This window comes from Anoplopoma fimbria, chromosome 11, assembly GCF_027596085.1.
Source record: "Anoplopoma fimbria isolate UVic2021 breed Golden Eagle Sablefish chromosome 11, Afim_UVic_2022, whole genome shotgun sequence".
Taxonomy (NCBI): domain Eukaryota; kingdom Metazoa; phylum Chordata; class Actinopteri; order Perciformes; family Anoplopomatidae; genus Anoplopoma; species Anoplopoma fimbria.
In genome coordinates, this window is record NC_072459.1 from 1,001,413 (window position 1) to 1,073,501 (window position 72,089).

General features: G+C 41.7%; 2 protein-coding genes across 2 annotated transcripts; both read left to right on the top strand.

The window, feature by feature from the left end:
- The first annotated feature begins 8,894 nt into the window (after positions 1-8,894).
- Positions 8,895-18,491, top strand: LOC129098898 (voltage-dependent calcium channel gamma-4 subunit-like). The gene is made up of 4 exons (XM_054608026.1): positions 8,895-9,177; positions 16,167-16,250; positions 17,532-17,672; positions 17,960-18,491. The coding sequence occupies exons 1-4, from the start codon at positions 8,955-8,957 to the stop codon at positions 18,478-18,480; spliced, it is 969 nt and encodes a 322-aa protein (XP_054464001.1). The 5' UTR covers positions 8,895-8,954; the 3' UTR covers positions 18,481-18,491.
- A 6,325-nt stretch (positions 18,492-24,816) lies between these two features.
- Positions 24,817-34,916, top strand: cacng1b (calcium channel, voltage-dependent, gamma subunit 1b). Its single transcript, XM_054608245.1, has 4 exons — positions 24,817-25,057; positions 33,036-33,110; positions 34,169-34,306; positions 34,684-34,916. The coding sequence occupies exons 1-4, from the start codon at positions 24,817-24,819 to the stop codon at positions 34,914-34,916; spliced, it is 687 nt and encodes a 228-aa protein (XP_054464220.1).
- Positions 34,917-72,089: the final 37,173 nt, after the last annotated feature.

Below are 72,089 nucleotides of genomic sequence, written 5' to 3' on the forward strand. Positions count from 1 at the left end.
CAAATAGTCTGCATCATGTGGACTCACTCTATGAGCACAACGCCAAGCCCCAAACCTTCATCAGGCAAATCCATTCAGATAAATGGCCCCGTACACCCGGGGAATAACAACACGCCGAATAGGACACCAGAAACACTTCCTGGTATGAATACAGGTTTGGATCAATGGACTCCTCCAATACAAAAACAAACGTGATACTGAGCTCTTACAATGGAAAGCATGCACATTAACTTTGCCAATATTTTAAAGAACTGGTTCACATTATACAATGGGGCTATGTAAGGACATCAGGAAAGACATTTTCAACAAATCAATCTTGCTCAAAGGTCAATCTAAAAATAGTTTTTGGAATAACGTTCTTGTCTGACTGTCCCGGGATATAATGTAAGAGCTCAGTTTTGCATTTTAACTTGAGGAGCTCATTGACCGTAGTTTGTATGCTTACTGGGAGTTGTTGCTGGTGTCGTCTTTATACCTGTGGGGCTGTTTTCGTGGAATGTTTGTATGAGATCTGCCCGATGGAGGTGTGAGGACTGAAGCGTTGGGTTCATAGTTAGTTTAAGTGATGGACAGTGTGCAGGGTTATTTGGTTTCATTAGGTCAGGAGCTTTTGATCCTTTGCACCTCTCACTAACACTTCATGGTGTGCAAGAACTTTTTTTTGACATTAAGAATTTGAGGCTTATGTGTCGTAAAAAAAAAAAAAAAAAAAAAAAAAAAATCATTATTGGAATATTTATACTCAAATTTCAATATTGGTACGACCTCAAAAATCCTGTATTGATCTGGCTATACTTCATAAATAACATATCAGGATTGCAGAAATCGACGGATATTCCGCTTTCATCACTCAACATGTAAGTAGTTTAAAACTATTATAAAAAGCATATTTTACATTTCCCTACATGCTAATGGGGACGGACCAATCCATTTTCTAAATGTTAGATGGAAAAATTATCAAAACTTCTAGAAGATATTAAGTAATTCTCATTTTACCCTAACCCAACCAGATTATTTTATTAGCTGTAAAATATGTTTTGTATCCACAATCTAAAAGTACTTTTTTTATTTAGTCATCCAGTAGATATTATGTCAAATTTCCCTTTTTGTTGTTTCCATTTTACTCTTAACCTGTTGAGCATTGTGCAGATTTCCTCTAAACTCCCAGCTGACTTGTGACCTGGTTGATGTCTGTATCAGACTGTATTTCTGCAGCGGTCCTTTAGCTGGACACATCTACTGTACTGGTCTGCAGCCAGTTGTTCGAGCTGCTGTTTCCCTTATCAGCTGATGTGTTGTTGAATAGAATCCCAACAGTCTCTCCAGCAGAGTAGACTTTGGAGCACTGCAGGGGAGTTTTTCTAAACCTCTGCCTAAATCTGTCTGACAGGCAAAGTCAAAGAAAGACACAACTAGAATATATACAGAACGATGCATACGTGCAATGATGTTGAAAAGCAGAATCCCAGGGCGTTTCACACTCTCTCTGGGTTTGGCCTCTTCAGAAGTGTCACGTTCTGCACCGCTCGGCCCTCCCAGCATGTTGTGTGAGTGTGTTTGAATGCTCTCACAGCCTCCTGCTGGGCTCCAGGCAGCTGTCTGACAAGACCAACGCTTTCCACTGACATCTGGGCGCGTGGCTCTGAGTACACTTGGGACTCTGCAGCACAATTGAGTGCGTTGTGTCGTCCTCACACACAAACACTGCCGTCTTTGAAACAGAAATCAGTATCTGTCGATGCGCTCCTCTAATACAACTACTTTTGTTAATGAAGGGCGAACAAAAGAAGAAGCAAGACGCAGATGGAAAAGTCTCTTTCCTTGTCTCTTTATATATGATATAAAACTTACAGACAGGAGATGCGTTCTCACTGAGCACCTGTAGAAAAAACTCACTTCAGTTTAACCCTGTGGCCACTTCAGATCACAACATAGCACAGATAGAAAGAGGCTTTCATTAGTTTATGCAGTCCTCCAATATCATAGTCCATGATTGTCAATTTAGGTATTTTCATCAAGCCATTCAGGAGTCGGAGATATATGCTATGCATATCAGACAAGATAAACACATGTGGGCTCAACTGTCTGACATAAAATGTTGCTCCGGGCTTTTTTCTGTGATGAGTTTAGCACATCGATACTGCATCGATTAAAAGGTCTTTAAACATGTTCACTCAGTGAGCAAAGTACACAAGAGGCTGTTGTATCTCAAAAGCTGAATGCGTTCAAAGTAGTCGTCGGTCAGGAAGTTTCTCTGCGAGGTCACCAGGTTGCCCTTCTGACTGAAGAGACGCTGGACGGGCGCCGTGGACGGCAGCGTGGTGTTGTATTTGAGGAAAAGCTGCTTCATTCTGGGGAAGTCCTGAAGGCACTCTAGGCTCTTCCCCGTTCCTTCCACGTACTTGCGGATCTCCTCCACCACTCCCCGCTGCTGGATCTGAATGGTGGGCTTCACCGAGCCGTAGCTGAAGAAGTCGTCTTCGGATTCGATGGTTGACACGTTCCGGCTGGTGTTTGCCTCGGTGATGCTGCAGGGGTCTATCTGGGAAGCCTCTGTGGCCAGCAGGGCGCACATCTCCTCCCGGTCGGAGGCCGCCATCCACCACAAGCGAAACTGCGGCGTCGTCGCTGTTGCAATTTTCGCTTCCGTGCTGGCAAACAGCTCCTGGAACCGCACGTCGATAGCCACCACGATGGCGCCGATGACGTCGCCGAAGTAGTTCGCCGAATCCTTCTGCTCGTTGAGCTTGTTCTTCAGACTGAGCACGGTCGGGATGACCAGACCCAGGTAACACTTCTGCTCCGCCTGGAAGAGTTCAAGTGCAAAGGCGAGCGGGTGGAACACGGCCACGTACTCTTTGAGGAAGGCCATCTCCTCCGGCTGCAGGCGCGGGACCTCCAGACGGGCGCACAGCTCCGTCAGCTCCCGCTCGGTGAGGGAGACGATCTTCTGCACGGCACAGTACTCCACGTTCCAGCGTATGACGACGGGCACCACCAACGCCATCTTTCCTATCTCCTCCGCTGCGTCCATGCCCACCTGCAGATGGTGGCATTTGCTCCACAGCGAGTACACCTTGGCCATGGTGCTGTAGTGCAGCTGGCACATGGGCCCCTGTGACACGGCCTGCCAGAAGTCCTCCGTCACGATCAGCTCCAGGGTGTGTGACGCACAGCGCTGCACGGTGGGCAGGAACAGCAGCATGTCCTGCTCCGGCTCGCCCTCCAGGACGGCGCCCACGTTCTCGTAGAACCCGATGTCGTCGTCGCTCTCCGGGCGTCCACGGCGAACTCTTTGAACACGCTGACGAAGGGGCTGCCGTTGTCCGTGACCGTGGTCTGGACTTTGCTTTCTATGTTGTACGCCACGTGGATGTCGTGTATCCGCCCGGCGATGGTGTCGTGCGTGATTCTGCCCTGCAGCCGGGCGAACCCCAGCGCCGCCGATTTCCTCTCCAGAGAATACCTGTCGATCCAGTGGCAGGTCATCCCGAAGAAGCTCCTGTTGTTGGCCGTCCAGATGTCGGCCGTGGTGCACACGTACTGGATGCTGCTGAGCTTCGCCATCAGCTCCTCCCGCATCCTGGAGAAGCCCTGGTCCACCTTTGTAAACAAGGTCACCCTGTCCATGGACTTCAGCCCCTCCGTTAAGCCCGAGATCAGCTTCCTGAAGCCGGGCTGCTCCAGCACGTAGAACGACTGGCAGTCCTCCACGATGAAGTTGAATATCAGCTCGTCGATCTTGGACTGGGTCATGCACTTGGAGATGATCTCCGCTTTGAGCTTCTTGAGTTGGCAGTGCCTACTCTCCTCCCCGTTGTGCTCTTCTTTCTTCCTCCCCCTCTTCACATCAGGCCTGGCTTCACAGCCCAGGTGTGTTCTCTGCAGGACGGAGCACAACAGCTTCATGTTACATTACATTACATTACAGTCATTTAGCAGACGCTTTTCTCCAAAGCGACTTACAGTCAGTAGTATGTTACATATCATTCACCCATTCACACACTGATGACAGGCTACCATCAAGGTGCCACCATCAGACTCTAACTAACATTCATCATCCAGTCCACACCGATGGCCTTCAGGAGCAACTTGGGGTTAAGTGTGTTGCCCAAGGACACATCGACTGCCGAAGCCGGGTATCGAACCACCAGTTGTTGGAGCAGTGCCATGTTTATGTTCTGAGTTTATGTTCTGAGTTTACATGAGTTTAAAAACTTAACACGCAAAGAGAAAAACTCCAAAAGCCACTTTGTGAAATGACACTTCACAAAACACCAGCCTGCAGCGCCACGAGAGGGTGATCAGCCTGCAGCTACAGTGGAACAGTGTGCATGTTACTCCTCACTTTTCATTCATGCACTCTTTCACACACACACTCTTTCACACACACACACACACACACACTCTTTCACACACTCACACTGACAGCATGCATGCATGGGAGGACTCTGTGCCACTCACATCTAGGTGCTTCTTCAGGTTGGAGGTGGAGGTCTTGGAGGTGGAGAGCAGGTTGACCCTGGGCAGACACAGATTACACTGCACGATGATATTCTTCCCCTGATCTGCCTTGTACGTGAAATGGTGGCGATAACGCCAAGTGTGCATGGCCGACTTGGCCTCGCTGCTGCCTTCATGCTGCTCTGCATCCATCTCCGACATGACCTCCGCTCCTATGCGACGGGTTTCAGGTAAATAAAAGTATGGTAATCCGGTGTAGTAATCGAGATTACACGTAAAGTAACGACGGCGGCGGAGAAATGCTCGTGAAAAAGGGGGCAGGCCTTTGTTCGGACTCTGTCGTCACTGCGCATGCGCACTCCGCAGTCTGCAAAACCGATCGAGAGAAGAGCAACAATGTAGCGCAGCCTCTGCGTGACGTCACGGTCCGCTCCTTGAGACTTTTACTCTCGTTCACTGGGAGTACTTTTACCAGCTGCTCCCAGTGCTGCTCCCAGTGCTGCCACCTTCAGGCCTCACTGGACACATCCATGTCAACACCATAAAGAAATAAAATGAACATTTGAGCAACAATAATTATGTGCAATTTATAGCTATAATAGTTTTTCTGTCTGTAAATATAATATAATATATAGCACTACCCTGAGCCTTCCTTGTAGCACTTATTGTATTCGTATTTGTTTACTGCACTTATCCTATTCGTAGTAGTTTGTAACACTTATTGTATTCGTAGTAGTTTGTTGCAATTATTGTTTTCGTAGTAACTTGCCTCTGCACTATACTTTTGCTCTGGTTTATACTTTGAGATGCTTGTTTAAGAAAGGAGATGCACTGATGACTTCTGGTGACTAGTAGTTCTCTTGAATACCTATGTTGAATACACTTCCTGTAAGTCGCTTTGGATAAAAGCGTCTGCTACATGACTGTAATGTAATGTACTAAAGTAACTATTATTATTATTACTATTATTGATATTATTACTATTATTATTATTATTATTATTATTATTATTATTATTATTATTATTATTATTATTATTATTACTATTATTATATTATTATTATTATTATTATTATAACTATTATTATTACTATTATTACTATTATTATTATTATTATTATTACTATTACTATTATTTGTTTTATTGATATTATTATTATTAGTTTTATTGATATTATTATTATAATAATAATAATAATATTATTATAATTATTATTATTAAATACCTATGTTGAATACACTTATTGTAAGTCGCTAAATGACTGTAATGTAATGTAATATTTCAGTTATTTTTTATTGCTTATTTATAATACTTGTTTTTTTATTTCATTTTTATTTGTATCTTGTCTTTCTTCTACTATGTCTCTTGTGTGCACTTTACTCTCTGCTGCTGTAAGCCTGCACATGTCCCCGCTGCGGGACTAATAAAGGATTATCTTATCTTATCTTATCTTATCTTATCTTATAAAAAAAAAACTGACATAGAAGGAAAAATATTAGTAGTCAGAAACAAAGAAATAGGTATTAAATTAATATTGATTTTCATTATTTATCACAGTATATTTCATTTTAAAATACATAAAAATGCTTTAAAAAAACAGTTGGGATGAACATTGTCCTGGCTGGTTTTATTCATTTTATTCTTTTACTAAATGAAAACATTCAGCTGACAGTTCTCAACTGTTATATTATAAATAACTTTATAGCTTTTAAAATCTACCTTCAATTCAATTCAGTTTATTTTGTAAAGCCCAATAAATAAATCACAAATTATAATTTCCTCAGAGGGCTTTACAATCTGTACACCCTCACATCCTCTGTCCTTACACCCTCACCTCCTCTGTCCTTACACCCTCACATCCTCTGTCCTTACACCCTCACCTCCTCTGTCCTTACACCCTCACCCTCACATCCTCTGTCCTTACACCCTCACATCCTCTGTCCTTAGACCCTCACATCCTCTGTCCTTACACCCTCACCTCCTCTGTCCTTAGACCCTCACATCCTCTGTCCTTAGACCCTCACATCCTCTGTCCTTAGACCCTCACATCCTCTGTCCTTAGACCCTCACATCCCTCACATCCTCTGTCCTTACCATCCTCTGACCCTCACATCCTCTGTCCTTAGACCCTCACATCCTCTGTCCTTAGACCCTCACATCCCTCACATCCTCTGTCCTTAGACCCTCACATCCTCTGTCCTTACACCCTCACCTCCTCTGTCCTTAGACCCTCACATCCTCTGTCCTTAGACCCTCACATCCTCAGAAGTCAATAGATGTCATGTGACCAGAATGAACAACATAACAGAGTTACAACACATTAAATGTTTATGACAGAAATATTCATATAATCATCGTAGTAAGCAGAGTAACCAAGGAAAAAAAGCAATAGTATAGGAATAGTATGAGTAATGTGACTAATAATAAATATAAATACCTCTATTCAATGCTGTGCTCCTCTCATTGATAGTTCACTATGATGCTTTAAACTCACTCTGCATATTAATGAATGAGCTGGTCTGTGAGCCAATCATGGTCCAGTATGTAGCACACACATGTGTACAGGAAGCCTGCAGCTCACACACACTGAGGATGGACTTTACAGAGAAGTAGGAGGCATCTTGTGTCTAGTTAGCGTAACATTTTGAAACGTATCATAGTTGCATATACTGTAGATTCTGTGATTTTCAATAAGGGCACACATTTTCCCATTGGAATTAAAGATAAACTGATAAATCGTGACTATAAGTATAAACAGCTTCATACTTAACCTCATACCACTCTGTGTTCCTGCTCAGACTTTACCTGTTTGTGTTACGGCCTCTCAGGTGTCCTGCAGTGGTAGGACAGAGGCACATCCAGTGGAAGCTAAAGGTGTCTCCCCGCTAGTTGAAAACCTTCCATCTGGCTCAGAGATGCATTAGCATGTCTGTAATCCAGTGTTCACATTGGCATGAATGGTGTTTCTTTTTGCATCTTTAATAAACCAATTTCTCAGCCATATTTCAAAGTCACAAGCATTGGAGGGAAGGGCTTGTGTGAGAGATGGAGATTCTTTAAGGTATTCACGTGCTTTCTATGTTCCTTGCTCGTGATTTTACCCCTCAAAATGCTATGCCACATAATTCAATCCATCCATCCCTCTATCTATCCATCTGTCACTATTTCCTTCCAGCATCCTCTCAGGGTGTAATCTTGGGGAATCAGATGAACCTGAGTGGTTTACGGTGTGCTGTGTGCTAACACCAGCTCACCAAACATCCGAGTGCTTTTTAATGCTCTGCTCCGCAGGGAGTCGGGTGTTTGGCGTTAGAGCACCACAGAGAAGGACCGTAGTGTCAAAACTCTCACTGTTTCTCTCCCCAACCCCCATCCTCATCCTCATCCCCATCCTCATCATCATCCCCATCCTCATCCCCATCCTCATCATCATCCCCATCCTCATCCCCATCCTCATCATCATCCCCATCCTCATCATCATCCCCATCCTCATCCCCATCCTCATCCCCATCCCCATCCTCATCCTCATCCCCATCCTCATCATCATCCCCATCCTCATCCTCATCCCCATCCTCATCCCCATCCTCATCCTCATCCCCATCCCCATCCTCATCCTCATCCCCATCCCCATCATCCTCATCCCCATCCTCATCCTCATCCCCATCCCCATCCTCATCCCATCCCCTCATCATCCCCATCATCCCCATCCCCATCCTCATCCCCATCCTCATCCTCATCCCCATCCCCATCCTCATCCTCATCCTCATCCTCATCCCCATCCTCATCCCCATCCCCATCATCATCCTCATCCTCATCCTCATCCCCATCCCCATCCTCATCCCCATCCTCATCATCATCCCCATCCCCATCCTCATCCTCATCCTCATCCCCATCCTCATCCTCATCCTCATCCTCATCCATGTTGGCTGACAGAGAGTTTGGTAATAGCTTCTGAATTCACTTGAGAGTCCAAATGTCTCAGTTGAGAGGATTGTTTGGCTTCTTAACACTTCCTGAAAGATTCCCCATGTTTAGAAATCATTAGTGAGTTGATTTTAAATTGTACTGTCAGAGGGATTTCTGTTCCTTTCTTAATCAGCAGCAGCTCCATTGGTTGGAGGGTTGAGGGTGGGGTCTCCTCTCAGAGCCGCTGACGTAGTGCTCTCAGGTTTTGACAGAGGCGCAGTCTGTGTAGAACAGAGGGAAGAGTTCAGAGACAGACAGAGACAGAGACAAAGGGGGGACAGGAGATGAAGTGTGAGGAGGGCTGAGGTGCTCTGTGTTGGTTCAGGACACACCTGGTGGGCTCACACCGGCACAGCTGCCACCGGTTGCTTCTGAGCACCAGGTGAGCGTTTCACACAACATCCCCGCTTCTTCTTCTCTTTCTTGGAGGCACTTTTTTCTTCAGCCGAGGAGCAGAGAGAATGGACGCACCTTAAAGAAACCTCAAAGTCGGACCGGTGAGGGTGGACGAGCATGAAGCGTCATGGGTTGGTGTGACCGCGGGGTGCAGACGCTGCTGGCCACCGTGGGGGCTTTCGCTGCCTTCAGCCTGATGACCATCGCCATCGGCACAGACTACTGGCTCTACTCCCGGGCGTACATCTGCAACAGCACCAACACCAGCACCGAGGAGAGCCAGCAGCAGCCCAGGACCAAGAAGGGAGACCTCACCCACTCCGGGCTGTGGAGGGTCTGCTGTCTGGAAGGTAAGCTGCTGCAGGTCTCACGGCCACTCTGCTTTCTTTGTAGACATGCTTTCACTTCACTCTTTGTTTTAAAGAGGGAGAGTGTTTTATTCCTCAGTGCGCACAGAAGGACGCGTCCTTTACGCACGTCCTTTACGCACGTCTCCAAACGTCTCCAAATGTCTCCAAACGTCTCCAACAGGAGGAAGGAACAAGAAACAGGACAATAATCAAACATTGAAACAACTCTCACAGGTTACAGGTCAGATGGAGAGCTGGTTATGCTGGTTATAACAGCAGTGGATGAGACAGGAACAAGCTCCACCTCTGGCACAGTGCCTCCCCATGTGGTGCCCATTCACTGTAAAGACATCTTTCATTCATGTCTTTGTATCCGATGCTGTTACTTGGCAACATCCCTGACATTGCTATGGAAACATGATTTAAAAATAGGTGACTCTGAGTTCACGTCACGTCCAAGCAAATAGAAAAGACAATTCTGATAGAAGTGGAGGTAAACGTCCCACATGTCTGACTTTGTTTTGGAGTGTTTGTGAACCTTTTTACGCAGCTGGAGAGGAGCTGGCAGTCAGGTGTTACTGACCAGCCCTCCGGTCAGCCCCTTCACTCCTGTCCTGACACACAGATTTAGCCAATAAATGAAAGCGGAAGAATAAGACTGACATGTCTTCGTAATTGGTTTAAGATGTTTTTAAAAATACAGCAAAGCGGATGAGCCTCCATACCTCCAGATGCCCTCATAAGATACAATACAGCCACAGACCTGGTATATAGATGCATGCCAATAAGTGTCTGTCATGTGAAACTCTATCTTTTATCTTTAGTTATGATTCTGCCATAGCTCCAGACAGACCCTTTAGAGATAGACTGTATATGCATGCAGGGGGGGGTGTCCACACTGAACACATTGTGCTCCAGTGGAGCTGCTATGAAATGTGAAAAACACCTTTCTTTGTCATTTCTGGAGCTTTATTGCAGTCGACACCTTCTCACAACACAAGGAAACAGAAACTGTTTGTCTTTTATGCTCTTCTGTTGACTGCATTGTCCTTTATGTGGATATAGAGTTTTGTTATTGATGCCTAGACATTTAAACATTTTAAAAGGAGCTGAATGTATTTCATTTTGTCCCACATGAAGAAAAAATATCAATTTGCCTGGACACTAGATACTTTAGTAGCCTTTGTTAAAATCTGTTTAAATGTCAGGCCAGGTGCTTTTCAATATTTGCAGTTGATTCTGTGGATTAGCTCGTCTTCATTCCCTTTTTAAGGCTTAATGTCATCACAGCCCACACAGGGAGCAGCCATCAATGATTAAACTGCTCGTCCTGTGGTGAAGATGGACGCTTCAGACACATGTGAAGCACATCCTGGTGTGTTATGACACTTGCAATTTACTGAGAGTCATGCTTAGCTGGGCGCCGGTCTTTGATGTGGACAGAACGCAGTTTAAAATATATATATATACATATATACATACATACATATACATCCTCTGACTGAGACCCCAAGAAATGAAAATACATTTTAAATGCAAGCCAACGGTAATGTCGAGCATGATTTCCCATCAATGCTTGAGTTGAATAATGAAGGTGGATTAATGACAGTAGAGTAGATGTTGATGAGGTTCAGACTTCTTTTTGGATGCTTATTTTGCACAATCACATAATTCTCTCTGCTACTAGTTGCACCTTTGGGCCTCTGCTTAAAACTACAAGCTGCTGGACGGCGGCTTTGTTGTCACGGAGATCCGTAAGTATAGTGGAGGAGACAAGGAAGGAAGACTCAACCCCCTCCCACACACACACACACACACACACACACACACACACACACACACACACACACACACACACACACACACCCCTGTCACAGTGAAAACACACTTGGTCGTTGCATGGCGGCTCTGTGTATCACAGCGAACACAGTGCAGGTCAGCGCTGCCCTCATTCATGCAGTTCTAAACAGTTGGTTTTTTTCTCCGCTGTGTTTGTTTGCCCACATAACTGTTGTGAGTGAGACTAGTTTGCATCAGAATCCATAATGCATCAAAGGCTGTTCCTAGTAAATCAAACTAATTCTCAGGATAAGAAATAATCCATTAGCAGCTTCATATTTACAGTAAACATCCCCGGTGTGTTGGTGTGATGGTGATGCACGGGGCACCTGAGGGGTGTTTGTGTTGTGTGGTGTGTGTGTGTGGGGGGGTGACTTTGTCATTCCCACTATGCTCCACAAGTCTGTAATTAACGCACTAATAATCCAGCAGGCCTGAGCCCTCTCTCCCCTCATCCCTTCATACACTGACCTCATCCTTTATCCTCACTCTTTTATCTGCTTCATTCTTCTTTTTTAGTGAGACGTCTTAATACCCTTTTATATGCAACAGGGAATTACTTCTTGGCAATGTTATAAAACCAGAATGATATAATACAAAAAAGTATTTTTATACACCATATACTGTATTCAGAAGTGGCACTGTGCTCTTTGTTTTGAGACAATATGAAGTTTGAATCATTTGGGAAATATACAGTACAACATAAAATATATTAGAGAACCTAAAGGCTGCAGTGCTGGAGATCTTTTGTCTTCTTCATCTGCTCTCATCTACTATGTTTATCTTCTAGCCATATGATTATTATGTTTTTCATAGTGTTGATCACTGTCTTTGACCTCTAACACTTTTGGAAACCCTTGCTAGTTTTTTCTTTTGTTCACCTCTGTTCCAAACACTTTTCCTGTAAAGACTTTTATTTTAAACTGTCTTTGTGTCAAGTCGTCCTCTTCATGCTTGCACCAAGAGAGTTGTGTTTCCTCCTCACAATTTAATTAACCTTCTTGTCCAACTTGGGCTGATTTCGGAGGCTTTTGTTTCATTATACTGGCATTCCCTGCTCCCAAAGTAATAAATGCATCTTTCACTAAGGGTTTGTGACTCTTGCATGCATTTGATATCAGCCCTAGTAGCAGTGCTCTTATCCGTTTACAGCTTTAATAAAATCCCACCTGCTGTAAACCTCAGAGCGCTTTTCCTCCGTCAGTGTTCACAATCTCCGTCAAGCAACGGGGATAAGAACAAAGCAGAGCGGTGTACATGCTGCTCCTTTCTACCAGGGTCAGTTATGTGTAGCGTCGCTGAACTTGTATCACCCTCTGGAGGCTGCACAACCCTACTGAACAGCAATATTAAAGTCACCTTTGATTGGCTTATTCATCCGTCTATTTGCAGAGCGACTGAAGTGTGAAAGCTGGGAGGTGGGATGGAGCTCGTTGTCATGATGTACTGCTCCGGAGACGCCACAGTGTTGTGGACTCCATGAGACAATGCTATTGGTGTATTCCACTGAGGCTTCTCCCTGATTGGTTAAGCAGCCTTAATTCAAAATAATGAAGATGTACATCATCCTGTCGCCAGTGGCACAGTACAGTGTGTGTGTGTGTGTGTGTGTGTGTGTGTGTGTGTGTGTGTGTGTGTGTGTGTGTGTGTGTGTGTGTGTGTGTGTGTGTGTGTGTGAAGCAGCGGGTCTGTCTCTTATTTTGTGGGTATCAAAATACAATGAAGACGTCAACAAAGCATCCTTGGAGATTGTTTATGTAAATGAGCTTATTAAAGGCTAACGCGTTGCCATGGAGAAGGGGAGGAGATGCTCAGCGTGGGGCGTTTCAACCAGGGACCCTATTATTTCCCATGTAATGTGTTAACTGCTTAAGATTATTTCTCAATTTGTCACAACACCATCACCTTGTAACACCCCCACATGTGTGGATCAGCAGTTTGGTATGAATCTGTTTGTCTCTCTTTGTCTCTTCTTGTCATTTCACAGCTTTTACATTGAACAAATGTCTTCAGCATGTTATTGCACAATATCTTTTTTTACATTTTGCCCTTTATTGCTCTCGCTGGTACCGTGGATTCCCTCTTTAATGTGTCCTCCTATCTTTATTCCATCCCATCATTCCTCTGCTCCCCACGCTGTGGTTGTTTCATTTCCTTCTACTTTCTTCCCTCGTTCAATCTCCGCTTCCTCCCTCCTCCTTCCCTTCCAGCTAGACAGTAATCTTTATTTCATTTCATAAAGCGTCTAGTTTACAGCCTGAACACACACACACACACACACACACACACACACACACACACACACACACACACACACACACACACACACACACACACACACACACACACAGGCGTCAGACGGGCTGGGGTCTCGTGTACAAGTCAAAAATAATAGCTTTGTGTTTTCACAGTGAAAGATGTGTTTTTTGTGCACATATGAAACCAGCTACACGCTCCGGTGCTGATTTAGTGTTTACACATTAATTAACAGAACCGAGAAGGTGTCTGTGTTTTTATTATCTGCACAGATCCTGATCTAACCACAGGAGCCAGATGTGTTGTTTTTTCCCCCACAAGGCAGAAAGTCTCACATCGCTGCTTAAAATACCATCGCTCTTTTTCTCCTTCAGCGACTAGAAACAGAAACCTGTGCTCCATTTCCAGCCACCTGAATCGACGCTGATTAATTTGATGTCCCTTATTAAGCAGCAGACCTAGTTAATGGAAGCAACTTGCCCTTAAAAAATGCTGGGCCACAGACGATGATGGCTGCTGAACCTTGGGGCACCTGGGAAATGGAGTTGACAGGTGTCTGTTTGCCACCAGCTCAGTCCGTTAATGTGACAGTTGACACTTATACGCTCTAATCTATGCTGCCTGTTAGGCCATTACAGATGAAAAGGGGACTTTGTATGATTGATGAGTGATAAGTATAAAGTCTTAACTGCTTACAGAGAAAGGAAAAGCTGAGCTGAGGTTCAGCCTATTGACTGTTCCATAAACTCCTCACTCCGTCTCCAAAACTGTGATTGTCCAATCACAGTATGGATTTCTTCACATGAGGCAATGTGCATTCAGTGAGAGAGACATTCAAAGAGTGTGGAGGGTGGTTTCCTCTTTTTCTATCCCTCCCAAAGCTGAAAGCACAATTTCAAAAATGTAAGAAATTGTTTAAAAAGGGTATTTATCTGCCCAATGCCAGGGGCTTTTTCTCTGGCTGACTATAAGTCATTTCCAAAAAAACGGCTCGTTCATGATTAGAACATCCACTTTGAAAATGTTAAGTTAAATTAGCAAAACAGGGTTATGTCAAGATGAAAGAAATCTTACATGTTTCCTTCTCACACATGACGAATCAGCTCCTCACGGCATTACAAGAGCAATGCTTTTTCTTTAGTTACACGCCCGACACATGCCATAGATTTTTCAGTCTGTTTCCAGTTTTTTTCACTCTACCCTTCATGTCTGGTTTTGATTCCTCGCCTTGTGTGTTTTTCTGCTGTTTTAATTGCTCTGATTGTCCCACCTGTGTGTAATCACCCTGTTCACCTGGGTATATTCTGTTTTATTTGCTTTGCTCCTGGTGTCTAGATGCCCTGCGTCCTTGTGTGATTCTTTTTTTCCTGCTGTTCCCAGCTTGTTTTTGGATTCTCAGCTGTACATTCTACTCTCTGAGCTGCCTCCTCCTCAGTCTTTCTACATTTGGGTCCAAACTGACAGTGGTCAATGTGTCACACTTCACTATCATTGTGTAGTGCATTAAGTGCTGTGCGAGAACCAAATACTTGACAGGCATAGCAACAGTAACTATAGTGAATGGTCACTTGCTATTCCCCACTCCAGGATGCAGGTGAATGCAAAGAGATATTAGCACACAGAAACATGGATATACTTCCATTAAAATATGCAAAGTAGGCCCACATCTGATTCTGTGGGTGCAGTTTGCAGGGTAACTGAAGTGGTGAAGTTATTCACAGCCCAAACGGTGAAAGAGCCAAAGAGCTCCCAGCATTACCGCCACTGAACACATCCATTAACCCCCCTCTAGACAAGGTGTTTATAACCCTGCACCATGAGAGCCACACCCTCCTCTCCCGTTCTAGCTCACCTCGGCATTAAAAGCTTCTTTTGTTGTTCAAATTGGCTTCTTGTTTCTGCTGCCACTCATCCGTTCACCTGAGCTGGATTTGGACACGCGCCACCACCAACGCTGTCTTAATCCCAGCACCGTATGAGCGGAAACACTGATCCCTGAAAACACCAACCCCTCCTCACGTTGGCTTTCCTCCTACAATGTGTGTGTGTGTGCTGAGCTGTGATCTCATGGTGGACAGCGGGAGCTATAAAAACAACAATCCATGTCTGACATCCAGAGTAGTTTTTAAAAATGTAGGTCAAAGTCTGATTTATGGTTGGAGGTGAAAACCATGGAGAGGTTAATCCAAGAGAGTGTGTTTCATTGGCTGCTTCATTTATGGATCCAGTTTGTTCCATTCAACAAAAGCTCTAAGGAAGAGTCTGTACAGTGCTTTTAGAATAAAGTGATGTTAAAAAAACAAAGAGCTAACAATGTCTTTTCTCAGTTTTTTAGTTGTCACAGCAACAGTATAATAGCGTTTACAGAAGACTGAGTTAAGTTGAACTAATCTGAAGGCTGTGTTTCCCTTTTAACCTCCTGCTGCTCCCGTCGTCTCTTCTTTCTCAAGAAGCAGAACTGTTTAGATATGAACAATAACCAGAAGGGACAGAGCGTTTACAACCTTCGCCCTGAGGCTCTATAACCACCAGTCTGTCTGAGTCTGACTTTAGTCTTTTATTTCTGTTTCTGTCTTTGAAGCACTTTGTAATATCTATTGTTATTTTCCGATAATGGATTCTCCAGTCCTTCCTCTTTCATCAGAGACAGAGTTTAACAAATTCAGGTTGTTTGTTGGGGAGCAACTGTCGAACTCCGTCACCCAAACATCCTTTAACCAACCGAAACCAACTGGAGTCAAACCCCCCAAAAAGGAGATCCATTCCTGTATTCTAGATCCTTTTTGTGGTTTGAACGCCCCTCCTAACATCACATACTGTATATCTGTGTCTTATAGCACCTTGGGGACTGTATTCATCATTAACATGGAGACTTTCTCTTCTCTGTCCTGCAGGCATCAATCAAGGCAGCTGTTACAGAATCAACCATTTCCCTGATGACAACGACTACGACACAGACAGCTCTGAATACCTGCTGCGTGAGTGCTCCCCTCTCGTCCTCTTCGTCTGGATTTGATCTTTTCTTTATTTGTAAAGGCGTGCAGGAAGTCCGCTGACCTTCAGCGTCTTTTTGTTGGTTCTGAGAGCAAGTCTCCAAACAGCCGATACTCTTTTATACAGAGATTGATGAAATGCAGAAGAAAGGCCTTCAGTGAGACAGGCTTTAGACATGTTCTAGGTCGCTGTATCAGAACACAACCCATGATATTTATTTATTATTGTCTGTTTGGATATCTGGCTTTTCTTGGAAATGATTTTAAAGCAGTTATAGTTTCAAGTTGACTCTCCTACGTTGATTAAATGTTCCGTACTTGCTAATCAATTAGCTCCAACCCACAAAAGATATGGCGACATGGAGCTGAAACAAAAGGGAGCTCATTAATATTTTCTTACTAAGAACTGAAAACATAAAAAAAGCGTAAAATTACTTTTACATTTGCAGCGCAAGCACCCTGTATTATTTTTCTTATTTGTCTTAATTGCTTTGAGTGATGTTGGTGCAGGATGAGCAGGTTTTTTTGCATTCTGTTACATGGAGCATATTGTGAGGATGCTGTATGTAACCATGAGATAAACTTGTTTACACTGGACTGTGGTGACAGGGACGTAAAATCCTTGTTGAAACCAGAATAAATTGTCTGCTGCTTGTAAAATTTCAAGGTACTTTTCTGTGAAAGCTGATTAAAAATGACAAAGCTCAGCATAGACTGTGATTAGTTTGATATGATGTTGGGATATTCAATCAGCAAGAGACCTGCTTTTAAAGCACAGACAGTCCAGTATCTGCAGACCATGTGGAGAAGAACAAAGACAAGTACCAGAGGCTGGACAAGTCCAAAGTTCAAAGGAGGGCTTAACAAAACGATTTACATATCAGTACTCTCACCCATCCTTGGAAACTTTGAAACTCACACATGATTCATTTGTGTGGAGGTGACAGTCAGTGAGAGCTCCATCTCCATCCTCCAGACGATGAGCAAGCTGTGTCACAAGTCAAAGCCCCGAAGTATTGAAAAGACAATTTTCATTTTAAAAAACTGTAAAGGAATTCTCAACATCCACAATTGATTTATTGTTGCATTTAAATGTGTCTACATTTCCTCACAATCTGATCCATTTATTGATGGATTGATTCATTTATTTGTTTTCATCTTTTATTAACGGGTCTCTTTATTGTCCTATCAGATATTGGTTCATGAATTAAAACCATTTAACCCAGTTGTTAATCATCTGGTTTCCTTCCTCCTCCGTCCCTGCAGGTATAGTCCGTGCCTCCAGCGTGTTCCCCATCATCAGCACCATCCTGTTGATGCTTGGTGGGCTCTGTGTCGGGGTGGGCCGAGTCTACAACAAGACCAACAACGTCCTCCTCAGCGCCGGCATCCTCTTCGTGGCTGCAGGTGAGATGGAGGGTTACACAATGCTAGTGAGGAGCTGCAGGTTTTTATAGTGAACAAAGGCAGCTGAGATCACATGTTGTACTGAATCAAAGGCAACGCAATCACCAAAACGAACGTGATTCCTCGCTGATGAAGGTCAGGCTCTCCATTCATCACACACAAGTGATGAGGTCACACGTAATCAAGGATCTCGGTGGTGATGAGCGTTCCATCATCGTTAGTGGTGAAGTCGGAACATTGTCACTCTTGTCCTCACTATTTCATCCATCTTTGTTTCTGTGTCTCAGGTCTGAGCAACATAATCGGCATCATCGTCTACATCTCCAGCAATGCAGGAGACCCGAGTGACAAACGTGACGACGACAGGAAGTACACGTACTCCTACGGCTGGTCCTTCTACTTTGGCGCCCTCTCCTTCATCGTGGCCGAAACCGTCGCCGTCCTCGCCATCAACATCTACATCGAGAGGAACAAGGAAGTTCGCTGGAGGGCGCGGCGCGAGTTCATCCGCTCGCTCTCCTCCTCCTCCCCGTACTCCAGGATACCGAGCTTCAGGTACCGCCGGCGGACATCGCAGGCCAGCTCTCATTCCACGGAGGGGTCGCGGGAGAACTCGCCGGTGGCCGGTCTGAAGGGGGGGCCGTCGTCCAGCGGGCCCCTGGACGAGCTGTCCATGTACGCCCTGGCGAGGGACAGCATGACGGAGAACACGTACAGCCCCGAACACGAAGCTGAGTTCCTCCAGGTCCACAACTGTTTCCCCAACGATTTAAAGGACGGGGTGAACCGCAGGACCACGCCGGTGTGAGAGGACCACCTACGAGGACCACCTACGAGGACCACCTACGAGGACCACCTGGAAGCGGAGGAACATGAAAGGATGAGCGATCAGTGCTTGTGATAGCCTGCCATCTAAGAGGCACAGGGTTCGGAGACACTGTCCTCTTCTTTTTTTGAAAGGACCTGAAAGGAGAAGAGAGGCAATTCACAAAACCTGAGGACCATTTATCTGCTTTCAGAGAACATCAAAGCAGAGTAGAGTTTTCATTGTCTGTGCTGTAGCCGATTCAAACCCGTTGTTTGTGTAACACTAAACATGGTGGGTGTGACATGTTGAGATGTGCCAATCAGCAGTAATCTACCTGTAAATGATTCAACAAGGTGCTAAATGAAAAATGTATTCTTCAACTTGAAAGTGTTCCATTTGTATGTATGTATATAAAATGTGGACGATTCTCCAAAGTCTGTATTATCCTCATAACCAGTCTGCTCTTGCCTTATACTCTCTCTCTCTCTCTCTCTCTCTCTCTCTCTCTCTCTCTCTCTCTCTCAGCACTGTTCTGTCCTGTATAGTAACGTAAGGCCTTTTAAACAAACTCCATTTATAAAGTGGTTCTGGAATCAGTGTTTTCACAAACGGTGGACTTGCTGAGTTGTTACGTATTGAATGTATTGAATGTTTAGTATTCCAGCGACCGTTGAGTCCTCCAAACAATACGAGATGTTTCGCCTCCCTCGCCGCCTCTTCCTTTATTCTTCTCTGACATTTGTAAGACGAAACAAAATGTGTTTTGTCAGCGGAGTTCAATGGGCCCCTTTTATTTTCACTTCCATATCAGTCGATTGTGACCAAAAGGGGGTTCTCAGAACTGTGAAAACGGCACAGGTCAGGACTTCCTTTTGCTCTGAGAGAAAAGCTCCAGAGTGTCGGATGGATAAGGATCAGAGCCGGGAGGAGAACGTTTGTCCGTCTGTCTGCCTTTCACCCGTCCAACAGACGGACCAGACAGAAGCAGAGGGAGCTGTCTGCGGCCGGGTCCCTGAAGGATTTGGCTCTAATAACTGTGTGTGTGTGTGTGTGTGTGTGTGTGTGTGTGTGTGTGTGTGTGTGTGTGTGTGTGTGTGTGTGTGTGTGGTGTGTGTGTGTGTGTGTGTGTGTGTGTGTGTGTGTGGCTGTGGCTGCTGTCGTCCTGCCAACCATCACTGCTCTTTCTTTTAGTTCTCTCAGGAAATACAGTGTTGTTCTTGCAGGTTCTCTTTTGAGGTCCCCCCCCCCCCCCCCCCTACTGTATGGCAGTGCTGGGAAATGGACCGGTGACAAAGAAGACAGAAACCTGGTGAAAATGATTTAAGAAAAAAATTCAAAAATGCCATTATTGTATTTATTAAATGCTGTGAGTGTTTGCTTGAGCTTTCTTCAAAGAACCAGCTGTGTGTGTGTGTGTGTGTGTGTGTGTGTGTGTGTGTGTGTGTGCGTGCGTGTGTGTGTGTGTGTGTGTGTGTGTGTGTGTGTGTGTTTCAGTCTTAGGGCTATTCAATTGGTTCTGGTTTGGCAGTCATGTTTGATTGTATTTCGTGTTTTTTTCGATATCCCGCTCATATGATCGGCTTCATGTAACAGAACGCCTCCGTTATGATCCATTCTAAGTGTAGATCTAAACACTTTTATAGTACAAATCCAAATGTGTTTGTTTGTAATGTAAAGCTGTAAAGTTGTATAAAAAAGTACAATAAAAATACAAAAAAAAAAACATTGAATGTGAAACAGATTCAAAGCATTTTACTGAACAATGTCTCAATAATTACGCCTTGGTCATTGGACATATTCAGGTAAACACACTGTTTACGGTAAATCTATTGGATGTTCTGTGAGGTGAAGTACAGTCAGTATGTTTAGGAGACAAAGCTATACCTTTTGTGCACTCCTGTACTTTACTTTGTGTGCTTTTTTTGATTTATGGCTTACTATTGTTGTGAAATAAGTACATTCTCAATATTTTCTTTCAAGAAATTAGTGATAAACATATGCTAATAGTCTGACCTGTAAACCAAAAGAATGACAGGAAGAGAAACCTAGGAACTTGTCCTACTGTATCAGAAAAATGATTCCCTTTCCATGCTGTTTCAAGACAAGCATTGGATAGGAGAGTGCCTTTGATTTCCTGTATTTCCTGCTTTTATTGTTACAATCAAAATCATTTTTTTTATTTCATCTGAATTGGATTGTCTCTATCATTTTTTGCTTTTTTTGTCACAACCCATGACATACTGTACATAGACAAATAAACTACATCAGGGTCATTGTGTTGTTCTATAGTGGTGATTTCTTTTACAGGTATGCCAGTGTTTCTATGAGGCTGAACTGTGACATGTTGATGTTTAGCGGGTTTAATGTTTAGCATGTTAAACCATCTTAGATTAGTGTGTTAGCATGCGGCTACTTTGGCTACTAAACACAAAGAAGCCTACAGCTGTGGCTGATGGGAAGGTTCTGCAGTTATTTGGTCACAAATCGCTCAAGATCTAATTGATCTGATGATGGCGCTAGAGTAAAGGTTAATGGATCACAATTCATCCTGAAGGGAACATGAATGTGTGAACCAAATGTCATGGAAATTCACCCAGTAGTTGTTAGGGGAAGAATCAGGGATCACTGTCAGAATGGTGCATCCTCTGGGAACATTGAACATCTGTAGAAAATTGACTTTTAATCCATCCAATAGTTGTTAAGATAGTTCAGTAAGGATGCATAACAAGATACAGATACAGTTGTAGAGGAATTGTATAAGATTTAAGCCAAATAAATACAGCCACAGGCATTCACCTGAAGGAGCCTGATTTCCATTGAAGACCTCTGTTTGCAGCGTTCCATTCAGATTTCTGAGGCTGACCTTCTGAGTCCTGAATGCCTCTTCAGCTCTGCTGCAGACTGAATCACTGTCATCTCAGGATGAGCGATCAGCCTCTTCAGCCTCAGAGTCTCTGAGTTATTTTGGCAAAGAAATAAATCAGTCAGCGTCCTGCTGATGGCAGCACTTTGAGATTAAAGTGATAATAAGCCGTCACTGTCACTCAGAGAGGTGACACCCGACCAAATGAAGACATTTATTTATTGCAAAGCTGATAAAATCAGTTCCCAGATTGGACCTTTGTTTTTTCATTGTGTGTGAATATAGAAATATCGCGATTGACAAAAGAGCAGATGGTAACGGGCTGAGAATAGGACTATTCAGCTCAGGTTGAATCCCTTTAGCCAGGTGTTAGTACCTCTCAGGGCAGAATGACTTCACATTACAGTAAAGCGTTATCAAAGCTCAAGGGAAAGCTGAATATTACCTGCATATGCATATTGTAGTTGCATCGTTCAAAAGCACTGCATCATATAACTGTATACAGAGCACACTCTGTCTAAAGTAAAGGAATGCTGTGGCTCATATAAGAAAAAATTAAAACCACATTACGCTGTCTGATAGGTGTGATAATGCTGGCGTGATTTCAATTATGGCCGCTGTTTATCTAGCTGGGGAAATTATCTTTTGATAGAGAGATCTGATGTTGCAGTTAAACCGCTACATCAGCTCCACCTAATTTCATTTCCCTTCATCTGTGCTCATTAACTCTCTCTCCTCCGCCTCCTGTTGATCGATGGCCGCAGCTTTTTGCTAGAACAGGTGAAATGTACGGTGACTCATCCCGCTGTTTTTAGAGAGGAATTTGAACGTGACCCTCATAGAAATGGCCTCGGGGCAATCTAATTTAGCTTGAGTAATGTTGCCTCTCATTAGCAGATGAATATGCAGTCAGGTCCCTCTGAAGGCTGTGCACTCTGTTCTGTTATGAGTAAAATTAGCAACTAGTTAAGGTTGTTTTTCATCCTGGAATAAAAAAATCTGACAGTGGCAGCCGTAATAGAAGTTAATCACTGCTGATTCTAGATGTCTCAATCCTGATTCCAGCAGAAGGTTGTTCTACGTTCAGCTTTCCTGCTGATATTTCTGGTGATGCTGTCACCTGTTTTTTTCTCGCGCTGACGACACGTCGTCCACGCTGCCGGCTGTTGCTTGGAGACTCTGCAGCTGTGAGGTGTTTGGTCTCTGTGCAGTTACCGTGGGACCGTGAGCTAATGAAGCAGGTCAGAAGGTCACCGGAGAGACAGGCCGAGCCAAAACACACGATTATGACACACTTAGAGACCAGCGCTGGCTCTCACAGCCTCCACCGGAGAAAAAAGCAGTTTTGCTGCAAATGCTTCCAGGTGGAACATGATAATGAACACAACTGTGTCTCATCTCCTCTCCAACAACACTGTGGGGTTTCTGTTTTTTCTTTCAAAGCTACAGATGGAGTGACAGATGATTCATCTTTGATGATCAATTTCCCAGTTCAGTTATCGACTCATGCTGTTTACAGAAAGCTCTTTGGCTCTCTCAGATTACATTCACCTTCTAAAAGGTGTGAGGCGTCAGACACGCTGTCATGTTTCTCCCCAGCCCTCTGGTCTCTAAACACACGGACACATATTTTGTATAATTGGCGTAGACATTAAACAAACAGTCCAGATTCTCTCTTTCTCTGTTTTACAATCTTACATTTCTCTCATTTCTTTTCACCCCCTGCTCTTCCTTTAGACGTCTTCCCGTTCAGTGTGTTGAATCCCAGAGCTGTGTGAGCGTTGTCAGGGCTGGAAATGGGCCAGAATCCAGTCTAAAGTGGGGCACAGTGGTTTATAAAAAGCATGTCCATTTACTCAAGGATTTCATAGGGAAAAGGTTGATCGTGCCTTTGAGATGTTTCAGGTTATTAGTGTTTTTTCCGTCCTCAAACTGTGTCATTTTTTAGTTAAGCTATCAAAAACATTTGTGTGCCTAATTAATAATATATGTAGTTAAAATACAATTAAAAGTCTTTAGAAAAAAGAAAACATGGTACGTAACATTCATGTTCAGCACACGATATGACACAGACACTAAAAAAACATATATTGGCTCCAAATCACCTCGGTCTCCCTCCAAACGCCTCAAATACTGACGGTTGGTCAGTCCCCTCGACGTCTTTCAGTTAACTCAATGTTTACCCACCTGCATCATTATCAAACGATCAGAGCAGCTGACGTAGGACAGAAGGCGAGATAGTCCACACAGGACAGACGAGACGGGAGGTGGACGGGTCAAACAAACACAGGACACCGCTGTTAGTTTCCTCTGGGAAACTTACAGTAAACTTTGACATTTTGACATATCAGTTATTAGTCACGTGACTCATTTGTAGTGACATAAGTCAGCCCTGCTCTTTTCCTGAACCTGACTAAGTGGTTTTGTGGCCTAAACCTAACTTCCTGTGAAGACGGAGGATTATTTCGAAAACTCACGCTAGAGGGAAACGTAAAACGTATATATTCAGGAGCATTCAGAAAGCCAATTCATTAAATAAGAGTATTACAAGTTCTGAAAATAGATAACGCATATTTTGATGTTATAAATTTCAGAGCTCCTTTGTCGGAGTCCTTTTTCTGTCTTTTGTAGATCAGCAATCTAGATCAGCTGCTGGCACCAGGTGGGACCCTTGTCTCCCGCCTTGGCTGCTGATTGGCTGACTAAGTAGATCAGCTCATTCAGATGACAACTAATAAAGGACCCCCCCCCGGAGTCCCCCTGGTACAGCGCCTGAGACAATCGAGCTGCAAACGGACTGAATAAGGATCTAAAAACACGGAGGATGTTTCAGATAAATGATGGATTGATAACATCAGTATTTGGCAGGGCGATTGAATATTGAAAAGCACTGTCAGAACTTGAAGCTGGAAGTTTTCAGGAGATGTTGCAGTAACTTACATGCTCACTATCAATAGACTGTTCCCTGAACTGAAGGAACGTGTCTGACCTTGACCTGACAGCAGACAGGTGGAGGTAAAGGTGTAATAGCTGTAAACAGGCCCCAGTGCATCTTCATCTCGGAGCTGCATGGCCTCAGCTCACCGAAAGGCAACTTGGGAGGAGAGGAGTCGAGGAGAGAGGTAGAAACTAGGGCACTGTTATCTGGCCCCCTTTTTTTTTTTACCAACCACAAGGCGCCAGGCAGAGAAAGAGAAAGAAAGCGCTGTGGACCGGAGAGAGGAGAGAGGAGAGAGGAGAGAGGAGAGAGACCAGGACATCACAGGAGTGAAGCTGCAGACGAGACCAGGAACCTCTGGAGTCAACATCCAACGCTGAGGAACCGAAGACAAACAAGACAACCTTCCCTGTCCTACACAGTCTCTACGACCACACACACTCCATCTATACACACACACACACACACACACGTGCAAACACGGGCACGTGCACGCACAAACGTCGGAAGCTTTGCACACAGAAAGAGTGGCAACATGTTTGAGGAGCAGGCGACCAGGGTGAAGATCACGTCCGTGGTGATTCTGGTGGGCATGTCGGCGATGCTGGCGGCGGTGGTGACCGACCACTGGGCCGTGCTCAGCCCCCGCGTGGAGAAGCTCAACGCCACCTGTGAGGCGGCCCACTTCGGCCTTTGGAGGCTCTGCAAGAAGATCATCTTCATCGTGGAGGAGGACCCTCAGGGCAAAGGCTGCGGCCCCATCAGCTTACCCGGAGGTAAAGAGCCTTTAGGTCTTCCTGTGGGTGAATGATTTCTATCATTGCAAATTTCCCCGCTGTGGGACTAATAAAGGATTACCTTATGTTGTTGTTAAGGTTCACGTCAAGGTGACAAACATTTATGATATATTCTCACACTTATATTTGTGTCAAGGTGAATTTGTTGTGTCTTGCTGACTCACAACTAACCAATCCTGGATGTTCAGTCACTTTGAAATGTTTTCTTTTGCTGTATTTAGAGGCACAAGGAGAGAAAAATATTGTATATTGTTGAAACTTGGATTGGAAATGCCTTTACTTCAGTTCTGCTTTATGTATCTGTGTAAACATGCAGGTAAAACCAGACAAACAACAGAATAATGGACTGAACAGCTGATTGTGGTGGTCTGTCTGCTAGCTTTAACAGTAGACTCACTGATTTATTTTTAATGAAACATCATGCAATCTCAAGAACAGCCTTAATGAATGTAAAGAGGGACCAGTGAGCAGTGAGGGTTGGAGTCAAGTCTCTTTACATGAAAAGCCATTTTGGTCAGCCTTATCCTTGTTCTATGAAACCATTATTATGTTCAGCAGAGAAAGTATCTTAAAGCCCATCAGATAGGTATGGGCATAATGGAAGAGCATCACTTCACACTTAACATGACAAAAACATGAATCTGTTCTGAGAAATAAAATCCATTTTACCTCACAGGAAGTGTTACGTAATCAGTCATCATATCTCCGACTCTCTAAATACTAGAATGTAGATCCTTTTAACTTACTCCATCTTTGTTTCAGTCTGGCTCACCATGCCACAGCAGCTTTGATCAAATCATGACTGTCCACAGAGAATCCACCTAATTCAAGCAGTGTTTTCTGATGCCATGGATAAACCTTGGTTTGGCTGAGTGTGAGAACCTGATTGGTGCAGAATCAGTGACAAAGCGTAAAATGAATGTGTCTTAAAGTGAGTGCTTTGGTTGAGTTATTTCCTTTCTTTGCTTCACATTGCATAAAGTAAGTGATTCCCCAAAAAAGGTCAAAAACATTCTGTCTAGTATTCAAACGTCTGCTTCTGTAAAATAGCCTCGTAGCTTTAATTAGCAGTCCCGTTTCAGCAGCCCGGCCGGCGGGTAAGCAGCACCGCGCTGGCCTCTGGCTGTGTGTGCGTGCCTTGCAGCCTAACACGGAGATCTGACTCTGACTCTGTCATCGACTGAGCCTCCGGCTGCAGCACTTCAGGATCAGTGTAGGCCTTAATGAAGTGTGGCTGCCCGCTCCAGCTCCCGAGTTAAAGTACACCTGGGAGACTCGGGAGGGATGAAGGGGATTTGGGGAAGAAAAACAGAAGTGTGTGTCGGTGGATGGAGGCAGGGAGAGAACCTTCATAGTATCCACAGAAGGAGGGCGAGTGATACTGTAGTAGGGTGTTAAAGGGAGAGAGAGAGGACCAGCAGAACACCTTCTATCTGTTCAGACCAGCAGTCTTTACCCCCATCGGACAAATAGCTGACAGACTCACAACTCAAATATTCAATTCAGTTTATTTTGTAGAGCCCAAAATCACAAATTACATATTTGCCTCAGAGGGCTTTAAATCTGTACACATGAGACATCCTCTGTCCTTACACCCTCACATCCTCTGTCCTTACACCCTCACATCCTCTGTCCTTACACCCTCACATCCTCTGTCCTTACACCCTCACCTCCTCTGTCCTTAGACCCTCACATCCTCTGTCCTTACATCCTCCCTCACATCCTCTGTCCTCACCTCCTCTGTCCTTACACCCTCACATCCTCTGTCCTTACACCCTCACATCCTCTGTCCTTACACCCTCACATCCTCTGTCCTTTCACATCCTCTGTCCTTACACCCTCACATCCTCTGTCCTTACACATCCTCCCTCACATCCTCTGTCCTTACATCCTCTGTCCTCACCCTCACATCCTCTGTCCTTACACCCTCACATCCTCTGTCCTTACACCCTCACATCCTCTGTCCTTACACCCTCACATCCTCTGTCCTTACACCCTCACATCCTCTGTCCTTACACCCTCACATCCTCTGTCCTTACACCCTCACATCCTCTGTCCTTACATCCTCTGTCCTTACACCCTCACATCCTCTGTCCTTACACCCTCACACCCTCACATCCTCTGTCCTTACCCTCACACCCTCACATCCTCTGTCCTTAGACCCTCACATCCTCTGTCCTTAGACCCTCACATCCTCTGTCCTTACACCCTCACATCCTCTGTCCTTAGACCCTCACATCCTCTGTCCTTACACCCTCACATCCTCTGTCCTTAGACCCTCACATCCTCTGTCCTTAGACCCTCACATCCTCTGTCCTTAGACCCTCACATCCTCTGTCCTTACACCCTCACATCCTCTGTCCTTAGACCCTCACATCCTCTGTCCTTAGACCCTCACATCCTCTGTCCTTAGACCCTCACCTCCTCTGTCCTTAGACCCTCACATCCTCTGTCCTTAGACTCTCACATCGGCACAGGAAAAACTCCCCTAAAAGACCTTTAACAGGGAGAAAGAAGGAAGAAACCTCTGGGAGAGCGACAGAGGAGGATGGACAGAAGTCAATAGATGTCATGTGTACAGAAGTATGTAAATATGATAAACGATCCATTTATAACCCCGATAACCTGACAGCAGGAGTAAAACTGTGTCAGAACATCTGTGTAGAATCACTGGCTTCCATGATACTCTACACAGTCTGGCATGGACAGGGTTGACGAGGGAGCGAGGAGCCATCTGGCAGACTAAGCTTGTCGGCGGCTCACCTGTCTTGCTTCCAGCAGCGAAGTTCAGCCCTCAGTGTGCTGCCACCTGTCAGAGTGTGTGGGGCAAGAAGGATCTGCTGTTTCAACAGAGACCCCCCCGGTTACATTCCCACAACTCACAGTGGCGTTTCTAGTCTTGGCTTATGAGCAACAATGAGTCATTCTCTCATATTACCTGAAGATGTCTCCAGGAAAATGGATCTGTGAGTGTCCGTCCTGGTCCTCTGTGCTGTCTTCATGTCAGGGTCACATAGGATCAATCCCACATGTTGGTCCTTTCATCATATCTTATATACCCTTGTGATCATCACTTTCAGCCAATCACGTCTTGTGGATTGGACCATAACAAAGCACATCTGGCCTTTCACTTGCATCCTGTTATCCTTCTTAAATGTCAGGTCATGGTAACCTCCTTGGCAGGACAAATTATGCTTTTACTGGAAATGTTGTTCTTATTTGCTGGCATGACGTTACCCCTGTTTATGGGAATCGCTTGTCTCCCTCATTCCCACAGATGATCTTATCAAACAAGGGTTCAACATAACACGTTATATAAAGTTGTATAATTGTATATTAGATAGATTTTCCTCAACACTGTCCTCACCAGGCGAAGTTGATCGTGTTTCTCTCTACAGGTTTCTTCTCAACGGGTGCTTTCTATACTGGCATGCTTTCTATACTGGCATGCTTTCTGTACTGGCACCCAGTTTGGTTTGGTCAGTCTGGTCGCTGTGGTCTGAGAGCAGAGAGGAGCACTCTCTGCCTGCAGCCATTTGCTTTCTCCTCCATAGAGAGCTATTAGCACTGGCAGCCTGTTTGAGTGCTCAGCCTCAGCTTTTGAGTGCAATTTCTCATGTGTACGAGTGTTTCACATGTGATAAATTCACAGATGTTTTTTTGGAATTAAAAAGGCAGCAAACCTCTAGCGACATAGTTAACTCTGCATGATGATGAGGACTACAACATGGAGTCATTTTGACTATTTACATAGATTGTATAGTCTAGTATTCGGCCTAAAAAAAGAGTTATTAGGATTATTTTTGGCTGAATTAGCTACAAATAGTGATGAAAAATACACTCAACTTCTACTCTTACTGGTATTTGATAGGATGCTGGAGTCAAAGAGAACATTTATAATAACTGTCCACTTAAGAGTCTGATGGATAGCCGGCTAACAGCGCCACACCATCGTCATTTATCTCCTTTTCAATTTAATGTTCGTCGTGGGTCAAATGTTAAGCACATAAGCGAAGCACAATGTGTTAAAAACATCAACCTGAGCTAATGGAGAGAGCGCCATAACAGATTACATCACTGATGAACAGTAAACCCAAGTAAGCAGCTGTGATTTGACTTAATAACATACATTTGCATTTTCCCAAACAGAGGGGGAGTTATGATGATTATGTCGTCCACGCGTTCACACACATTGTTTTCATATATAGGCACAACTACGCTGCTTCTGTGAAGGGGTTGCTCAACAACGGCGGTGAACCAGAACGACTTCTGAAATGAGCTTCCCACAAACGATGCATGACAGCTCGAGTGCTGTGAAAATCAAACCAAACCTTTATGGTTGGTTTCATTGTTGCTCGGATGGCAAATGAAGAGCGTAAATTGTGCTTTTATGGGCGTGTGTGTGTGTGTGTTTATACACATATGTGCATGAAGAAGAAGGAGAGGAGTTTGTTATCCGGGATGTGTTAGAGCTTCCAGTCCTTCAGTGGGAAGAGATTACAGCCAGAGCACTTATACCTTCAAATAAAACGTCCTCTGCTTCTTTCAGTGACACATTGTGGTGCCCCAAATTCATACTCTCAAAAGCCTGCATGTCACCTTGAGCTAGCATTTTCACTTCACATTTTCCTCACTAGTCTGCCAGCTTTGGTTGCAGAGCCAACACTGCGGAGGTGTGGTGCTGATTTGGCATTCAGAAAACAAGTGTAAGGTTCAATATTTGAATGAATCACTGTAAATGTGAGATATATAAAGGGAACCAAATATTCAGATAAAACATCAGCTACAGAATGAGATGTAGTCTGTGGTGGCTCAGAGGATGACGGACTCTCTTTACTGTGTTACTGAGTTTCACAATAAAAGTCAGGCATATATACTCACAAGGGCCGCGAGGACCCTCCTCTGCTGCCGCGTCCCAGTTATCAGACCTCCTAGTGGAATAGCCATTCAAATACCACCAGCACCACCACCACCACCACCACCACCCATCCTATTCACATTGACCCAGAATTAGTCGGTCACTGTGCGTTGCTAGAAAAAGAACAGCCCCCCTCCATCGCCTAAAAAAAACACATCTTCTCTAACACTCCTGAAAATTAAGCTGTTTTCAAAAGCAAATGTTAATTATAGTTATAGGTAAAAACATGGAAATACCATACTGGAAACCAGTTGTGAAAGGACAAGGACAACCACGAGAAAACTGGACTGAGAGGAGAATGAAAGAAGAAGTTGAGGTGGAGGGAGAGACAGGTGTAAATGACAGGTGGACGAGGATGTTGGGAAAGGAGAAGCTGGGAGGAGGGCGGTAAGAGGAAAGAGGCTAAACTAAAATGACAGGCGATACGCCGCTCTAATCACGCCCCCCCACTGGAACTAAATCTCCCAATTAGCCTGACTGCAAGGTCAATGATACGCACCCAGATGTTGTCCTCCTCAGCCGATGTCCACCATCAGAAGTTAAGAGCCAGATTTGTTTTTAACCTTTTGTGGGCCGTGTTTTTACTTTCAGAGTGTAGTTGCACTTGTTTTCTTGTTAAAATCTGACAGCATAATGTTTCAAGACAGAACTTGGCAACGAACGTAAAGCTTTGGAAATGTCTGGCCTATCAAACAAAAGCCTATGTAGCAAAGTGTTTAAAGCATTTGAACTTCACCAGAACCTCCTGTCCTCTGTTGTTGTACCAAAGTGAAGAAAGGTAAGATTTGTTTTCCAGAAGTTTTGAGCTCTTCCTGTCATTATGGTTTGATTCGGCTCATGAATTTGACCCAATGTTTGTTGTCTGCGCTATAAAAGCTGTTAAGCATCTTGTAATGAAACAACATGTTAAAAACAAATCACATACTGCTATAATAGAAGAGTTTCACTGATGTAGCTGATGTGACATGGTTGAACTACACCAGGCTTCAACCTCCAGGTCCGAAAAGTCTGAAAACCATAGCGGCAACTCCTCAGATTACAAAAGAAGTCAAATTGTATAGAAGTCTATGAGAAAATGACTCTACTTCTCTCTTGATTTATTCCCTCAGTAAACATTGTAAACATGAGTTTATGGTCTCAATCTCTAGTTTCAAGTCTTCTTCAATACAGCATGATGTTCATTTAGTAAATGATGCTCCATTTAGAGTCAAACAGACCATAAAGCAGGGGATGCTTTAGGGCGGGGCTACACACTGATTGACAGGTCCACACACCATTGTGTAACGTCACAGTGATTTTGTCCATTTCTAAACAATCCATGGTCTACACTCAGCAACATCACCAACACAACAAAATTATGGTTTTGGATTTCTCCATAATTACTCAGAAATGTGAGGTAAATCGGACCGCCATTCTTATTGTGAACTGAGAAAGTGCCATGCTGGAATAGAAAGCTTCACATGTGTAGTGACAGCAACTAGGGCTCAGCTAATGGATAACTACTCAACCTAAGAGAATCAGGAACTATCCAGTCTCTAAACTCTACCGTTCTCACTCTGCTCTGATTCCTCATAAGTCATCTTTATCTAGCAGATTACTAGAAGACCAGGCTTTTGAAGCTCCCTTTGTATTCACCAAAGGTCTTTCCGTCTTGTCTTTGTGCGGTGAGCAGATTATAGTCTTCCTAGAAACTGGAGTGATTCTTATAGCGACGCCCAAACACATATTAGCTTAGATTAGTTTAGCCCCAGAGGGAAAGGCAGCTAATGAGTGAAGACTAATGAAAATAATATATTTGCAGATCCAAGCTGCTCTGTGACCCCGCCTCCGAATCTCCCCACCGCCAGCCAGTCCATCCCCTCAATCACACACACACACACACACACACACACACACACACACACACACACACACACACACACACACACACACACACACACACACACACACACACACACACACACACACACACACACACACACACACACACACACATATGCATGCACACACGCCTCCTGATATGCCTTTGTAAACAGATAGGGCTAGCCAAGACCTGCAGCAGCCTGTTGCTAGGTTACCTCTTTAGTGATTCTTTCTCATCCTGGTTAACAAACAGCTCCTCTGTTGCCTGGTACACACACACACACACACACACACACACACACACACACACACACACACACACACACACACACACACACACACACACATACAGACACCAACACACACATTGTCCATCTCTGCTTTATGGGTTTAATCTCAGCGAGAAGAGAAGACGGGACTCTCACTTGTCCTTTCCCTCCTCACCGATCCTCCCTCTCAGGCAGCAGATAGACAGATGGACGTGCATCCAATGATGGTTTTCTCTATGAGGCTGTATTGAAGATTGTGGTCAAAGGACTAAAGAGTTTGGAGAAGCAAAGTGCAGAAATGGATCATCCCTGTGTAGAAATGGGTGCATGTAGTCGCTGACGGATTTGGAGCTTGAGACGTTTTTACTTTTACTTTTTTGCAAGTCACACAAGAACACTGCTGTGATTTTGTGGGCGGCGTAGAGCGGCTCAAACAGGCAAAGAGGAACTGCAACAGTTGTGCATACTGATACTTAAGAAATAAGAAAACACATAACACACTCTATTCCTCTTTCTGTGCCATAGCAAGTGTGAAGAAAATGTATTTTAACCAAAGAAGGAGAGGTTTGCAGTGTCCGTGAAAAAGTCTCACATTAGTGAGGTTATAAGTGGTTGAACAAAGCAACTTTTTCCCAAAATATAAGGTTTATGAAGATCTGAACTTTTACAACTAGCTGAAAATTAAATGCATTATTTAGGCTAGTAGTGAAACGCAAAGTCAGACTTCCAGGATAAAAATAACAACATTTGATTTTCTTTTGCAGCGTGTGATTCCTTAATGTATGTGTGTCTGTTAGCTTTCTGCTGGGATCCATGGAGGGATTTAACGTGAAGGCTTCATCGATTGGGATTACAAACACAGTCTCTCTCTCTCACCCTTTCTCTCCTTCTCTTTCTTACTCTGCAGCTAAGAACTGTTCCTACTTCAAACACTTCACCTCGGGGGAAGAAGCTGAAGTTTTTGAAGTCAAGACCCAGAAAGGTGGGTTTTCTCCTCACTGCCACCAAGACGACGAGTTACAACAGACACTGTTTTCTTCAGAGCCAACTTGTTGTGAGGAAGGTGTACAGTAAATCACAAGTAACCTCCTAAAACATTAAACAAATACACCTCTAGAAAATTAAGCTGAGGCGTATTATTCAATCATATAATTATTGACACATTTTTACGTGTATTTACTTTTGTCGGTATGGGTTATGTGATTTGCTTCTGTGTATTTTGGCAGCTATTTTAGATTTATTCTTAGTCTTAGAAGTCATTACATTTTACAAGTTTTAGTCCAAATGTTTTCACTCTTAATTTTTCACTTGTTCTTTTTTATTAAGTCTTAGTCCTGCTTCAAATGTCCTTTTCATCTGATTATATTGAATATTTCAGTCAATCTGGTCCAGCCAAAACAATAATTTTGTCATTTCAGTCAAACTTCTTTCTCATATTAATCATTATCTGATAAAAAGAATAAGGCAGATTGATTGATTAAAAATGCAGCTTTGTAGGGATCGGCATTTAAAGAAAAATTATATTCAAACATCACTGAAAACATTCTTTGGTGAAATTGTGACAAAAAAGGTGATGCCCATTTCCCAGCATGTAGAGACTTATACACAAACACACACTCACACAGACCAACAGTCCTCACACAGACAGTCAAGAGAGAGACTGAAGTGTGAGGTTGTTTTACACTGAGATGGAATAAGACGCTCCAAAGATTATTTCCATCACAGCTGGAGTGTTGGAGAGAAGGAGCGACTAGATTATCTTTATCTGGAAACAGGCAGGAGGAAACAGAGAGAGATGCTCTCATCATCTTATCTGTCATGCTAATGGAAACATCCCCAGTTTGGATAAATGTTGTTTTTAACGTGAGGCTAATTATCTGTCATAACTCGCCCGAGGGCAATATTGAAACCATTACTCTGTAAACCAGACGGCCACACTCTCACATTCTAATGTCCTACTCTGCCGTCTCTCTTCCCATCATGCATCCCTTTCACTGTCTCTTTCCCACTTCTTTCCTCTTTTTCTGCCTCTCTCCTCAGAGTACAACATCTCAGCGGCAGCCATCGCCATCTTCAGTCTGTTCTTCATGACCCTGGGCACCATCTGTGTCATCTTCTCCTTCGGGAAGGGGCGGGACTACCTGCTCCGGCCTGCTGGGATGTTTTTCGCCTTCGCAGGTCAGACAGTGTGGCAGATAAAGTGAAATCACAGAGCAGGCTCCGTCTGGTTCTCTCGTCTCTTGTGCTGAAACGAGGCGTGTCAGTGTCATCACCTCTTCTCTTGTGATGAATACTACTTATGCGGCTAATTAAACAGAGTCGACACGCTCATTTCTCATCACATATTTTCGGAGGTATCAAGTGCTGGGAGTGGATGTAGCTCTGTTAAATCAACCCTGATGGGTGTAAACTCCCATGAAGCATTGCACTTATTGTTACAAAGTCAAAGTAAAACTGCCATATGGCGTATAACTGTAGAACTATCAAAGCACTTGATTATATTGCCATAAATCTGCTTTTAACAACAACTCATCATTTCTGTTTCTGGAACGCAGGCCTTTGCATCATCATTTCTGTGGAAGTTATGCGGCAGTCTGTTAAGCGCATGATTGACAGTGATGAGACCATCTGGATCGAGTACTACTACTCCTGGTCCTTTACCTGCGCCTGCGCCGCCTTCACCCTGCTCATCCTCAGCGGAGCCGCCCTGCTCCTCATCTCCATGCCCCACATGCCACGTAACCCCTGGGAGACCTGCATGGACGCGGAGCCCGACACCTTAGAGTAGAAACAGGTGATGGCCTGGTTAGAGTGACATAAACACAAGTGGTTTTGCATCTTTTAGCCCTTTAATTGCATATCACATCCCACCTGTTTATCTCCACTGCGAAGCATTTCCTAAAGAGTTGAACCCTTTTTTCCTACCTTCCATGTCCATTGATTTTAGATTATCTTAGTAAAATATTATAATCAACTTGGAGAGACTTGTAATAGTTAACCAGCCGCAGCAAAAGTAATGAAGTTCACCGTTTCACCACAGAGGATAGCAGGAACAAGCAGGAATTGCTTAAAAACCTCCTTACTGGTGTGTTTAGAATGTAAGGAGTGATTCATTCTTAGACTGCAGCACCTTTTTTACAACAAGAATTTAATAAACTCACCTTATCATTTTTTATAAAAATCCATGTGTGCTTTTTAATTGTTTTGGGGGGTTGGTTTTGTCACAATATCTCTTTTAATTGCAATGCTCTGTCTTAAGTGTAGAAAGTTTGAGCTTTCGTCAATCACCTGAACACACCACACAAGAAGCTGTCATTATAGAGCACCTGTTCAAAACCAGGTTTAAGCTAACGCTGAAGAAGTAGGAAGAGCACGCTGGATTATTTATTTTGGGCCAAATAAAATTATATATCATTTCTGTGAGGATATTACGAGAATTTCATCAAATATAACAAAAACTGTCTCTTAAAACCTACCATCGCTGATTGATTTCCATACTGTAATAACATTAATTGCCCACATTGGATTCCTGGAAGTCAAAACAAATGATCAATCTTGTGCCGCATTTAAGGGTTTTGAGACATTTTACAATAAATAGAAGGCCATAGTGTTTGACAATCATGTTCAAAAATAGAACTTCAAATTGTTTATGGTTGTTGTGTGGAAAATCTGACATCTGGACTCAGTTATGTCTGTCACTCACAGTATAGTAAAATGATGTTCAGATGCTGTTTCATACTGGACGAGTATAAAGAACTATAAAGAAAAGCAGGTCAGACAGGATCGGACCTAGAGACTTAAATCGTAGTGAGTCATTATTTTGGATCAATGTTTAAGAACCCAAACCCATTTCTATGTTAGCAAATTTACTCTGCTTTTAGTCGGCATTTAACTGTTTTTTTTAATTAGAAAATAATTGACCGTTGGCTAAACCCCACCCTGAATAGCCATCAACGCATCATAGTAAAGAGCTACAGCAGGCCAAGCTGCATATTTGTCCACATGTTGAAGCGCTGTGCATGTGCCTGTAGTAAAATAATACTCTGTATATATATATATACATATATATATCGGGGTTTAGATGAAGGTTTAATTCCAAAACCAGCCGCATTACTTTGTGGGACAACAGGTTAAGGTGCGAGAGGTGAACAGGTTTGGGAAAGGTTACCAGAGACATGGCTGCATTCAAACACTCCTCACAGCCTTTTAACTTGGAACGGTAAAACAGTGGAACAAAAGTAAAACCCTGAGAATATGAACAATAAAGCATAAATGAACACCTTGCTTGTTGGTAAGCTCTGCAGCTCAACATTAAACTGTGCTATACTGTTTATTCTTCATGAAGCGTTTCATCTTTTAAGCACATTATCATAAATTGTAGCCACAAAATGCATATTAATGAGAGGATAAAAAGCCAGCTGAAGACAGGATGAAGATAAGGTTAGCTTAATTAGCTAGCCAACTTTAGATGCTAATGTCAGCAACAGTTGTCATTTTGATGAATAAAAACTCTGTTTATCTGAAATCAGTCTGGACCACAATTTTAAGGATAATCTGCAATAGTTGTTATTGTTAATTAATAAGGACAGCTTGGCAGGCATAGCAACAGTAACTGATGGGGGGGCGTGGCTTAGCAAATGGTCAATTTAAACTTTGCATCATAACTGTGGGTTGTGAAACACTTCACATGAAATATATCATAAACATCCTCAGAGAACTCATTTTAAATGTAGAAATAAATAAAGATGTTTTCATTTCTGTGTTGAATTGTGTTACTTTCCTTTTGGGGCCATATATGTCTAAAGCTGAAATATATAGGATAAGTATGACACACATGACTTTTTCATTTATGCATATGATTGTAAAATTGTACCTTAAAGCTTGAAAATGTATTTTGTAGACAAATATGTGAAAACAAATAAAAATTAATTCACAACGACTTTCTTTTCAGTGGCTTTTTAATTATTTTCATCTTCAAATCATCATCTTTTTAATAAAAAGACACAAATCCCCCGACAGCAGTCTGTCGTATATCGTTAGCAGAACAATCATCTACGTCTAACATGTTATTCTGAGTCACTCTGGAAATGAAAGTTCCTTAAATGAAGTTGTTTCACAGGAAACACAACAAAGAATGATTTCATTTTCTCTGAGGTTCTTCTGTAAAAATCAGTTCTATTTTTCTTACTGCATTCACAAAAGTAACACGGTCGTTGTACATTTGTATTTCAGAAAACTGAAACAATACGTGTGTGTGTTTTGTTCTCCATTTTATTGACTATTTCATTCACATGAATCACTTGAATCCTGACATGATATTGATGTTTAATACAATATATACAATAAACCTTTATGAGTTTCAAGACTCAAATAGAGTTTAGCATTAATAAAAATAAAAAATAAGCTGATTTTGGATTTGTAAATGCCCATGAATGTCTTTTTTTCCGCAAATGAACTTTAATAAAAATTGACCAGTAAAAAGGTCAGTAATGTTGTTTGATATTTGTATGAATGTTGTGCAGGTTTTTTACGTGTACTGATCCACCCCTCGTGTCTCCGCTCACACACTCACAGAGCCACGTCGGTCTGGGAATCTCAACCAGAACATGTGGTTTAACTGGGAGACAAACCTGTTGGGAAGCTGCAGAGACCTCACACACTGCAGGTCGGGGTTTCAGGGGTGGATGTAATAGACGCACAAACCCCGTTAATGATTGATGAGACCTTCACCTGACAGTGATGAGCAGCATGGGCAGAGCTCTGCACACTGTTCACTCTCAGACGCCCACGCTGGGTTCCATCCCTGGAAATTCTTTGTGGTTTTTTGTTTCATAGTGTTTGGTCTAACACAATCTCTGTTTCCTTACACGTGAGAAACAACACACACACACACACACACACACACACACACACACACACACACACACACACACACACACACACACACACACACACACACACACACACACACACACACACACAAAGATGTTATGCTTAAGAAGAAGAAGAAGAAGAAGAAGAAGAAGAAGAAGAAGAAGAAGGAGAAGAAGAAGAAGAAGAAGAAGAAGAAGAAGAAGAAGAAGAAGAAGAAGAAGAAGAAGAAGAAGAAGAAGAAGAAGAAGAAGAAAGAAGAAGAAGAAGAAGAAGAAGAAGAAGAAGAAGAAGAAAGAAGAAGAAGAAGAAGGAGAAGAAGAAGAACAAGAAGAACAAGAAGAAGAAGAAGGAGAAGAAGAAGAAGAAGGAGAAGAAGAAGAAGAAGAAGAAGAAGAAGAAGAAGAAGAAGAAGAAGAAGAAGAAGAAGAAGAAGAAGAAGAAGAAGAAGAAGAAAGAAGAAGAAGAAGAAGAAGAAGAAGAAGAAGAAGAAGAAGAAGAAGAAGAAGAAGAAGAAGAAGAAGAAGAAGAAGAAGAAGAAGGAGAAGAAGAAGAAGAAGAAGAAGAAGAAGAAGAAGAAGAAGAAGAAGAAGAAGAAGAAGAAGAAGAAGAAGAAGATCCAGTTGTCTCCTGAACTGAGCTCTTCACCTGGAGGAGATGGTGACCCCTGACCCTCTCCGGTCTCACTCTCCTCTCTGCTGCTTCTCTTTCTGCAGTCAGACCTCTTTTCTGCTCCGACACAAGTTTCTCTTCTTCCTCGTCATCGTGTCTCTGTTTATGAATCTCTCTCTGCGGACCACATTTTTCATATTTGACCTTTTCTTTCTTTGTCTCACGCTTTGTTTTCTAATCTTTTTATCTGTCTGCTTCATCTTTTTTCTCCCCGTCTCTCTTTATTGACTATGCTCTCCCTTTCTCCTCTGTGAATCCTTCATTATTCACCCTGTTTCTTTGTTTTTCCTCCTCTCATATTCCCTCCGTTTTCTCTCCCCTCTTTGATGCTTTCCTCTGCAGGCAGTGACAGTGAGTTCCTCTCCACCTTCTTTTTATCAGCTTCTTCTCCAACCTCTCCCCTTCCCTCCCCCTCTGTATCTTTCTGCTCCAGTGCTCTCTCAAGCAGGCACTCTGCTCTCTAATGACTTGGATCGGTAGTGACTGTTGAGAGGAGATAGACCTGTAATAAGGCAATCCAACCCAGTGAGAGTACAACACACTACCAGAGCTTCATCTGAACATACCAGACGCTGCATACTTCACCCTCAGCCTGGAGGTAGAGGAGCAGACGAGAAGACATGTCTGCTGGGTTGAGAATGCTCCATTAAATCACATACGTTTACTGGACAGAAAAGAGGAGAAGAGATATGATTTTAGCAAGGAAGGGAGGATTGTATGTCAATAAATGAGCATTATGAAAAGTGGGAAAGAAAGGAGATAAAGAGTTGTTTATGTATGTCAGTGAGCAGCTATATGGCTTTAATGTCCATGTATGTGCAGGTTATTATTCCTTACAAATCTTGCAGCAGCACATTTCATTATTGGACTTCTCTACGCTGCTTTGGGAAGAATTTAATCAAGCAGAGAATTAACAGCTTTAGTGTCTGATTTCAAATCAACTGAACACCAAGAACGCCATTATTGGGAATCATCAGCTCCAGAAAATACTTAAAAAGTAAAAGTAAAAGTATTATTTTAATGGCACATGATTACAGAAGGTGTCAATCATGTCGCTCACAAAGGAGAATACCGTTCTGTACGTTTTCCTCCTACGGTGTTCAAAGGGAAGACTGGACAAACAGTAAATTGAGTTTTCCTATCAGTAGACTTGGAGTTTAGAGGGTTTGAGTTGGTGTTACAGTTTTTCTCAGTTGTTAACACACAAAAAGCGAAAATTCGGCACAGTTTGCACAACCTTCACTTCATGTACCAATCGCTCGACCCAATTTGGCACTACTTCACACTCCCTTATCTGCATTAGACTCTGACTTTCCTTCTTTACACTCTGATGTCAATTACACATCACCTTGTTGTCAAAACACTACACACAATGTTCAGTTGTTGCACACACTTCTCAAGTAAAATCTCAAAGCATCAACCTACAACACACAAATATTCAAATCTCTAAACATTCAGGTCTGTTGAGCAATGTGCAATCAGGACTGCAGCATAAAAGTGCCTCGAGCCTCTGTTCTGTTTGGTGAACAATGGAGAACTTTGAAGAGATCGACAACCAGAGAAGGAGAGGGGTAAGAGTGAGAGGAGGAGGAGGAGGAGGAGGAGGAGAAGAAGGAGGAGGAGAAGAAGGACAAGGAGAAAGAAGAAGGAGAAGGGTCATCTCTAATGAGATTCGGGCCACTGTGGTAGACCATGTGCATGGTTTGAGCATGAGGGAGGCTGGCCAGAGGGTCCAACCAAACCTCAGCCGCTTCACAGTTGCTGCCATCATTAGAACCTTCAGGATGGAGAACAGGTACGAAATCTATTTGCCTTGTGTGCTGTAATACTGCATATCAATAGAATACAGTGTGCTCACAGTATTTGTGTTTTGCAGGACTGAAAGAGAACCACACCGTGGAGGAAGAACACACTTTCACAGCCCAACAGGAGACTGAACTTGTAAATATGGTTCGTGAGAACAACGCTATCACACTCTGACCACGCTACATTCAGGAACGTCCAGACCGTCAGGCCGGTTTACAGTACTGTACTGTTCTCTCTGTGTACCCAAATAAAACCTTTTTTTGCTGCATATTTGTGTGCTGTTTTATGTTTGACTATGAAAAAAGTCGGCCTACACTGAGACATTTTACAAAAGGAGAAATGGCTCATTCTCCAGAGTCGTTGTCATTCATATGGTGTGTTCCATTTCTATGATTGTGTTTTCAATTTTGCACTTCAGTGTGCTGTAAATGCTTAGTTGTGTGAACTCAATGAATGGTATGTGTGTGTCATTTCAAAATATGTCTGTGTGTACCAAATGAAAACACGAGTTCCATTTTGTGAACAGTTAAGAGATTTGATGGCAAAGAGTCGTCTTGCAAAGGGAGTGTCAGGTTTAGCATTCTGTGTGTGAGGTTTTCAGTTTTGTGTGTGCAGTTTTGAGAAAGCCGTTATTGTTTTGAGAAACGTGTGTTAACAATTGTGAAAAACTGTAAATATACATTTCAAACACACACACACACACACACACACACACACACACACACACACACACACACACACACACACACACACACACACACACACACACACATGCTCTGGCCCTGCTACCATGGGCAACAGGAGTAGTCAAAACTCCTACTGTGTTTTTTCTTTTTGTGAATTATTAATCCAACTCTGTTTTCACAATCAATAGGGAGGAGAAAAGGTCAGGCAATAATTGCCCAAAACACACAGACACAAACACACACACGCACACAGGAAACAATTGCTAAGAGTGAAGAGCACGGAGGCGTTATTCAGGCCGGTCCTTGTGGAATAATAGATTTGAGCACCGTCATGATATTTTTTTCCCCCCATTATGTAACATAGAAGAGAGGAGACAGAAGGAATGAATAGAACCCTGACAGAGACGGCAACAGCTCATCACTGAGACAACAACCGGGTTTTTAAGAGCAAACAGCAATGTGACGTTTCTGTGTTTGGTCTTATCTAAGTTTCTTTTGTCTTTAATGTAGTTGTTGTACCTGTTGTTATTTACTTTATTTCATAAGAAAATGAACTAATATCAGGTAAGAAGTGGACAATAACAGGAGCCTCATATTAGTTTGCTTGTAAAGCTAAAAGTTGTGACTGAGAAAACAGGGATTTTAAATGAATTACAATAATTGGATAAGTCTCATTGTTAGATTAGAAACAATAGAGTGCAATATACAATACACAATGATCTTTGGATACTACTGAAGAAGAAGAAGAAGAAGAAGAAGAAGAAGAAGAAGAAGAAGAAGAAGAAGAAGAAGAAGAAGAAGAAGAAGAAAAAAGCAGAAGAAGCAGAAAAAGAAGAAGAAAAGAAGGTTTAGAAGAAGAGAAAGAAGAAGAAGAAGAAGAAGAAGAAGAAGAAGAAGAAGAAGAAGAAGAAGAAGAAGAAGAAGAAGAAGAAGAAGAAGAAAGAAGAAGAAGAAGAAGAGAAGAAAGAAGAAGAAGAAGAAGAAGAAAAGGAGAAGGGAGAAGGTTTAGAAGAAGAGAAGAGAAGAAGGAGAAGGGAGAAGGAGAAGAGAAGGAGAAAGAGAAAGAAGAAGGAGAAGGAGAAGGAGAAGGAAGAAGTTAGATAACTCCGGTTATCTAACTTCTGTTGCAGTGGATGCTTCTGAGTATGAGCATTACATTTCAAAACTTTTATGAATAAGACAGAATTAGTATGCAGCAATTAAATCCACCTGCACGAAGAACAACAGAAATCTGAAGTTGAGGTCTCAGTGTGAAAACATTCCAGTTTCATTGTGTGTTGATCGTCGGCGGGGTGACTGTAACACTGTAACACTCACAGCAGCTTTTCAGGGTGGATTGAAAAGAAAAAGGTGCCGACTGAACCTCTGAGTGATGCTTGAGAGAACCACCATTTCTCCCTCTCGTCTCCATCCTGCCGGCCTCTGAGTCACTCCTGGGCGACGTGGGAGGAGAGCACACGAGTACAGCCAAAAGTTTTCTCTATCTTAATTTTACTTTTTTTTTCTCATTATACAGAATATGCTTGCTTTTTCACATGAGCTTGGTAGTCTCCATGGTGACCGTGAGAGAGAGAGAAGGGCACAGCGGCTTTAATGACGGCTTGTTTCCCTCAAGAGGTCTGATTGTTACAGTTGTACACACACACACACACACACACACACACACACACACACACACACACACACACACACACACACACACACACACACACACACACACACACACACACACACACACACACACACACACAGGGTCAGTGGTTCCTCTGTGCTTCTACCCTGGAGTCTTTGTGCTTTCTCGCCTTGCAGGTTTCCATAAATCGTGGCTGTACCTGGACCGTGGTCGTGCCTCCTGCTGTGACCCACTGCTACCACCATTATTATTATTAGTCACATTACTAATACTATTCCCTATATCATCATTATAACTCTACTATAGTCATTGCTGCTTTTATTATAAGTAGTCTTCATTTTTTCCTTGGTTACTCACTACGATGATTATATGAATCATTTCTGTCATATACATTTAATGTGATGTAACTGTTATGTTGTTCATTCTGGTCACATGACATCTATTGACTTCTGTCCATCCTGGGAGAAGGGTCTAAGGACAGAGGATGTGAGGGTGTAAGGACAGAGGATGTGAGGGTGTAAGGACAGAGGATGTCTCATGTGTACAGATTTAAAGCCCTCTGAGGCAAATTTGTAATTTGTGATTTTGGGCTCTACAACATAAACTGAACTGAGTTGTGCCTTCAGCTGATCAGACCTCACACTGCCGGTCTCCTAATGTTCTGGTTCAGCTTGTCATAATCCCCTCCCGTCCATCAGCCGTCCCACAGCCTCCTCTGGCAACCGTGGCAACCGTGGCAACCGCGGCAACCGTGGCTAAAGGGCATCTCCTCCGTAACACGCGTAGATGTTTCAGGGTTGACAGAAATTGTTAGTTGGATGATATATCCAATAAAGAGAAATGTGAATGGGATTAAAGCTCACTACTCCATCATGTAGATTTATCCTAACAAGGTTGTCTTTACTTTGTCTTGATCTGCACCAGGTTTGTGCCTCACGGCTCTGAGTGCTGAATGTGTCCAGCTCTTTTCTACATTTCATTCTTCTACAGTCTCGACTCCATAACCTTGAAGAAACACACTGTGACATTGTGTGATTTCAAATGTTGCCTGTGAAAGGAAAGTAAGTTGTTTTTATTTTCTATTTACAGAGTTTTGGCATTCAAACAAAATGCACTGAGCTGAAAACTAAATATATTTCTTAAAAAATATGTTTGGAAGGTTACTTTTTATTTTTATTTACTTATTTATTTTTATTTTTTATTGTATAATATGTTTTATTTATTGTCTTAATCTGTTTCTCTGTACTTGAGCTGCTGCAACACCTGGATTTCCCCCATGGGGATCAATAAAGGAACATCTATCTATGTACCTTTACCTAATACTGTCCTCTTTCATGCTACTCTGACTTCTACTCCATTACATTCAGGGGTAAATATTATTTTTTCTACTCTACTACGTTTACAGTATCTGACTGATGTAGTTTTTACATTTAAAAACATATGATAAGCATATGATAAAATACAACACAAAACCCCTTACAAAGAAAGCAGTGTCTTCTTGTTACAGGTTTTAAATGTCTATTTAAATATATTCATGTCTAATTGTTTTTTCTCTATAAACTCTCATATGATTTCATTTAAATGAAATATCATGAATGATTAAATAATGTTTGAGTCCTTCATGCTTGGATCATGAAACTGCATGACACTGTTTGTTTACAATCTAGATCTGAAGTGTGACACATTCAGAATGATTCAGATTAGTTTTATCACGCAGGGATAAAATGATCCTGAAACACCTGTTGCATGGCAACATTCTGCATCAGCTGTTGTTGTTGTTTTTTATTTTTATATATCTCTGGGACTTTATGGTGAGCTCCAAGTGTAACCTTAAACGTTACCCTGTTTGCATGAAATGGCATCTAAAAAGCCAAACTGAGACGGACAGAGAAACAACAATCAAACTGAAGGGTGTGTGGCACCAATGAGACATGTCCTGCTCTGTTATGCTTTAGTAACAGTGGGCATTTCTTTTTCTTGGTCATTTTAAAGGCGATGCATGGAGAAATGTGCAGATTCAATTCATAATTTCCACTGGATGTAATTAGACAAATGAGGAGAACATCCATGAAGAAACAGACACATGTCACAGTCACATTGTCTGAGCAGCTGTGTGTGATTGAATGTGTGTTTACTTCCTCACAGAACGTGTCTCCAAATGTGACATGCATGTATGATCATCTCTATGTGTGTGTGTGTGTGTGTGTGTGTGTGTGTGTGTGTGTGTGTGTGTGTGTGTGTGTGTGTGTGTGTGTGTGTGTGTGTGTGTGTGTGTGAGTGTGTATAAATCATGTTTAATTGGAAGAGAAGGGGCACACAGAGCGACAGACAGATTTCTATCCAATCATTGGTGTTTCTCAGAGAGGCGAAGGCGCCTACATTATTAATCCGCTGCATTTTGCTATCAAAAGACAACAAAGCGTTTACACTGAGGTCACCACCATCACCATCACCATCACCATCACCCACCTCAGCTCAATACGCACAAATGTCATTTCAGAGGCAATTTGGAAAGCGGAGAATGGATCAATGGTATTAAAAATAAAAACATTTCCTCATTAGAAAATCTGTCTTTCACAAAAGAAATAACAAGATGAGGTAAAATGCAAAGCCATTGAGGTGTATTGGTCCAGAGGGTTTGAAGTCAGTACTGTTCACATTAACTTGGAAAAGGACAAAGATGTTCTGGTCATACAGGGTTTTAAACTTAAAGCGACCTGAGTTCTGTTAATAAGAAGCCTGAGCCCGAGCCTGAACAGCCAGGGGCAAGCTGTTAACATCAGGAGGACTGGAGGAAGGAACTCATCAAGTCATGGTGTGTCGGTGTTCCCACCCCACAGGTGAGAAGCAGGAGGAAGGCTGAGCTGTGTGAGAGTGTGTGAGTGTGTGAGTGTGTGTGTGTGTGTGTGTGTGTGTGTGTGTGTGTGTGTGTGTGTGTGTGTGTGTGTGTGTGTGTGTGTGTGTGTGTGTGTGTGTGTGTGTGTGTGTGTGTGAGTGTGTGTGTGTGTGTGTGTGTGTCTAACTTTCATCAAGGTCTAGACATCCCCAAAGATGAACTCATTAGCCCCAATCTGAAGGGTCATTAACTCACCTTCCCCATCTCTCTCTCTCTCTCATCCTCACGTGTTTGAACTCTTTCAACTCTCCCCCCTTTTAATCCCCGTTCTCTTCCTCAGAACATCCTCTTTTCTGTAACTTTTTCTTTCAGCTTCTTCTTGCTGCTCTGCCATTGTTCTGTACTGTCGCTATCCCTCAAAAGGCAACCATAATCCTCTTAATGGTCACTTTGTTATTGTAACACTGCTATTAAGAAGAAGAAATGTATTAAATGTGCGTGTTCATAGGTCTACAGCGCTTTTGGTAGTTTAAAGTTAAAAACAAAGGCACAATGCAAAAATATATCAACAGTTTGGGGAAATCATCAAGCAAAATGAAATAAAAGGCAGATTAACTTCTTAACTTCTTCTTCTTCGTATTCATTATGGAAGTTTGTTCACATGGCCTGTCGTCATGTGATCTGAGCTCCCTGGACACAAGGAATGAAACCAACTAAAGGTCTTGAAAGTAGGACGGAGACAGAAATAGAGACAAGAAACGTTTCACATCAAACCATCACTTGAATTTGAACTCCTAACTGAACTAACTGTCATTATTCATTCAACAGAATGTGGCATCCTTGACGTTTTCTAAAGGAATCCTTCATTGACAAAACAACTTCCCCACTTCAACTTCTTTTACAGATATTCTGTTTCTAACAGAAACAGAATATCTCAAGATGATAACGTGGATGGAAACCCTTCAATGGACGAGACACAAAGTGACACTCACAGAGATGACGGGTTAACTTCCCCGAGCGTGCACCACACAGCAGAGACAGTCTTTGAACAGACTCACTTTTTAACATCTCCTGCTCTGCACTGATTGGCTGATGTATAGCAACCGGTGTCTCCATAGTGACATGGAGGCAGTAGCTTGGCTGTGAGCAGGGGATGCTCAGCACTGCATCCACTGTGACAAAGCAAAAACATGACGTTTGCAAAATAAATGAAATTCTGGCACATTCTGGTCACGAGCACATATATGTGCAGATACACACCAGGAGACACACACATATGCATATACATACGTACACGTCTCAAAGCACTCCCCCCCCCAACATCACACCTTAATAGCTGTGATATTGAGCAGTTGTCGTTTAATCTTGGAGGCGAAATGCAAGCTGAGCCCAGAGATAGAAAAAAGATGCCACATCTCTCACAGCAATATCTCTGCACAGGCAATAAGTTCAGATTTCATTATGCATTATGCAAGAGACAATCTTGGGCTCTAAATGAAATGTGCATCACACCCAGATGGCTGTCTGACCCACAAGGATTGGGGAAAGGGAGGTTTGGAGTAAAAAGGCACATCATGGGAACCTGGTTCATATGATTTGGTAAATGTGTTTTATTTTGGTCCTGAAGCACCCCTACATGTTTGGGTTTTAGACCAGCAATGGGGAACGCTGAGAAGCGGATTGGATTTCAGCGTATCCATGGAAACAGTCTTGATAAGGATGCGTCAATCCCCACTCTAAAAGGTTGCATCTGCATGATTGATACGGGGCGAGAGCACATGTGGCAAAAGAAGATGAGCATTCGTGAGCGATGTGCTGGTAGAAACCTCATCTTCACTTTGCAAATCATCACGACTGAAGGCGATGGTGCTTGTTGTGTTTCTGCTGTCTTATTTCTGATTGTGAACGAGTGCTCTACAGATCCTCCCCTCAGCAATCACTCTGTATTCACGCTGAATCAACACAGCTGCCCTGAAGGAAACTTTTCAACTGGGGAAAAAGAGAGAACTCTCCTGCTGATTTCGTCATGAGAAGATGCCTGTTACACGTTTGGTTAGAAACCCCTTCATTTCTATATTTATTAGAATGTGTCGTAGCAGAAAAGAAGGAAAAGTAAAAAGTGCAGAAAAGCCCTAACCAACCGCGACAAGAGATAAATCAGACGCACCTCTGAGGTGGGGAAGGGAGCATGGAGGAGACAGTGAGTGAGTTATAGCTAAAGGAGATAAATAAAAGTCTTAATTCAGTTTCTTGACATCTTGGCTCCAAAGTAAACAGAGAGGCAGCTGTTCCAAGAACAGACTGGATTTCCTGCCTTTACTAGGCAACAATGTGCTGCTGTTAATCGGCTGATCAACCTGCTTGGATGAAGCTGTGGACTTCCTTTTCTTTGATGGCCTACAGAAAGTTAAGATAAGTCTCATTTCCCACAACTCAAGCTTCTCCTGCCTCTGGTTAATGAGCTTTATCTCATCCTTTGACATATAATTAAATCGTATCTTGCACTGCCCTTTATCCGGCTTATTGCCTCCTTGGACTTTCTTTTTTATCTTAGCTTATCATCTTTTTGTAGCCATATTATATCCAATATTTGAGTAACTTACACTACAGTATGTTCTTCAAAATACAAATCAAGATTAAAGTCTCTTTAGTCTCTTATTTAACAAAAGGCCTCAGGGAGAAAACAGGAGGTGTTACTGCAGAAAGAGCTGATTTGTTCCAGTCAAACAACCGAGAAAGACGGCAGTTTATGAAAACTTTACCTCGTAAATCCCTCATGAGGTTCTCTGTCTTCAAAATTGCTGTCGCCGTTAATGTCACCTCTCAACGCTCAATTGCCGTTTCACCGGTGACACATGACAGCACGCCTTGAAACAAGTGTTCTGAAGTTTATACAAGAATATACAGTCATGTATGTTCACCTCACACGCCTTGTTCATACGTGACATGGACACTAACGCTGCTGATGAATGAATTTTCCTGCTGATAGGTTTCAGATTTCAGATGACTCGGAAACAACAACATTAGATATGTGTCCTCTAAATGTGTTCCCAGCAAGAACAGAATAAGATGAAAAGAAGAACTTCAGATTGTTTCTAGCTGAACCTAAATCCTTGATGTGCACGCTGCACAGCCCGGTTCTGTAAAGCGGTGGCTCCATGTTCAATCATTCACACAAACGAGACCCCTCCCCCTCCATTCACCAGGATGTAATACAATCATTAAGCCGGACTGTGACGCCCATCTAACCACAGTGTTTGTCTTTTTATCTCAGAGCGATGGCTCCAATAAAGCTCTTATTCATTTTGGCTCCAGTCCAACCTCCACCATGGGACAAGCTGAGGAAAGAAGCAGCTCCTTTCTGCACAGTAAAGGTGGACTCACTGGGCTGAGAGGTGAGCAAAGTGACAGTAAAGGCCAACTAATGATGTTGAACAGCAAGAGGCAGGAAGCCAGGTCTCTTAGCAACAGTTTCACCCCTCTCTGCCGACACTGTGATACCGGCTGCAATAAACAGAGTTTGTGTGTGTGTGTGTGTGTGTGTGTGTGTGTGTGTGTGTGTGTGTGTGTGTGTGTGTGTGTGTGTGTGTGTGTGTGTGTGATTGTGTGAGCAGATATGTGTGTCTGCCTAACTGTAGCTGGAGTCATTATGGCACCACAAAAAGCTTGGCTAATGTGTTGTGGCAACTCGGACCCAAAAATTGTCTCCTGTTTGAGTGTGTGCGTTGCAGTTTGCTTGTGTGTGGGCATATCATGAATTCAGCTGGAGAACAGTAAGTAGACGAGATTTCTGACTGTAACTGTAACAGAGGCAGAGGTTTGGCCCTTTAATGGATCTGTGTGTGACGGTGTGAGCGTGTGCACTGCATGTATTGTGCCTGCATTAAGGGAGTGCATGTTTTGTGACCATACAGGACCAAATTCACTCTTTAATTCCAACACTCTACCAAAAAAAACCAGTATGTGCTAAAGTAAAGCCCACTTTGAACTTGATCCCTCAGCTTCTGTAAGCAAAAAGTTTTACAGAGGGTTGTGTGTTTGTGTAAGTGCACAATAATATGTATATAATATGTATAAGTGCTACGAGCCTTCCTCGTAGCACTTATTGCACTCGTATTAGTTGTTGCACTTACTGTATTCGTATCAGTTCGCTGCACTTATTGAATTTGTATTTGTTTACTGCACTTATCCTATTCGTAGTAGTTTGTAGCACTTACTATATTCGTATTAGTCTGTTGCAATTATTGTTTTCGTAGTAATCTGCCTCTGCACTATACTTTTGCTCTGGTTTATGCTTTAAGATGCTTGTTTAAGAAAGGAGATGCACTTATGACTTCTGGTGACTAGTAGTTCTCTTGAATACCTATGTTGAACACACTTCCTGTAAGTCGCTTTGGATAAAAGCGTCTGCTAAATGACTGTAATGTAATGTAATGTAATGTAATGTAATGTAATGTAATGTGATGTGTGCATGCTTTTGATGACGGTGGGAGAGCTGCAGCTTGGATCAAACATCCTGGCCTTCATACTTGTGGTATTGCTCAGATGTGTTTATGCACTGTGCATGAATACAGTCAGATCTGCTCCTTTGCTTGTGCCTCTTCACTGTCTTGTTCTGTGAAATTGAAAGTGTAGGAAATGCATTTCAGATACACATGCAAGTAGATTGCACCCTCTTGAGGTGAGACTTGGGAATTTATTTTTTTTCCTGTCAAGCAAAAAGGGCAAAAGTTGATTTCACACAACACTGGCAGTCCAATGCTTCTAGATTGATGCAAAATTTATGAGTGACAGTTTGACTAATCCTTAATTCTGTGGTCATAGAAACCTTAGAAACTAGCTGGTGTCAAAATCAAACACACATGACATATTGGTTATAATTTTAGGGTGAAAGGTGCTAAACATACTAAAACATACAGATGCTGTGGCTCCCTGCAGTAAAGACACAAATCAAGTAATTAAACTTAAATTATAGCATTAATAGTCCTTTGTGCAAAATATTAATGCTTCTTATCAGCAAAATAACTATTGCCTTAAGTCAAATCAATTAACCATATATTAATGATGGTAATTATGTTGTGTTACCCAAATTAACATTTTTAATTTAAGTGATGGTCTTTCCTACATTTCTAATAACTAAAAGTAGGTCTCTGGGGCCCTCTGCCGGTTTAAAAGTGTACTGCATGTTATATTTTTTCTGCTATCTTTGAGTTTGCAAAAGTATAAAAGTTAAAACACAATATAAAAGTTAAATAAAATACAAAACGTAGAGTGTATTGCCTTTGCTGCATTTTGTTCTTGTGAATTTAGAACAGATGAATGTGTTACTAACAGAGTTTCATCATGGTTGCAAGGTAACGTTAGCTCTCAGAACAGAAGGAGAGATTCTGCTAAAAGACTAAAAGAAACAATCAATATGTACCTGAAGGTATAAATAATGGAAGAACAAACAGCAAAGGACCATACACCTCCTAGTTAGTGACCCAACAGTGGACCCAACACTTAACAAGCTTCAATTTAGTCAAGAAAAACCTGCTTTAAGAATAATAATAACAATAAAACATTATAAGCTGTTTCCTTATTAGTAATTGAGAAACTCCCTTTATTAATGACTGAATTATCAATATGAATAGTGAGCATGAATGAATCAACATTTAGGAAAGTTTTCACAACCTGGCATCCCCAAAGTTGTTCATTATGGCTTATAAACAATCCAGAAAGCATAATCAAATAATCTATCTAACATAAATAAAACCATTTGTTACAATTTATAAACCTGATTTATTTGAATGTGTCACTTAGTTTTATTTAGAGACATGAGAGGGAAAAGTATCTTTAGTTTTCTGTTTTAAATCATCACATAGCAAACTTCTGTTCATAGCAAATAGAAACACTTTTATTAAAACAGCAAACTTTTAATCTTGGCTAAATTCAGAACCATGGCCAGCTCAGGTTCAGAACCAGGGTCAGCTCAGGTTCAGAACCAGGGTCAGCTCAGGTTCAGAACCAGGGTCAGCTCAGGTTCAGAACCAGGGTCAGCTCTAGTATAAGTCCCGGTCAGAACCAGACACTGTACAGTCTGTCAGAACCAGACATAATGAGCCTGTATATAGACTAACTGTGTATGATCCTAATATCATATCCTATATTATATTCTATGTGATATGTTATCTATCATTTTACACATGAACCACAAGGTTCTCATCACCAAATAAAGGGGTTCTGTTTGATTGAGGACAATATAGAAAATCACTCATATATATATATATATATATATATATATATATATATATATATATATATATATATATATATATATATATATATATATATATATCTATCATTTTATACATGAACCACAAGGTATATCATCACCAAATAAAGGGGTTATATATATGATATGAGGATAATATAGAAAATCATATATATATACATACATATATATATATATATATATATATATATATATATATATATATATATATATATATATATATGACATGTATATATATATATATATATATATATATATATATATGTATATATATATATATATATATATATATATACATGTATATATATATATATATATATATATATATATATATATATATATATATATATATATATATATATATATATATATATATATATATATATATATATATATATATATATATATATATATATATATATTATGATAGTTATACATATATATATATATATATATATATATATATATATATATATATATATATATATATATATTATGATAGTTATATATATATATATATATATATATATATATATATATATATATATATATATATATATATATATTATGATAGTTATACAGTGCTGCACAGTGTTTCCATATTTCATCAGCTTACCTCAACCAAGGTTTTGTGAGATATAAATATAATATATATATGAATGGTTCTGTTATACGACATAAAAGTTTCATCCTTTTTTGTTAACTTGAATATAAAATGTAAAGAAAGTAAAGCTTCATGTTGAACACGCAGGACTTCCGCTTAGGAATGAAAATAAGATCTCACTGCAGCTTTGACGCACTAATACTGCACATCTGCTCAGAAACATCCGTCCTAATGAGCTGTACGGCTCTGTACAGGTAGATCATGTTAGTCCAACACTACATCAGAGCTCTTAATTGCTCTTAATTGCTCTTAATTGAGACGCTTTTACTCTGAAATGTGCGTGTTTCTGGTGCGTCGCGTCTCCTTTACGCACGACTCCACTTTACGCACGACTCCATCCTGAGGAGCTGTGGAGCTGTGGAGCTGAAGGAGCTGAAGGAGCTGAAGGAGCAGGAGGAGCTGAAGGAGCAGGAGACAGCTGTGCAGGAGGACTGTGCTGTGACCGGGTACCTGAGGAGTCTGTGTCTGAGGGGCCAAAGGGGGACTCCCATAGACTCGATCCTGGTCCGGTTCTAGTTTTGGAACGACTTGTGTTGGAGTTGCAGAGCAGCGCTGCAGGACCGGGTCTCTGCTGCTTTACTGGATCTGTGGAACTCAGCTGACAAATGATTTCAATGAAATAACACTTGCAGGATCACACTGAAGCCTGAAGCCTGAAGACCTGCAGACCTGAAGACCTGCAGACCTGCAGACCACCACCACCAGCACCAGCAGGGACTATGTTGGTGAAGGAGTACCGCATCTGCATGCCTCTGTCCGTGGAGGAGGTAGGGGAAGTTTGCATCTCTCCCATCACAAACAGACTCAGAATATCAGATCTGCATGTGTTTTACTATAAAACCGATTCTTGCAAAGTTGACAGTGATGCTTTTATCATTCTGCACCAAATGAACTCTGCTGGGAAGTCCTCAGACTCACTGTGGAAAAAATAAAGCATCCATCTATTGCTGTGACTGCATGCTCTGTGAGGGTGTTCAGGGTTCAAAGCTCTCCTCCAAACACTGGTGTGTTTGTAAAGGCTACATGGTTATGGCTACATATTCAGATGGTCATTCTTTTTCTGTCTCAGGGCTAAATGACTGATTTTGCATTTTTATTGCACATTTCTGACGGCTAGGGTTGAAGAAAGGATGAGGGGGAGAAACATCTGCTGCTGAAGATGCCTTCAGGTCACAGTGACACAGAAAAGGCATCACCATCAAAAAGTGCTGCCCTGTTTCCACATTTTAGGATGTAGAAACTCAGCTGTCTCTACTTCATCTGCTGCAGTGTTACCTTTTAATGTTTCCTGCCTGGACCTAAACAACTGGTGTTCCAGCTGAAGTGTTTTATGGAGATTTACTGTGACCAAAAGGTCTTCACACACCATTTAACCCAGTTTAATGTGACATTGGCTTCCACCTAAAGCGAGTCAGTGCACTTCTGATGTGTGGTTCAAAGAGTCCTCACCATTAACTGTGTCTTAGTCAGCTGTGCTGTTTGTAAGGATACACTCATCCATTGTTGTGTTCTTAGAACGGGTGAGGATGAAATCTCAGAGCGTTAAACAGCCTCCCTGAACCCTCCCCTGTCATGTTTCTAATAACCAGCAGGATGACGCTCTGTCACATGGTGTCCTACGGCTGATTGGCTCTTCTCTTGGCTTGCTCCAGTGCTGGTGGAAGAGCAGCTGAAGGCTCTCACATCTGTTGCTGTGATGATAATTATGGGGTCCAACCTGATCTATTGATCCGTCATTGACTTGACAAATGAACTTTTGTAATCCATTCATTTTCGCAGCATGCAAGTACACATACAAAGACGCATAAATCATAGGAATCACAGTGTTCGTGTGTATTATGAGATAGAGAGATGATCTTAACAACTCTAATGCAAACCAAGTCAAAGTAAAACACACGTCTGTTATTAGATACAGTACCAGTCAAAAGTTTGGACACACCTTCTCATTCAATGGTTGTTCTTTATTTTTATTTTTTTCTACATTGTAGATTAATATTGAAGACATCCAAACTATGAAGGAACACATATGGAATTATGTGGTAAACAAACCAGAATATGTTTTATATTTTACATTCTTCACAGTAGTTGAATGAGAAGGTGTGTCCAGACTTTTGACTGCTACTGTAACTCAACACAGCAGCAACCGATGACATGAAGCCGTCACTCTATCTTCCAGTGACGCTCTAATCTTGACATTTTAATTACTGATATGGGCTCCTATGAAAATTGGATGCATCTTCATCTCACAGAGTCAGTACACCAGATTCATGATGAGTAATGATTCCTTTAGTGCATTGGTGTCCTGGTTGTATTCTATGCATTGCTGACTCAACACATCATAAGAGTGATGAATCAGAATCTCCTTGGATGGCATTGCAGCGTGAGGGGAACAGGCTCCATCAACTACCTCAAACTTAAGTTTGTCCTTTATGCAAAATATTTGAGTTCAGCTTGTCTATTTCCTGTATGGTTTAGATAAAGCGTTCATGGTTACTGTCATAATACAGCACACGTCTATGTGCACTTCAGTTGCCATGGGTACACTTCACTCACATCATCATCCTTTAATGTTTGCATTATTGTCAGTAAAAGTTAGATTTTTCCATACAAAAAGAAAAAGAAAGCATTGTTGTTCTCCTTACAAGCACATAATCCAAAGTAACGTGAAGCCAGTCATAAGCAGAAGAGAAGAAACTGACAAAAACAATCAGAGAAATCTTTCTGTGACACAAACCGTAGATGAAGTTATGAAGAAATATGAGAATATTACTGTGACAGAAAGGAGATAGCCATGTGTTCACTTGTAAGACACTGATATGGGATTAGTGAAGCAGCTACGGCTAAACACTGAGAGCTCTTTATAGGAAACCTTCATAGTGATTTCATGCAATGCAACTCATCTTTTGATGAGAATCAGACAATCCCAGCCTAAGAGGTGTAATGAGTCTGTTAGTGACGGGACAGGTTGCACACACATATCCTAGGAAAGTCATTAGCAACAATCTACACGTCTTCTTCAGGAGGAGAAATACCCCGTCATAGTGACCTCTTCATGGTAGTAATGTCGTTCAGTTTTCCAAAAACATGTAATTAGAAATAGCTGCAGTACTTGTTTAATTAATGCAAACAATATGCAAGAATCTAAGTATTCTGTTGCACATTTGTCTCTGTTCATGTTGTGCATATGTCGTCGAGATTCATAACTCTATAATGTTACATTTCAACTAAAGGCAGTTTGTTGGGGGAATTAGATTTTCACTTTTATTAGGATGAGAGAGGCCACAGGACAGACCTGTCAGTCATGTTGTAGCCACGCGAAGAAAAGTTGTGGTTTTATTTTTAAAGAATGAAAAATGTCTTAATCCCCCCAAAATGTAATTAGACAGGAACGTTAGTGAACAAAGACTCAACAGATGTGCAAGGCTTTCTCTCTAAATGAACTCTGAAGTCTTGTATAATAATATAATCCATGGAACGTGCTTACTGTATGTTCTCCTGCAGAACCAGAAACTGACTTGTTTTGATGAAGGTGACATCAGTCGGTCTCTGGGGGTTTCCATGTTTGTGTCCCTGCATATAGAGCAGCACACTGAGACGCCAGGCTCAGACCCCAGACCTTTACCATCGAGAGAAGACTGGTCCTTAGTGGTTCCTTAGTGGTTCCTTAGTGGGTCCTTAGTGGTTCCTTAGTGGTTCCTTAGTGGTTCCTTAGTGGTTCCTTAGTGGTTCCCTGAGGAGCTCGTAGCTCAGCCAGGCAGTGACCTGGATCTCTCACACGGTGGAGAGGAACATGCTCACTAAGACGATCTGCCAAAGGATGAGACAGAGAGACAGAGAGAGACAGAGAGACAGAGACAGAGAGACAGAGAGACAAAGAGACAGAGAGACAGAGAGAGAGAGACAGAGAGAGAGAGAGAGACAAAGAGACAGAGAGACAGAGAGACAGAGAGACAGAGAGAGACAGAGAGAGACAAAGAGACAGAGAGACAGAGAGAGAGAGAGAGAGACAGAGAGAGAGAGACAGAGACAGAGAGAGAGAGAGAGAGACAGAGAGACAGAGAGAGAGAGAGACAGAGAGACAGAGAGACAGAGAGACACAGAGAGAGAGAGACAAAGAGACAGAGATAGAGAGAGACAGAGAGACAGAGAGAGAGAGACAGAGAGACAGAGAGACAGAGAGACAGAGAGACAAAGAGACAGAGAGAGAGAGAGACAAAGAGACAGAGAGAGAGAGACAGAGAGAGAGAGAGAGAATGCATGTGTGTTCAGAAGGTGATTAAACACTAAGTCAGCATGATTTTGTTTTCTTTTGAATTGTTTTTAAGCATCTTTACTTTATTTATAATAATAATAATAATAATAATACATTTTGTTTGTAAAGCACTTTAAAAGGCACTCAAATGCACTTTACATGTTAAAGACGGAAACAATAAAATTAATAACAATGTAAACGAGGCAATTTATTTCTTTTTCTTTTTTATGACGGGCCTTTAAGGTTTATAGTGGCTTATTCTACTGCCAGGAATAATTAGAATATATATTAAAAAATCATGTCCATACTGAACACTTGTATTCCTATAGGGTATGCTTGACCCCAAAAGATTAGTATAAGAAAAAAATCAGTGCGCATTATACAGTTGCAGAATGTAAGCAATTTTTTTTGTGCACACATCAACAACTTAAAATAAATAAGATATGATAGGTATGAATAGATATGCCAACAACTTTAACATTGCTTCCTTTTCAAAACAAAATATTTTTAAATAGTTGTATAAAAAATATAATTTAAATTAAAGTTAATAGGGATCAGCACTAAATAATGTATATTATTTAGAAAATGAAAAGCGGTATACCTGATGTATCGATAAGCAGACCAACACTAATCTTCAGTACCCCTAAAACCAATCTCACAAACCGCTGTGAAAGATTCCTTCTCACAGTCATATCCAGACTACTCTGAGCACAGCTTCATAAATCGCAATTCCGTTTCTTCTGCAATTAATTAACCCTTCACTTGTTAAAGAACTCAGAGAGTCTATTCAGCACCTGAGCAGCCGTTGAATTACTCTCCCCGCTTGCTTGATCAGCTCATGAGTAATGCGCTTTGCAGAATGAGTTAAGGGATGGAGAACGTCATCTCTGCTCCGATAAAAGACAGAGGAAGTGTCTGCTGGCCCTCATTGTTTATTAGGGCAGTAAATTAGCCCCCCAAGTCATTAAAACGGAGCTTCATTCATTCATTTCAATCAGAGATAGTGTTTAAACTACTCATCAGACCGGCCTTGGATCTTCTCTGAAAATCAAATCGACACCCTCAGTCCAGACCGATCATAGTTCATTCAATACTTTAACTAAACTGTTTAATGCTTCAACAGCTGCTCCACACTCATCATTTTTAAGGGTGGATTTAATCATGAAATCAAAGAAAGAGAACGCATGACAAGAATACAGAGGAGCTCTGCCGCGTCTTTGCTGAATCCTGCTGTAGTTTTGCAGCTTTTATGTTTTCTAATGTTAACTTTAATTCTTTGCTTTCCCTGTTGCACTTTGTTTAACTGTCTGTACATCTTCAACAGTCTATATTCCTATATTGCTTTGTTATGCTCTACCTCAGGTTGTAACTGACAGTGATCAGTCAGTTTGGGTATTTATCCACATACCATTTCTTAAATTGCTTCCATTTGCCTGACTTCTTTCCAGCTGCCAGCCTGCAGTCATAGGACGGCCCTGAATGAGTCCCTGCTGTGGGGATAATTGAAACCCTGGTGGTTTTTTAGAGGTTGTGCTCACAAGCCCTGTCTGAGATTATGACTTTGCTATTAAAGCAAATGTTCTGCTCTTCTGCAGATGAGAACCTCTCTTTCTGACTCAGACTGTTGCTGTTTTCTGTGTAATACATTATTTTGGGATCCTGCAACATTTGCCTTACGTTCATCAGTGCATTACATTGTGGTCGGCTTGGCTTATCCTTTGGGGAACTATGGGTTACTGCAAACAATGAATGCAATATGTTTCGTATTCAGGCTCCAACAGAATCAATTTAATGCAAATCACCACAGAGATGATATACAGCAGAGTCAAGAATCCACTCCCATGTCTTCACATCTGATTTGATTGTGTCTTCAGTCTGTCTGTCTCTCTTTCTTTCTCTTCACATTTTAGCCCACACATCATTTACTCTCTATTTTCCAAGGTTTTACAGTTTTTCACAATTGTTAACACACGTTTCTCAAAACAATAACGGCTTTCTCAAAACTGCACACACAAAACTGAAAACCTCACACACAGAATGCTAAACCTGACACTCCCTTTGCAAGACGACTCTTTGCCATCAAATCTCTTAACTGTTCACAAAATGGAACTCGTGTTTTCATTTGGTACACAGACATATTTTCAAATGACACACACATACCATTCATTGAGTTCACACAACTAAGCATTTACAGCACACTGAAGTGCAAAACTGAAAACACAATCATAGAAATGGAACACACCATATGAATGACAACGACTCTGGAGAATGAGCCATTTCTCCTTTTGTAAAATGTCTCAGTGTAGGCCGACTTTTTTCATAGTCGAACATAAAACAGCACACAAATATGCAGAAAAAAAGTGTTATTTGGGTACACACAGAGAACAGTACAGTACTGTAAACCGGCCTGACGGTCTGGACGTTCCTGAATGTAGCGTGGTCAGCCAGGATCCTGGTTTGTATGGGAGCGTTGTTCTCACGAACCATATTTACAATTTCAGTCTCCTGTTGGGCTGTGAAAGTGTGTGTTCTTCCTCCACGGTGTGGTTCTCTTTCAGTCCTGCAAAATACAAATACTGTGAGCACACTGTATTCTATTGATATGCAGTATTACAGCACACAAGGCAAATAGATTTCGTACCTGTTCTCCATCCTGAAGGTTCTAATGATGGCAGCAACTGTGAAGCGGCTGAGGTTTGGTTGGACCCTCTGGCCAGCCTCCCTCATGCTCAAACCATGGTGGAGCACATGGTCTACCACAGTGGCCCGAATCTCATTAGAGATGACCCTTCTCCTTCTTCTTTCTCCTCCTCCTCCTCCTCCTCTCCTCCTCCTTCCTCCTCTCCTTGTCCTTCTCCTCCTCCTCCTCCTCCTCCTCCTCCTCCTCCTCTCACTCTTACCCCTCTCCTTCTCTGGTTGTCGATCTCTTCAAAGTTCTCCATTGTTCACCAAACAGAACAGAGGCTCGAGGCACTTTTATGCTGCAGTCCTGATTGCAAATTGCTCAACAGACCTGAATGTTTAGAGATTTGAATATTTGTGTGTTGTAGGTTGATGCTTTGAGATTTTACTTGAGAAGTGTGTGCAACAACTGAACATTGTGTGTAGTGTTTTGACAACAAGGTGATGTGTAATTGACATCAGAGTGTAAAGAAGGAAAGTCAGAGTCTAATGCAGATAAGGGAGTGTGAAGTCGTGCCAAATTGGGTCGAGCGATTGGTACATGAAGTGAAGGTTGTGCAAACTGTGCCGAATTTTCGCTTTTTGTGTGTTAACAACTGAGAAAAACTGTAATACACAACTAAAGAGTTTACTAAAGAGTCAACACTACAGCTATAAAAGGCAATAACTTGGCAAACTTTGTTTGGCCTGTAAATGGATTGTGTTAGAGAGTAATGCAGTCTACGGAAAAACTGCTACTGAAAAACTCTGTTTTGGCCTTGGCCACCAACAAGTATAGGACCTTTTTGTCTGTTAGTTGGATGGACTCAAAAGTTGGAGTTTGGCTGTCATTCTCCTGTATGTTTTTTTTCATTTTTCTCTGCTTACAAAATGTATAAGGCCCCCTTCCCCTTAAATTGCGTTCCATGTCACTGCCTTCTCTGCTGAGTGGAGGCTGTGTAGACAGACATGCATAACCTTCATGATGCAAAGTGGGGGCCTACATGGGACGAAGTAATGCACAGAATGCTTCCCACACCAGGCCCCCATGTAGGTTCCCCGAATCAAGAAACACTTCTAGTAATCTGATTCAAATATATGGAGTAAAACACATGCAGTAGACAGAAAATACCCCAGAGAAAGAAGTGCAAATCAAGCGTTGGACCAACAGGAGTTCTGAAAGCCTCAGTTTCACATGTAGATAAATCATGCAGAGTAAACCTTTTAAAGGCAGTTTCCTGAGAACGGGTGTGGGGGTTACATACTGAAACAGACAAACATGGCTTGTCTGCAATGGCGACGTAGCAACATTAACGATCTGGTAAACATCTAGGGTCAACAGTCTTCTATTTATAGGACAGAGCTAAGGACTAAAATAAGAGCAGTTAATGTGCAAGAACAGTTGGTCAGGTGGCGGGAGGTTGTGAGAACCAGGGAGGCTAGTGGACAGGTGAGGGGAGAGAGGGAGTCCATGTCTGGGCCACCATTACATAAAGAAACATTAAACATGTGATTTTACCAAGTTTGGAATGCAGCCTAAGATATTGGCTGGATCACAGTAGACTTAGTGCATTCATTCATTTAAACACACACAGTGGATAAAGGAGCAGATGTAAAGACAGAGGTGAGCCAGGCATGGGATCAGTAAGGTGATAGGCCAGAGCCCAAAAGAAAACAAGGATGCAACTCGCTCACAAATCTCATACAGAGCACAGCAGTCTGTAAGAGGTCAGAGAAACAAGTGAGCAGCCTCTCACACACAAACAGTCTTGTGTAGCTAGATGAAGAACGGGTACAGTACAAACCCAGAGAGGGTGGCACTCACAATTTGACAAACGATCCAGTGCACTGTATCATCTACATCTGTAGCTGCTTGATGATTTATAGAGGGAGACCCAGACAGAGAAAGGGGATGAATTAATGACAAGATGATACTATAGTGAGAAATAGACTTCCACAAGAGATTTCGACATTGCATTCCTCCATTTGGTGTTTTCATAAGACAATAGCTACATCACTATTCACTCCTCGTCCTGGGTTTTACAGGTGTTGTGCATGATAACAGCAAGCCTTTGTGTTGGATCTTTCTTATCTGGAGAATAGAAGAACTTGTCAGGGACTTGATAATAAACAATAAATAGGTAAGGGACAGGATGGTCACTAATGAGATAACTCTGGTGAAAAGAAAAACAACACAAAATACATAAACTGATGCATTTTTTGTTGGTGGAAAGTTCATAAGCTGCAGTGACCAGAGAGATGTTTCTTTGGGGGGAAACGCCTGATTTTGTGTGAATACAGCCTTAATGGTTTAACACATGTTGCATCACTGCAGTGACGATGACGCTGCAGTGATTTAAATGGTGCTTGGGAATGTTTGACCACATGGACGGCGTTGCTCTCCCTTCTGCTCGTCTACTTTGACAAAAATGGATTTGAGGCCCAAAAAACGCGGCACGTGAACGGACCCTCAGAAACTCATGAGAAACTCTGCAGAAACAGTCGTGTTGTAGGAGTATTCTTTACTCTGTTATAGTCATAGTGGTTATTTGCATAAAACACAGAAAATACAATATTGTATTGTATATTAAAGAGGTCCAATTTCCCTCTCTATTATCTATTTTATATTAATTGTGTAAGCATCTTCTTCCCACAGCTGTATATATAAAGTTTCTCTCCAAAAACTACATTTGACAAGATAACATTTGAACACATCATGATAGCGTTATGATTTACCTTCGTCAAATACACATTTTTGGATCCTCCGTACGATAGCTCGCTCTGCTACTGCTGATTTAACATAATGAACCTTATCAGGGATTGAAGACTAGGAAGCATTAACAAACATATTTTTACTGATTATCGGACTGTAACAATTGGCATTAAAACTTTACTTCATGCTATGATGGTAAACGGTGTATTAATCCATGGTTTATGTGCATGCTGAATACGTCATACCATTGCTTGTCACATGTTTGGAACTCCACACATTGCAGCACTGAGCTTCAAGCAGAGGTCCTGTGGGGTTAGAAGAAGCAGTGACACACTGGCACTTTTCTAAGAACCTGGGTACACTACTTCCAAATATATGAGGACATTTTTACTTCGATTAGCTCTGCTTGTTTTGCTTGTAGCTGGATAAGGTCAGGACATTTAGATCAGGTCAGGACATTCATTAACATTTCCCGTATGAACAAGAACGTCAAGTCCTGATAGCACTACTCATTTCTGCAAACATACACTCATTGATTTACAAAGAATGACAGGGAAAGCACCAATAAATGTCCTTCGAATTAACCTACAGAATATGTTGTTAATATTGGGATTAACTGACCCAAAATCTAAATCTGCCATCTGAAAATGATGCTCAACAATATTAAGACACTTTAATCTCCTTGGTGACAGTTATAGGTCACATACAGCAGTTTTGCTAATCTTGACAGTTAACCCTTTAGGGGCCTTTAACATACCGTGATTAAGATAATCCTTTATTAGTCCCGCAGCGGGGACATTTGCAGGCTTACAGCAGCAGAGAGTTAAAGTGCACACAAGAGACATAGTAAAGAAAGACAAGATAAAAATAAAAAATGATTGCACCCTCAAATGTATTGTTGTAAACGTAGACGTGCCAACGGCGAGCTCAAAGGAGAGAGTAAGAGCGTCCACATCTGGACACAGTAAAGATATCCGTGCCCAGGGCTACCCAGAGCCTTAGGATCGGTAGGAATATTCTACCCGCTCACCATCTCCGTTCAGGGAAATCGCAGCATTCATTTGAAAGGTCAGTGAAATCTACGCAGACAAATCGAACAGTTAATCTACTCTGAGGGATTTACGCTGCTGGAAGTCCATTTACCTTTTGTTTGGACTTTGTTTAGTTTAGTCAGTGAGGCTTCCTGCTAAATAACGGCAACTTTATTCTCATCATCGTCCATGCAGCGTGCAGGTTGTGGTTGCTTAGAAACGGCAGGCGCCTCTCGTAATGCTGCAACGTGCCGTTTATAATGAAAAATTGATTAATTGATAGTTATTTCAATGGGATTCAATATAATTCGGATTAGGGCTGCACCTACCAATTATTCTTTCATTGATTTATCGACTGAAGATCATTTTATCGATTAGTCTATTCATCTAAGGACTAATCTATTGTTTATTCTAAAGATTATTTGATAAATTCCTCATTTATTTTAATTCATCAGGATAATTAAAAACGTGTGTGATTTATGGTTTAAAATATCTCATTCAATCATCTTCTTTTCATTTGTAAATGTAACGAGTTAATAAAACCTATTTGTCAGAAGCCTAATCAGAAAAATACTGAAATTCAAAGGGATTTCTCCTTATGACATAACAACCCTTTACCTAAACTGGAACATTAGTATATTATTCGAGTGCTTGACTTAAAATTCAAATGGTAGTGACATGGATTTATTTCCTTACTGGGGTAATATGCAGTTATGATAATCACAGTCACATTTATTTTTACATTAGTGTTAGGCAAAGGAAATAATCAAAACTATTTCCGGATTGTAAAAACAGTCAGTAAGGTGATGCCTGGTGAGGTGACGTAAGCAAAACAACAGGGTGAAGAAATACATTTTGACATTGTGGCCATGAGGAACCTTTTAGACAATCATTGTTTAGGAAAAGCTACTATCAGACACACGTTCTGTGTATTGATAATCCTGTAGATGATGCTTTGGTGGGGATGAAAAGTAAAATTTAATCGAGCCGTATTCACTGAATCCAGCAAGCCACACGTCTGGTTTCCTACAGCTGTGTGAACCGAAAATAAACAGTTTTACTGTGATTTAATTGCAAAAATTCATGTTTTGTTAGTTCTCTCTGCAAGACGACAAGGAAATCACTTTTATAATGCTTGTTTTCTGAACGGAGATCGGGTCGACTTTGCTTACATGACAGGATGACAGGAAGTGAATCTCAACGCTGATTGGCTTTCGCAACACAGAAACATGCGAATTTGAAATATTTCAACTCGGGCAAAAAATTTGCTTCGCTTTTGGTGTGAACGCAGCGTAATGGGAAGCTATCATCATTCACCTTATCATAACAGGAAGCTCTTAATCGCCTGTCTCTCCATTTCTCCCTGTATCCCACCTCCTCTCCTCCTCTCCTCCTCTCCTCCTCTCCTCCTAAGCCTTACTTACTGTCAACACTCTGTCTAAACAAGCAGAAACAATGGCCGCTGAGAATAGAAGCCGTGCTGACACACGGTGAATGTGTCCGTGGAGTTATGGGGCAGGTGTTCGTGGAGATGCTGTGTGAGGAGGAGACCAGCTGGGCATGCCACACTCTGATGTGATCACAATGCATCAGGACGCATTGTGCGCTGTGATTGGCGATGGATTGTTTATGCGATCAGTCTCATTATGCGATAACGTGGAGTGACGTGGATCAGTCATTCGCTTTTTTCGAAAAGACACTGATTCCCCCGAGGTGATTTCTACAATCTTGTGTTTTTGAAAGGCAACGCCAACAAATATTGATTGAAGCAGAATATTTTGTTGGATAATACATGAAATAATAACAATAACACTATAAACTATTTATATAGCACCTTTAAAATCAGAGTTTACAAATTGCTTCGACAGACAAGGCAGCAAAAGCAAGACAATTAAACAAAAGAAAGCTGAGACAAACTAAGGTAAGACTTCCACCCTGATAAAGATCAAACAGCACAATAGATGAAACAATAAAACAACCGATAGGATAAAACTAAACTAAGAAATAAAGTGAAATAACAAGTGAGAATCAATAAAATGAAAAAAGAAAATGAAAAAATAAATAAATAAAAAAATAAATAAAATAAATGAAATAAATGAAATAAATGAAATAAATGAAATAAACATAAAATAGTATATGAAAAGAAGACAAGATAGTAAAACCAATAATAAAACGAAACAATAAAGCGACGACATCACAGAAGTGATTTAAAGAGATGACTGATTTGAAGCCTCATCTCCTCAGGCAGGCCTTCAATCTGCCAATTTTACATTAAACAGAAATCATGCTTCTGCTCAGATGGACGTTAACGTGCTTGACATCCTAAGCAAAGAAGCACCTCATTGATATCTGAAAAATTGCAACGGCTCACAGAGGGTCAGAGGACTGGAGTGCATTTGAGCAAAGCACCACAACAAGTGCCCTCTAGCAAAGCGTAGGGAAATAAATAACTCTTCAACGGCACTTAATCATTAACCATCTTGTGATTGTCCCGTCCTTCTACGTTGATAAATCCATATTCTATCACCAGGGGAAAATAGATTTCCTGAGTTCTTTGTTTTCTCTGAGTTATAGTTTGATAAACATGACTCATACATTATAACCCCAATCTGGACAAGTAACACACATGAATGTTTTTCGCTTTTCACAGGAGAAGATTCCTCCAGCTCCACTGGCATAAACCCAACCATCTCCCAACCTGGTCATCACTAAGACACAATTAAAGTAATGAGAAATGTAAAGCTGTGGTTTCTCTATGGAGGCTGTGAGAAACCACACTAGTTCACTTTCAAACTGTTCTTGGTAAACTGTGAAGCCTGAATGGTTGAGTTTCATATAATGACCATGACAGACAGCCATGCAAATGCATGTCCATACCCTTCTAGCGCATGTGGGTGTATGCATGTATGCACAGATACACCGCGTACATCCCAGAATAGCAGGTAAAAGTGTCCCTGGTTGCTATAGGAACAACAGCAGCTCACAACTGATTAGAAATCTCTTTGATGATGAAGTGGCGTTCTGTGTGTGTGTGTGTGTGTGTGTGTGTGTGTGTGTGTGTGTGTGTGTGTGTGTGTGTGTGTGTGTGTGTGTGTGTGTGTGTGTGTGTGTGTGTGTGTGTTTGAACCTGATTGACCCACAGAGCTAACTGGTTTCCCTGAAACACAATTAATAATTTATTGTCACCTCACATTATTTTTTTTCATAACATTTTCACACACATTTAATGATTTTTTATGTGTTTGGAAAAACCTAATAATCTGGTGAACAGCTGTAGGAAATGAGGCACTGGCTACATAGATAGAGAGTTCATACCCTTCATTTTCCTTTTGTATTAATAATTAGACATAGGCCTATTTAATGGTGGAATCTGTGTTTCTTATCCAATCAATTTTTTTGTAAACTCAGTGAAAATCTGAAAGCTTCCCTTTGGGTTCTGTAAGTGGCCGAGGGAGAGCAAACTGTTTTTTAAGTGCAGGGAAAAATATGTTTTTGAAAGGCTAAAAGCCAACAAATAAGGATTGAAGCAGAATATTTTGTTGGATAAAAACATTAAATGATTTTAATTATATTTTAATTCCGACTGTGCGCCTCGGCGGTGGCTCTCACTTTTGTGTTTGTGTTCTATATTAATCAAAACACAGAACAATCTTAGAATCTACATTTATAAAGGCATGGAGAGTAAAGATGAAAAAGAGACTTTGAGGTCCCTTTTCATGTCAACACACACTAAGCAAATGATAGATTTTTCGCTCATTGCGAAGGCCACAAAAAACCCCACTTATGTCATGATTCTTTGTTTTTACTCACGCTTTGGTTCAAGTTTGAACCATAGATATGGCAATAAACTCCAAAACGCCATAATCTTACCTCCACAAATAGCCTTTTTACAAGCCCTGTTAAGAAAGAAGTGAACATGTATATGCTTTATAAGGAAACAAAGGTTCAACACCCTGCAAACAATTTGATTTGGCTGGCAAAATATGTACTCAGATGATGATTTTTGAAGACCACCACCAAGAGATTTGTCCTTCTCTGTTGAATCCCTAGACATGTAAAAAGTGCTTTTATGGTTTAGCGCCCACATCGTTTGTGATTTGCTCTAATTGCCTTCTCCAGCAACAGCCAGCAATTATCTGATGTTTGTTTTAGGCTCAGCAGGTCGTGTTCCTCCATTTCATTGTGGAGTTAATTTAGGTGTGTTTTGAAAAGGGTGCAACATTATATAATGTGTATACATAATTAAGAATTTAGTTATCTTTATTCCATAAACACTTCCATCAAGATGACCTGGGCTTGTTTTTTCTTCTTCTTTGACCTATTTCATGAAAGACTAAGAGTGGTTTCAGGTATTCTAACAAGCTTTGACGTGACAGACGTTTTTGTAAACCCTCTCATCTTGTGGGACATAATTATGCCTTTTTTCATGCTGTCCTTACTTCTATGTTTCCACGAACACTTTCTGTCAAGAAATGTTTTCCTTTTGTGTTTGCTCCTGCCTGGTTCCTCTGACTCAACGTTCCTGGGCAGCTACTAGTTGGTGCCATGGGTGCAGGTGGCGATCAGCATGGATCCTTTTCTCTCTCCCTCCGGCGGCGTCTGTTGCTTTTGTTAGCAGACACCGGTGATCTGGAGTTATTCTCTACTCTCCAAGCTGCTTTTTATAATGGCGGTGATGCGACTTGCAGCCGTGATGTGAGGCATTATCCTTTTTGTGTTGTCCGTACGTACGGCCGACACATTTTGTGTATCCGATACCTATTATTTTAAACCAGCACTAACCAAGGAGGAACTGATTAGATTTTTTTGGTCAAAGGTCAATGTCACTGTGACCTCACGTCCGTCCCATTTTGGTGAACGTGATATCTCAGGAACGGACAGACAAGAACGTAAAATGCAACAAGATTGCACCAACCAATCATGTTGCATTTCACTTTCTTGTCTGTCCAAAATGAAGGCGGAAATTCTAGTTCTTGTTATTTTTTTGCTCATGCAAAATGATATTCGTATCAATGTTCATGTATCGCTCTTACCAAACACAACACATGGTGACCTTGTGTCCAAAATCAGTCAGTGCTTAAAGGTTAAAAGGTGAACAAAGTTAAGTGTGTACCGCAAATGCATTCACATGCAAATGCTTTGGATGCACACACGTACAGTTCATACACAGTTTATGCTTTCTATTGTAGGCACAGAGGTCACGGTCATGCTCTCATAGTAAAATATCACTGCCTGTAAACATCATGTGAGTGAGTCTGGTTGTGTGTGTGTGTGTGTGTTCGAGACAGTGCTGCTAAACCTTTATGCAGCTGTTTGTGAAGTAAGCCTTACTACAGACGTTTGCATCAATGTCCTCCATGTCTCTCTCATTCCTTTTACATACATACTTCCTAAACGAATGTTTCTAATTTGCATGACAATTGACAGCCAAGTGAGTGGATGAAAACAGATCATGTGATGTCGCACTCTTGTGTGAAAACTACCCTCCATCCATCGTCAGACTACAACTACAACGAGGATAAAGTGGCTTGTAGAAGTCTCATAAACAAACATTATGCATTTAAAGTCTTTTTCAATACAGCATGATGTATTCTGAACCCCAATTTGGATCAAATGTGTTTTATGTAGATGAAGTCAAATTGAGATTATTTTAAATTTACACTTTTGTGTTGATAGACATGAATAAAATCTGCCCTAGATGTTCATATCTTTTAATACTAATTATAATACCAACACATCGTCATTGCAGTTATCTAATTAATTGGTCAAATGGAGCCCAGTTTAATTTGTTTAATTTATTGTAGTCTTTTTGGCATAGTGTTGACTCCTCCCTGCAACTGAAGCTACTTAGCAGTGTTGGCACAGAACATCCAAGATGGTCTGTGCCAACACTGAAATATTTAGGTGGATTGTCGCAATTTTTCTGTGTATCTCAAGCCCAGTCATTATTGTTAAAGTCACTATTGGGTGATGGTTGGGATGGTGGGTAGCTGTGTGGGGGCTGTGTGTGTAAAGAAAGATGTAGCGATCTTTTTGTACTGTAAGGGCACAGTCACAAAATGAAGAAAGATAAAGAAAGAAAGTTTTTGCATGAACAGAAATGCCCTTATAATGGAGAATAACTCACCACAAAGCACATCCAACAGAAGCACGTTTTCTTTGGGTTTAGCTGGCTGGACAAAGACCCAATCAGAGGAACCGGTTCCACCAGGGTGGTCCACAGTCTACTTCTGTTCTGCTCTGTACTGATTGTACTGTACCTGTGGGACATCAAAGCACTGCCTTCCTACTTGGTTGAAAGATATACAACTCAAACAATTCTAAACTTGTTCCTGTCAATTCAAACTGTATCCCTGTCTGGTTTGATAAAAATGTGAGTACTTAATGTACTCATTGCACTCCTATACATAAGCTAATTAGCTTTGCAAAAAGTGTACAACTAGAAACCTTTGATTGTTACAACAATACAGTACCTTCTTGTTCTTGCAAAGTGAACTGTTGTAGTGAAGTGAGTGTTTTATTGTGTTAATTTAAAAAGGAGTATACTCTGCTTTTGCTGCCTTGAACCAAACCTCCCAAACAACGCTATTAAGATCAGATAAGAGAGATAAGATAATCCTTTATTAGTCCCGCAGCGGGGAAATTTGCAGGCTTACAACAGATGACTGAGATGATACAAATAACACTGCTAATTCCAATTCAGAGTTTTCCACAGCTCATAGTTTCTTTCATGCTACACTTTCTCAGCTCATTCATCAACACTGTTTTTCCCAAAGAATTTGCAAATATATTAACTCTACAACCAGCTTCTGTTTTCCCGCAGCACTGCACCATAAAGACTGCCCAGCTCCGTCCTAAGCCTCCCTCTCCTAAAAGACCCTTTTATTGCAAATGTCATCAATAATGTACGTGCCCATGTTGGCAACAGAAGTAGAGTTTTTTTCCCCCAGACATCCAGATGAGTTTGCATTGAATTTAAACTGTTAACAGCATCAAAAGGTCTGGTTGTTGAATGTTTGGTTGTCAAAATCGAAACTCCAACAGAGCACTCAAGTTCTACAAAACGTTGATTGGATTGCAACCGTTTCAGAGCAACATGTGTTTCAGTTTAACGAGTGACTTCCAGCTGAATGTGTCCGTGGTTGCTCGTATTTCAAATAGATTGAAGGCTTTTTATCATGTTCTGTTCGTGTTGTTCAACAGCTGCTGTCGCTACGAGCAACCGCGGACACATCGTACTGAGAGTCACCCCAGTCTATGGCTCCAAGCAAGACTGATCAGCAATGCTTGTGTTTGTAGTGCCTGTTTTAAAATCTAAATAAACTCATAAATCAGAGTCTGTATGTCATGGTATCTGAGGTTCTGTACGTGACCACAGATAACGTGGTTGGAAGCATCTAGTGGCTTGTATGCTCGTAATGTCAGGCTGGTATATCGTTACACGCTAGGTTTCTATCATGCAACTAAATATCAGGCAACTTGTGAATATAGTTTATCCACTCACTAATAGCACACGGATCTGAACTTGTTTAGGTTGCGTTTGCGATCTTTGGTTGTTAATGCCCTTGCGTAGCTTGACAAGCTGTATTTCGGTTGCCAAACTGCGTGCACACACTCATGTATGTCAACATTTTCTACAAAATTTAAAAAGGTCTACTGCACCTGTCACTGCTGGTGTGATGTCATGACAACTTGTTAAGGTTTTTAACAAGCTTCTCTTTTTACAGTTGCTTACCTTCTTCCCTCAACAGAGAGGATGATTTGCTTCTCCACCTTACAGTATGCTCCACCAAGACAGATCAAATATGAGGTCATAGAAAGTGGATGGAGAGGCTGATATTGTATGCAAGACCAAACTAATATAACACATGCGGTCAATCCTTCCCTCTATCATTCTCTCTCCCTTGCTCTACTTTTTTCTTTTCTCGTTCTGTCTCAAAAGAGCTGTAAGTAAATACACTGCTCTCTCTATGCATAATAAATGAGATGGTTTTCCCCAAGCAACGTGGAATTCAAGTTGAACCAAAACACAAGGACAAAAGGCTTATGTAACATGGAGGGAGAGTTGTTTTCCTTTTTGAGCAAGGACTGGGAATAACATCACCTGCTTCTTGCTCAAGGCTCCGGAGGAATTTACTAAAAAAGAATGCAGGTGGAGTAAATGACTCTTAAGTTGCAGTCGGCTGCACATCAGTACAGACATAAATAAAGAACCTGCGTTGACACACATCAGCATCCAAAGTGGGCTTTGCTTATTCTTTGCTCTCCACAGGGGGTTTGACTGAACTCTCCCTGCTCCTGCTTCTTACCGACTGTGAATTAGGCTTTGCAGGAATTGAGATTAAACACAGCTGGTTGGCATTGTAAACTCTATATTTAATTTGATCTCAATTAAATTGATTTGTGAGTTGATTCAAAACATCAGGTCCAAAATGTGTTGGTGTGTATCCCAAATGAGACTTTCTTACATAGTGAAATCAAGTTGGTTAGGTCTTGCCTATAATCACGCTGTTTAAGTAGAAAAAAGCAAACCCATGAAAGCTGTGTTTCATTGTTTGTGTCGTGTTGGGGCGGGGGGGGTGTATGCGTGGCTCTGTCCATAGTACTGAAACGGAGACAAGGACATCAAAAGACAGACTCTTCTGAGGAAATGGACCAAAATAATTTGGCAACATTCATTAACTTGAGTTGTTTCTTACTATTCTTTACCTCTGCTCTGTCTCTCTCTGACTGTTCTCACATTGTGTAACCATGAGGTCTTCAGAGTTTCTGAATCCTCACATCACATAAAGATGAATCCCATCTCTCTCCTGCTGGTTTTTCATTGAACATGCATGTTTAGGGAGAACAAGTCTTGAGGCA

Coding starts and splice junctions, on each gene's coding strand:
- LOC129098898 (XM_054608026.1), top strand. CDS start 8,955: ATGGGTTGGTGTGACCGCGGGGTGCAGACGCTGCTGGCCACCGTGGGG. Junction 16,251..17,531: donor CAGCTCTGAATACCTGCTGC/GTGAGTGCTCCC, acceptor CCGTCCCTGCAG/GTATAGTCCGTGCCTCCAGC. Junction 17,673..17,959: donor CATCCTCTTCGTGGCTGCAG/GTGAGATGGAGG, acceptor TCTGTGTCTCAG/GTCTGAGCAACATAATCGGC.
- cacng1b (XM_054608245.1), top strand. CDS start 24,817: ATGTTTGAGGAGCAGGCGACCAGGGTGAAGATCACGTCCGTGGTGATT. Junction 25,058..33,035: donor CCCCATCAGCTTACCCGGAG/GTAAAGAGCCTT, acceptor CTTACTCTGCAG/CTAAGAACTGTTCCTACTTC. Junction 33,111..34,168: donor TGAAGTCAAGACCCAGAAAG/GTGGGTTTTCTC, acceptor CTCTCTCCTCAG/AGTACAACATCTCAGCGGCA.